The 71,600-nt window shown below is 48.3% G+C and overlaps 1 protein-coding gene and 1 pseudogene across 1 annotated transcript; both read right to left on the reverse strand.

Moving 5' to 3' along the window:
• Nucleotides 1-14,431: 14,431 nt before the first annotated feature.
• LOC142051155 (protein ELYS-like) lies at nt 14,432-35,869 on the reverse strand (annotated as a pseudogene).
• Nucleotides 35,870-52,145: 16,276 nt separating this feature from the next.
• Nucleotides 52,146-56,225, reverse strand: LOC142051157 (protein ELYS-like). Its single transcript, XM_075080347.1, has 6 exons — nt 55,142-56,225; nt 54,826-54,970; nt 54,619-54,732; nt 53,298-53,445; nt 53,117-53,212; nt 52,146-52,322 (listed from the first exon to the last, which is right to left on the reverse strand). Exons 1-6 carry the CDS (start codon nt 55,204-55,206, stop codon nt 52,162-52,164), a joined length of 729 nt encoding a protein of 242 aa, XP_074936448.1. The 5' UTR covers nt 55,207-56,225; the 3' UTR covers nt 52,146-52,161.
• Between the last annotated feature and the right edge of the window lie 15,375 nt (nt 56,226-71,600).

Here is a 71,600-nt window from a genome sequence, read left to right on the forward strand (position 1 = left end):
TCCCTCTCTAACGCGGCCAAGCTAGCAAAAGCTCCTCAAGTCACTCCTGAAAGTGTGCTCTGTTGCACGCTGCTTGGCGTACCTGGACAGACGGGCGCAGGCGCCGAGTGTCTCAGGGCAGAGCGCACACGCAGCCGTCCCGACAGAGGCAGAGCCCAGGGAAGACAACGTTCCCAGCGCTCCCACAGCGCTGGCCCCTCGCAGCACCACTTCCAGAGTCACGGAGTCACAAGGGAGAGAAAGGCCTTCCGGAATCCCTGGAGGCAGCTGGTCCAGCCCCTGCGCACGCAGGGTCACCCAGAGCAGGCTGCCCAGGGCCAGGGCCCGGCGCCTGCTGAGCCCCCAGTGCTCAAACACACTCCTTGCAAACAGCCGCCCGACGAGGGCAGCTGCAGAAACGTTGGCAGCACACGCAACAGGCCCACGCTTTTGGGGACTCGCTCCGACCAACTGAAGTATTCTCTCCCCCACCCCAGTAAAACACCACCACACCAGCAGAGGCTTGTCACCATTCTTCCTCCAAAACTCTCTCTCTCCAAATCTCTTGCTGAAACAAGCTTTCATTTATTATGATTGGTTTGATTCCCTCACTCACACAAATTTTCTGACACAAAAGAGAAAGCCCTTTATGGAGTGGATGGGATTTACAATCACAAACACCTCTGTGTTCGGTTTTCAGAGAGAGCCCCTTACTTTTTCAGGGAACTCAACTTCTGGAGGCAAGGACCTACTCTTCGGGGATGCCTGAAAAACGCCAACAGCACAAAAGCAAAGGACAGAATTTAAAAGCTTAGATCCACAACGGGTTACTTGTTCTGAAAAATCAGGCTTTGAATCTGTGCCATCAGGAGGCTTCCCATCTGCTCACAGCCATGTGGATCCTTCTACCCATGCAGCAGCCTGAGATCACGGGGATGATCTCAGTGGCAGTGGTTAGCTACCTGGGGACAACAGATGCTTCTGACACTCCCTGGGTACTGATCCAGCCTCGGACAGCCTGGAGCTGTTCTGTCCCGCTGGCCTCACCACGGACAATATGGCCAAGCAAACGACAGCACGTGCTTTGCTGACACCGCGCTCCTTTGCAACGTAGGAATCCCAATAAGCGCCTCTGATGAAGCACATATTTGAGATGGACGCAGCTTACAGAGAAGCTGCCGCCAAAACAAACTAGCAATTTGTGATAACCAGGATGGAGGGAAGACATTCATCGCCTACAACAGGGAAATACTTTTCAGGAACCTCCAGCTTTTACATGCAATTTTGCCACTGATTTGTCACATAGAGCAGAAAAAGTCACTCGCTCAACCTCCCTGAGCCACAGCTCACCCACTCACAAAAGACTTCAAAGGCCCACGTAGCACTGCCTCTAGTTGAGTGTTAGGGGGCGTTTGGGCTTTAATCTGACCAGCACCGTGTCTCAGGCTCTCTCAGTCTCACCGTCACGCTTTAACATTGGCCGTGGACACGCAAGCAAGCTTCGGCTGGTTGGTTCTGTCGGTCTAATCACTGCCAGCAGTCACCAGGGAGGCAGAGGCCTGCCCAGTACGGATGAACCCCGCAAAGCACCAGCTGTACTGAGCGTGTGGAGGGGCAAAATTTAAAGAACAAAAGGAAAATACCAGTCCCGAGCGCGCTGTATTTCTGCACGCACCTGTACCTCTGGCTGTGAAGTTTCCCAGGACCTGGTCGGAATGCCTCGCCTTGCAGCTGTACAGCCCCGAGCCATCGTATGACACACTGATGATCTTCAACAGCTTCTGCCCGGTACGAGCTCTGCTGGGAGGTGCAATCCCGATACCGTCTTTAAACCAGAAAACAGGCACAGAAGAGCCGTGGCTGTCACAGGGAAGTTCAATGGTGTCTGCGCTCCCAAACACCAGCTCTCCCAGAAAGGCGCTCTCGTTCCTCAAGTATTCTGCAACGGGAGAAAGAAATGGAAATGAGTAAATAAGAGCAGGCGTCAGAGGACGAAAGGGCATTTCAAAAATCAACAGATCTTCTATTTGCCCTGCTGACGCTTCCACGTGCCCAGAGCTCCTCCTTGCCCGGGGGAAGCCTTGCCTGCAGCCAGGCAGGCCGTACTGCAGACAGGCAGCCGGGCACACGACAGTCATGGCTCTGGCTGACCTGCAAGGGTGGCTTTGAACCTGTAGCGACCAAACCACGGCCCCCCCTCCAGGTGCGTCACAACAACCAGCACACACCTCTGGGGGGGGTCACCGCAACACCCAGTGGTGCACGGGGGGCTGATCTGGCAGCGAGGAGCGTGTGCTGAAAAGTGCACGGTTCAGCCTCTGGATCTCCGTTTCTTGATTTCTGTGAGTCTGTCCACAACCCCTGTGGGACCCAGCACGGAGGGGATACAAGCAGCAGGAATGGGGATAAACCCGATTGCTCAGGTGGCTCTGGGGGGCCCAAAGGCAGCCTCCGTGGGCTGAAGGAAACAAGGGGGAAGGCCGCACAGCACGCGCAGGTTGCAATAGCTAAAATAAATGAACCCACCGCTAGCTCCCTGCTGGAGTTACTCTCTGGGCAGCAGCACCAAAGACTGAGCACGAAAGCTGAAATCCCTCTTTCCTCACTCTACCTACCAGCTGCGGCAGTTTGTTCCACCAGTGACGACAGGGAACCCTGCCACGGGCTGGAGAATTTTGTTTCACCGTAGGCTAATGACGCAAAGAAAGGTTCAGGCTCACGAGTCTCCCCAGGGAGGAATGTGGGGCGTGTTGGAGGTGTCGTTCTTGGGCCTGATGGTCTTCAGGCTCATTTGAGTGACACAAGCTCACTTCTGACACTGAATGGTTTATTCATCCTTTACCCCAGTTTAACAGAGGAGAATTAGCCCTCGACACCTGCCCTCAGCCCAGCCGGGTCAGCGGCCATAAGCCTGCTTATGCCCCTAAGGCACAACCATTTCTGGGTTGGTGCAAGATGGATCACGGAGGATCCCATTCCAGCACAAAGGCACTGGGGTGCCGTGACTGCATCATTATCAAGCAAGAAGTAATTCAAACCAGAGCGGTCGGAACCTAATCCTGTGATCCAAACCTAGGAGGCCCGAGCTGATCCCTGACGGGAATCAGACACCGAGAGGTGACCCTCACTTTGCAGCTGAAGCAGAGCCATAGATTACAATTTGACTATGAAACCAACGCAGTTACAGCAGCTCTGAATTCCTCAGCATGTGGCGTTGGCTTCAAGCTGCTCTTCGGCCATTGAGCGAAGGAGCTGGAGCAGGCTAGGACAGAAAAATGGATTGCCTCTCTCTTCGCCTCATGCAAATTTTTATTCTGGTGCAAATGTAAGCAGTAAAAATACAAAAATGTTTCCATCAACAGCCTTGCAGGGTAGCCATAAAGAATCCTGGGGGCCTGAAAACGTCGCATTTCATGGGAGGTATCGCCTTGCAGAAGGAGTCACATTTTAACTACTAAGTTTACTAAAGGCTTTACTCAGCTCAATCTCACAGGGTTTTCTGCTTTTGATATTACAGAAACCCCCTGGTCCTTCAAGCCAAGGGGCAGATGCTTTAGGGGTAAGCGCACCACAAGTACCACGTTCACCACAGGACTAAGCTTCACACATCCGGGGATCTAAATCATACCCACGGCACTTGGCAGCCCGAGCTGTGAGCATGTTGGAAAGGGGCACCTGGACACTCAGCTCGGCTGCAGAGAAAGAGCACCTTTTTTTCTTTTTTTAACAAGCTCACCAGGTAAACAGCCAAAAGAGGGGCAAGCAGTAAACTGATAAGCTCTGTAGGAGGGTAAGGAAAAGAAGTCAGCACATAACAAAGAATCTGATGGCATTTCGGCATCGTAGGTGCCTTCAGACCTGGTTTTAGCCCAGCGTTTGTGCAGGGGGTGCTGTCGGATTTACAGTTCAGCTTCCTGAGCATAGAGTTGGATATCAAATGTCACTTCTATGTGGAGAGGGGATGAAGGCAGAGAGGGGCCTGGGCCATGCCAACACCCCCAGGGCCTGCGAGGCCCCCCCAGTCTCTTCCCAGGACAGCTGCTCTCGGTGGCTGAGCCCCCGGCGGGGTCTGGGCAGGTGGAGGTGCTCTGGGAGCATGACAGTGACAGGCCTGGACACTGAGAGCGCCGCTGACCGTGCTGTATTTCAGCCGCTTGCTTGGAAAAGGGCAGCCGCTCACCCTCCCTGAGCTGCCGGCAGGGCTTTGGTTTTCATCCCTGACACCTCTGGATATTAAGGGCGTCAGCAAATAGAAAGCTCCGGGAAGGGAATGGTCATAAAGGGGAAAAGGAGAACAAACACATTGGCAGTGACAGTATCCCTGCATGAAGGGCAGTGCACGCTCCGCGCTTGAGGGGGAAGGAAATCTTTGGGGCTAAGATGTGGCTTATGGCACAGCAGTCCTCAAAGAAATGCACTTGTGTTGCGCAGGCTTCACTACGCTACGTACACAGATATTTGTATAGTAAGAAAGCGGCTGAGACACAGTCCAGGGATGTAGCTTCTGCTGCACAGCACTACATCCGGGGCTCTCTTACGGTGGCCACCGCGGTGACAACGTGGCATCAGCAAGTCTGCGCTTAATCGGATCTGTGCTCCCCAGCCCCACGGCAGTGTGCCGCACCAGAGGTTAATAATGGGGAAACCTCAAAACCTCCCGCCCAAGGGAAAGCTGCAAACCTTGAAGTCCTTCAGGCAGGAGTGTCTCAATAGCATTTGATTTCCTGCTGTAAAGGGCTTCCCAGTGTTACAAGCTTTTAGTTTTCCTCCACATGAAAAGCAGTTCAAAACCGTAAAGGGCTGAGCTGACTTGATCCCACATGCAGACCTTCACACCTCCCAGCAACCTTAAAACTCCCCGCGTCCAGATCTCCCCCTGCCGGAATCACCTCTTACCTACTTGGCCCTTAACCTTGGCGGCCCTGGCCGGTTTTCTCAGCCCGCTACACAAAACCACATTTTGTCATCCTTTTCTGACAGCAGCACATTGTCTGTTGTTTCGGTCACATTAATGACTGCCGAGGGACTAAAACACAGATCGACAGATACGCTGATTCGTACACTCCATGTCCCCAGAATATAACAACATCCCTGGTTGATTCATTTCATCACTTTGGTTACAGCACGACTATTAGCGATACTTGATGGCGTGACTTGGTTTCCTATCCCTTTGCTCCTTAAGCTCAGGGGTTAAGCTAGCCTGAGAGTGCTGTAGGAAAGCATCAGCCTTTAGGCAACGTTGAGAGTAGCCTTTCAGAATGAAGCTACAGTATTTAGCGGCAAAGAACAAGTCAATAAAATTATTGAAAGATTTCTGAGCCGTTAGGTGACTGCCGGCCTTCTTTTTAAGCTAGCTCCAAATGTCACGCTCATTGAGCTGATCTTACACTTTGTGAGTTAACTGATGGATGTACCAGGTCAGCTCTTCGTTATCGCTAACGAAAAAACATTTTGTCAAATACTCGATCAGCAGGGGGTGAATTTGATCTGGTGCTTGTATAAAAGACTCACCGCACGTGCATGGCATAACCTGAAGACAGCATGTTGATCCAAGTCTTGTGGCACATACCAAAGTATTTAGGTTTTTAAATAACCAGGAAATCTGGAAATACAAGTGCAAATTATGAGAAGCAGATGGGTTTGTTTCCTTCTGAGGAATAACGGCACGGGCGTTGTCCTCTGGAATAAAGAGAACTACTTCACGGGATAAGAAATGTGTTTGTGCAGATGTGAACAAAAATCAATCAACAACCCACTGCTGGGGGTGCGTGTGTGTATTTCCCCCCAACAGAGACATGGAAGGCTAGCAATTTAGTACAGTGTGACAATGAACTATTTTGAGCTGTAATAAAGAAAACCCATTAACCTCAAAAATTTAATTTTTTTTTAGAGCCAGTAGCCAAGGAACAGCCAAATGTAATTACTTGGTGAAATACTTTGTGCAAAATGGGTGCTTGGAATATTGACACGGCAAGAAAATGTGAAAATATGCTTTAGTAAAAAGTAGGATATTAAAGCACAGGGGAAAGTGTGTTGAGTGAACAAAGCACATTTCTGTCACAGTCAGTAAACACCATTAAAATTAAACGGCAGGGGAAAGCAAATGGACTATTTTTATCAAATATGAAATTAACCAATATACCTAATATATGGTATATACACACAAATACAATAATGTTAAAAATCCGGAATGCGGCAGAGTTAAAGGACGATGAACGTTTCTGTGCGCTCACCTACGTTTGTTCATGCCCTTCACGTAGATGCTACTTAGTGAACAAGACAAAGGAGGAGGAGTTGTGATTTCCAGATACGTAAAGCTAAAATACAACTTCCAGCCCCGGTTCCAGAGGACTTGCCGCTGACGTCCTTACACCTAAACCAAGTAAATTTAAGTCCTTGCATGAGCTAAACAGTGCCAGACTAAGAGAAATGATTTGGTTTGTAAGCATCTGTGCTTGCAAGCATCTCAAGCAGATTTATTCCACCTGAGTGTGATCCATTCGTGGAACCACAGCCAGAGGAAATGCAATAGCTGACTGACTGTGGCTTTGGACTGACCTGAAGGTCAGAAATATTTCCCTTCAAAAGTTCTCTCACCAATAGGGCCCAAGCAGGAGTTTTACAATACTCAGCTTTTTACTGTCTCTCTAGTATGACTGACGCTTGCTGGACAGGTCCAGTGTTGCCTGACATTGGGAGAGACCCTGTTCTTACTTGGCTTGAATAGAAATGATCAGATATTGAAAGAAACAAGTGGATGATGAATGTACTTGGAACAAACCTAGTAGAGTGTTTCTTATTCAAAGCTGTGATTTGAAATAGCTTTTGCAGCAAGAGCAAAGAGCCTCACGTCAGGTTTGGACCCTAACAGCGAGGGTTTGGGACCACTAAATGAGGCTTTGTGCGTTAAAAGATGGCTTTGGGCTCTAAAACTCGGTGTGGAAAGAGAAAATGACGGTCTGAGCATTAAGAGACCGCATTCGATGCCAACAGTAAAGGTTTGGGATATAAAAATGAGGCTTGGATAATAAAAATGAGGTTTTAGTACCTAAATGTGAGGGCTTGGGGCTTTAAAGGAGGCACTGAGCATTAAAAAAGGGCTTTGGGCCCCTCTTGGCTGTTAAAAATGAGCCTTTGAGGATTAATCAAGGGGTTTGGACTGAAACGCATGGTTTAGAACAAAAAAATGACGGTTTGAGCATTAATAGAGTGGATTTGATGCTAAATGGGAGCTTTGGGACCTAAAAAGGAGGCCACTGAGTATTAAGAGGGGTTTGGTCCCTGAAAGTGAGGCTTTGGGACCTAAAAAACAGGTTTGGACCCTAAAAGTGAGGGTTTGGGACCTAAAACTGAGGCTTTGGGAACCTAAAAGAAAGGTTTGGACCATGATAGTGAGGGTTTGGGATATAAAAATGAGGCTTTGAGGGTGAAAAGAGAGCTTTGGATCTAAAAAATGAGGTTTTGGCACCTAAAAGTGAGGCTTTGGGACTTTAAAAGTAGGCATTGGGCATTAAAAGAGGGGTTTGGACCGTGAAAGTGAGGCTTCGAGTGGTAATAATGAGGCTTTGAACCCAAAAGACAGGTTTGGACCGTGAATGTGAGGGTTTGGGATTTATAAATGAAGCTTTGAGCCTTAAAACAGGGGTTTGGAACAAAAAAAATGAGGCTTTGGGACTTTAAAATAAGGCTTTGGGCCTTAAAAGAGGCGTTTCGACCCTGAAAGTGAGGGTTTGGGACCTACAAATGAGGGTTGGCAGTTGAAAATAGGGCTTTGGACATTACAAATGAGGTCTTGATACCTAAAAGTGAGGTTTTAATGCTTAATAGAGCAGTTTGGACCCTGAAAGTGGCGGTTTAGAAAAGAAAACTGAGGCTCTGAGCCTTAAAAGACGTGTTTGGCAGCAAAACGTGAGGCTTTGCAAGATATAAAAGAGGCTTTGAGAGTAAAAATGACAGGTTTGCACCCTGAAAAGTGAGGGTCTGGGACCTTAAGAGGAGGCTTTGAGCCTTCAAAGAGGGGTTTGGAACTCAAAAAATGAGGGGCGGCAGGACCCCATAAGCAGAGGCTGCAAGGTTTAAAACGGGTTTAGACACTGAAAGTGAGGCTTTGGGTGGTAAAAATGAGGCTTTGAGCATAAAAAGAGGAGTTTGGACCCTGAACGTGAGGGTTTGGGATCTAAAAATGAGGCTTTGCCAGTGGAAATAGGGCTTTGGACATAAAAAATGAGGTCTTGGCTCCTAAAAGTGAGCTCAGGTTTGGGTGCTAAAAGTGAAACTTTGGAACCTAGAAATGAGGCTTTGAGTGTTAAAAGGGGGGTTTGAAACCTGAATGTGAGGGTCTGGCACATAAAAATGAGGCTTTGAGCCTTAAACAAAGGGGTTTCACTCTCAAACGTACCGTTTGGAAGGAAAAAATCATGATTTGAGCATTAATAGACAGGATTCGATGCTAGAAGGGAGGGTTTTGTGTTCCCAGCCCACCTTTCAACACTCAAATCCTCATTTTTCAGTCCCAAACCCTCACTTTCAAGGTCGAAACCCCTCATTTAAGGCACAAAGCCTCCTTTTTTAACAGCCGAACCCTGTCTTGTGGGTCCAAACCCCACTTTTAAGGCACAAACCCTGATTTTTAGGTCCCAAACCCTCGCTTTGAGGCTCCAAACCTATCTTTTCCACACAAAGCCTCATTTTTATATGCCAAACCTTCACTTTTAGGGTCCAAATCCCTCCTTTTTAGGCACACACCCTCATTTTTAATAGCCTAAGCCTCCCTTTTATTGTCCAAACCCCTCTTTTAATGCTCAAAGCCTTATAGTCAGGACTGCAAACCTCACTTTTAGGGACCAAACCCCTGTTTTAAAGGTCAAAGCCTCATTTTTAACACCCAAAGCCACACTCCCAGCGTCCAAACCCCTCTTTTAATGCTCAGTGCCTCCTTTTATGTCCCAAATCCTCACCTTTAGAATTGAATCCTGTCTTGTAAAGCTCAAGCCTTCATTTGTTCGTTCCAAACTGTGGGTTTTAGGGTCTAACCCCTTGTTTAATGCTCAAAGCCTCATTTTTATCACCCAAACCCTCACTGCAAGGGTCCAAACCCCTCTTTTAAAGCTCAGTGCTACCTTTTGAGGTCCCAAGCACTCACTTTTAGCATTCAAATCCAATCATTTACTGCTCAAACCATCATTTTTTGCTCCAAACTGTGAGTTTTGGGGTTCAAACCCATCTTTTAAGGCTCAAAGCCTCATTTAGAAGTCCCAAACCTTCACTTTTAGGGTCCAAACCCCTCCTTTTCATGGACTAAATCTCATTTTTACATTCCAAATCCTCCCTTTTATTGGTCAAACCCCTCTTCTAAGGCTCAAAGCCTCATTTTTAGGTCCCAAACCCTCCCTTCAAAGCACCCAAAACCTCACTTTCAACAGCAAAGCCTCAGAGTTAGGACCATAAACCTCACTTTTAGGCTCCAAACCCGTTTTAAAGGTCAAACCCTCACTTTTAGGACCCAAAGCCCTCTTAACACAGCTAAAGCCTCCGCTTGAGCATTAAACCCCCTCTTTTAGCGCTCAGTGCTTCATTTTTAGGTGCCAAACCAACCCTCACTTTTAGCATCAAATCGACTACATTATTGCTCAAACCGTAAGTTTTTTGTTGCAAACCATGAGTTTTAGAGCCCAAACCCCTCTTTTAAATCCAAAAGACTCATTTAGATGTCCCAAACCCTCACTGCTAGGGTCCAGACCTGCCTTTTTTACTGTCAAAACCTCATTTATATCTTGCAAAGCCTCACATTTAGGGTCTAAATCATCGTTTCGGGCTCAAAGCATCCTTTTTTGGTCCCAAACCAACCCTCACTTTTAGGACCCAAACCCCTCCTTTTTAGGGACAAACCCTCATTTTTAAGTTCAAAAGCCTCCATTTTATTGTCCAAACCCCTCTTTTAAAGCTCAAAGCCTCATTTGTAACAGCCAAACCCTCCCTTGCAGGGTTCAAATTCCTCTTTTAAAAGTCAAAGCCTCACTTTTAACACCCAAAGCCGCACTTCCAGCATCCAAACCCCACTTGTAACGCTCAGTGCCTCCTCTTTAGCTCCCAAACCCTCACTTTTAGCAGCGACTCCGGTCCTTTCATGCTCTAACCATCAGTTTTTCTTTCAAAACCGTGCCTTTTAGGATCCAAACCCCTCGTTTAAGGCTAAAAGCCTCATCTATAGGCTCCAACCCTCACTTTCAGGGTCCATACCCCACTTTGAAAGCTAAAAGCCTCCGTTTTAAATTCCAAACCTTCACTTCTAGGGCCTGTGGTGGTTTGGCCGGCAGCTCAGCCCCACACAGTCGCTCGCCCCCTCCCCCACCGGTAGATGGGGGACGGAATCAGAAGGGTAACGCTCGTGCGTTGGGATAAGAGCAGTTTCATAAATGAAATTAAAAGAAACAACAACAGAAATGCAATGGAAAGGAGAACAACGAGAGGCGCAAAGCCCCGCGGGGTGGGGGGAAAGGGGGGGGGGGCGGAGAGGGGGAACGAACCGCGGGAACAAACCCCACGCGCCGCAGCCGCTCACCCACCGCCGACCCGCCGCCACCCCGCTCCCGAGCCGCAACTGCCCCCCGCACCCCACCTCACCCCCCCCCCTTAATATCCTGGTCGTGGTGTCACGTGGTATGGAGTGAACATGCCACTGGCCAGTCGGGGTCAGCCGCCCCCCCCGCGGCCCCGCCCCTCCCAGCACCCCCCCACCCCCACCCCCCCGCGGCAGAGCGCGGGAAGCCGGAAAGGCAGCCGCCCCCCACGGTGAGGAGAATTAACCCCTTCTCAGCCAAAACCAGCACAGCCGCCTCCCCTTATTCCACACCGCTCACGCCATGCCCAGGTCCCATACCTGGGCTGCTGCACGCCGAGTCAGGCATCCTTCCGTCACTGCTGCACTTTGCTTGTGTCGCAGTTTATCTTCCATGGCTTGGGAGGCTCGTACTCTGGTATCGTGGATACAACACAGAGGTGACACACAGTATTATACAGCAGTTCGCATTGCCCCATTCAGTTCATTGCCTGTTTTCGCCCAAAATCAAACCCCCTTGAGGCACACGTCGGACTTCTCCGTCCTCCCGCATCACCCACCAAGTGCGCCCAGGTCCTCGAGCAAAAGCAATCCCACGAACGGCTTTGCCTTTGCCTGAGGCAGGGAGGACCCAGACTGTGTTGCCCAGCGTACTTTTTGCGTGCGCTACAGGGCCTCCATCCCCTCCCACAGGATGTAGGATTTCTGACTGGGCAGGGCCAGCTCGCCTGGCAGATCCCCTCCTGTTGACTAACCACGTGGATTTTGCCAAATGTGCACCCCAGGGCCTGAATGTCCCACCCCCCCTTGCTCTCAGCGTAGTTTTTAACAGTCCATTGTACCCCTCCATTTTCCCAGAGGCTGGTGCGTGACAGGGGGTGTGATACACCCACTCAATGCCGCGCTCTTTGGCCCAGGGGTCTATGAGGTTATTTCGGAAACGAGTCCCGTTGTCTGACTCAGTTCTCTCTGGGGTGCCATGTCGCCACAGGACTTGTTTTTCCAGACCCAGGAGAGCGTTCCGGGCAGTGGCGTGGGGGACAGGAGATGTTTCCAGCCAGTCAGTCAATGTTTCTACCATTGTAAGCCCATGGCGCTTGCCTTGGCGGGTCTGTGGGAGTGTGATATAGTCAATGTGCCAGGCCTCCCCATATTTATATTTCAGCCATCGTCCCCCACATCACAGAGGCTTTACCCGCTTCGCTTGCTTGATTGCAGCGCACGTGTCACATTCGTGGATAACCTGTGCAATAACATCCATGGTCAAGTCCACCCCTCGATCACGAGCCCACTCTATGTTGCATCTCTCCCTTGATGGCCTGAGGTGTCATGGGCCCACCGAGCTAGAAATAGTTCACCCTTTTGCTGCCAGTCCAGATCCACCTCAGCCACTTCAATCTTGGCAGCCTGATCTACCTGCTGGTTGTTTCGATGCTCTTCAGTGGCCCGACTCTTGGGGACGTGAGCATCCACATGCCGTACCTTTACAACCAGGTTCTCTTCCTGGGCACCAATATCTTGCCCCAGTGCGGCAGCCCACATGGGTTTGCCTCGGCGCTGCCAGTTCTGCTTCCATTGCTGCAGCCAGCCCCACAGGGCATTTGCCACCATCCAGGAGTCAGTACAGAGATAGAGCACTGGCCACTTTTCCCGTTCAGCAATGTCTAAGGCCAGCTGGATGGCCTTTACCTCTGCAAACTGACTCGATTCACCTTCTCCTTCAGCAGGTTCTGCTACTTGTCGTGTAGGACTCCATACAGCAGCCTTCCATCTCCGGTGCTTTCCCACAAGGCGACAGGACCCATCAGTAAACAGGGCATACTGCTTCTCATTTTCTGGCAGTTTGTTATACAGTGGGGCCTCTTCAGCACGTGTCACCCCCTCCTCTGGTCATATTCCAAAGTCTTTGCCTTCTGGCCAGCCCATGGTCACTTCCAAGACTCCCGGGCCACTGGGGTTCCCTACTCGAGCCTGCTGGGTGATCAGTGCGACCCATTTACTCCATGTAGCATCACTTTGTGCTAATCCCACCTGGCACTGCTTGTGGTTCTCCCGAGTGCGGGGGGCTTTGAAGAGCTCTTGGCGCACAACGGGCACCCAGCCTCTGTTCGCACCATACCCGATCGTCGCTCATGGGCTCTCCCCTGAGCCCGTCTGACCGTACGCCGGCAGAGTGGCGTTATAACCGTGCCAGGAGCTCTCCAGCACTCCCTGACCATGATCACCAGAGACCTCTCTCTAACAAACCATCAAGTGCCTCCTCTTCAGAGAGTAGAAAGCAAATGCACACACAAGCACTGCTGTCTGGCAGGAGAGCCCTCACTGACTGTTTAAATTAAGAATCAAGACTGGCAAGCACACTTGACAGTAGCACTCAGTTCCAGGAGGACAGAAACGCAGATAAAATCTAGCCACTGCTTCACACCAGGAAAGTGATAAATGCCGGTCTTTTGCGTTACGCTGACATGAGTGTTAGTAACGGGAGATAAAGGAACTGACCGGCCTCCAGCTGCGTATTAGTGACAGCTGCTTTCAGTTGGTTCTTTGACTCAAGGCTTACCTGGCCCACGGAACTGCTGGATCCTGCGGAGACGAGCATGCCGTTCTCGTCCTTTAGGAAGCTCCTCTCAGACCAATAGGCTGGATCAGAAGCAAAGGCTTTCCTGTGCCCTGGATTCCTAGGGTCACACACGCTTGTGCTGTCGGTGTTCACAGAAGTCACACACCTCCTTCCTGCATCCTTCTCTCTGTCTGTATTCAAATTACAGCCATAGTATCAAACTACCAGCAATCAGGCTTTCACTAATAAATCATGGTCTAGTCTGGGTTTAAACCCAGTTCAAGAGCAAGGCACACCACACCGATGGCTGCTGTGGGATAAGCCTGCTCTTGAACCACGCCGGGTGATGCACAGCCCAGGAGTGAGTGACCTGAACCAACAGGCACATCAGGAACCGCCACTTGCATTTTTCCCTCTGCCTCACGTATGGGTCACCCACACAGCACAGTGCATTGGGAAACGCTTTTTATTTGAGGAACAGATGTCATTCAAAAGGAACCGCAGAACATTTCTCTCCGAGCATCCAAAGGCACTCGTTATCGTGACTGCTTTGGTGAGAACAGCATTCCTGCGATGGAAACCTGCAAGTTTTGCACAGAAGACAAAAGTACCAGCAACGTAAGAAACAAATGCTACCTTACTATGTGAAATTCTATTATTTCATAGCATTTTCCGACTGGCCTAGACTAAGAGGTTACAAGCATTGCCTAACAACTCACAAGAGACTATGGACTGGCTTCTGCCTGGAGCTTGCTTCTTCCCCACCACAAGCTAGTTATGGTTGGTTACATGCGAAGGGATGAATTGCAGCAAATAAATGGAGTGCGCTGACAACCCTGAGAGTCATCTTCCATGAGAAGGGGTTCTGATGGGGGATTAAACTACTTAGTTATCTGCGGCCTTATTTGCATGCTGGGCATGTCCTTGTAGTACGATCTGTCCAAGGTCTTGGTCTTTTCTCATGACAAAAGGACAGCAGAGAAGGACAGTAACTGACCTTCATTGCCCTCAAGTCCAAATATACCAGAACTGAGGTTGATTTGGCCCTACCACCTGTAGGAAACTCATCTGACAGCTACTGGCCTCTTTCCTGCTCTTTATCGTTCTGCCTATTTTTAAGTGAAAGAGGGAGAAACAAAGCAGAAAGGTGTCAGCAAGTGGGAAGAGATCACTATTTGATCACACAATCAAGTCTAGCAAGATGTGTACACCAACAGCTTGATGCTCATCATTGTTTTCGTTTCAGCTCTCTTAAATTCTCTAAACACATTTACCATAGTGTAAATATATCTATTTTGCATAACAAACATTATCATAACAGAAAAAACTCTCTCTCAACTGGGCTTCTGCTCGTTTCCTACCCATAACTCCCTACCTTTGGCCAATACACGACTGCTGAAAGGTGCTCTTGGATCCACATATCCTGCATTAGCTGGTTTTGTTACCGTTGAGAACAGCTTTGCTCTTGCGGCTGTAAAGCACGAGGGAAAAACGATCAGCCTTGTGCAATCAAAGCGATGGTTAGTTGTGCGTTATGTTCCCCCCTGAAAAATTACCTCCTCTTGGTCCGGATGAAGGCAGACGGGAAGGCTTGGCTCTCCCTGCAGCCAGCTGCCTCGGACCTCTAGGAAGGGTCTTGCCGTGTTGGCCTGAGAGAGAATTTCTGGCAACTGCTCTCTGTCTCCAGCGAGGAGCACGATCATTCTGATGAACAAAAAGCGTAAAGCAAGAAGGTAACTAATGACAAGGAGTTCATTGCACGGAACTCTCGGTGCTATTTCAAATTAGTGAATATGTTTCCTCTACAGGTGCAGTAAAATACACCCACGGCACAGAACGGCAGCCAGTTCTGACCATCAGCGCACACCAGCTTCACCCGGTATTTTTAGCCAAGCCGAAGGAAGACTGGAATAACAACAGAACCTACAGCTATAATTTAAAACCATTCCCGCACTCTGCAGAACCTGATTCTGACACGCTCGTCAGCACCCACAAGTTTCACGTGGCTGACAAAACAGCAGCCTTGCCCTTGTTTTTCCTGAAACACCACTGCCCCAGGTGACTGAATCTCCAGGGCAACGGCGGGTTACATTGGACAAAAGGAAGTGACGATTAAAATGAGGAAGAGAAAGCTACCTACACACCCCTTCCCCCTGGATGGAAGCTTTCAAACGCAGGACCTAAACCTTCCAAAGCCACCTGGGTACGTTTGCTTCCCTGGAGAACTATGGTTCCCCAAAACAGCAAGTGTGTCACAGAACCACCACAGAAGTTCCCATGACACAGGCTTTGACCTGCCTATTTTGAGATACCGAAGTTAGGTAGGAATTTCTGTCCTAAAAGTGGTAAAACGAAAGCTGTGGAACTGCAGAGCTCACGCTATAATTTGAGGAAATAACACAAAAAAAGAACACCCCACGGTGCAAATTTTGCCTGTGGATTGGCATCCCGACCGCTCTCAGCGAGAGAAAGAGAGTTGCGTGCAAGGTACAAGAGATACACACAACACTCTCTTCATTCCACAGTGACCCAAACAACTTCCAATAATCCCAGCCCTCCATAACCTACATCTCTGAATAACTGAGTGGTGAGAGCGGCTGACAGGGAAGAGATCTATTTATTCCTCAGATGCAAACAAACTATCAGAAGTGGAGCCAACAACAGCCTGGAACATTGAATTTACAACTTCACAGGGCAGCGTTGGAGCAGCGAAACATTTTGTTCCACTTTTGGGTTCAGCTGTAACGTAAGGTGTAGAGGCTCGTTCCTGGTATTTCAAAGAAGGGTGTGATAAGGAAAGCAGGATTCTCACCGAGCGCTGTTAAACCGGTTCGTAACCCCTGAGAGAAACCGGCCCACTCGGCAGAACTTTTACGCTTACCGTGAGATGAACGTTCATCGCCTGGGTCAGCTGTGCTGCTGGGACGTAGTGGGCACGCTGCAGACGGTGGACTGAAAGAATGCCACGGTTCCGTAAAAATTTCTCCACACACTTCTATGAGAAATATCACATTTAAAACAATAGATGACGATACTGCCTCTTCTCTTTGCAAAGAGGGATGAAGGTTTTCTTCTTGTCCGCACTTACTTGTTCGGAGCCTGTGAAAGGCAGCTTCAGGAAGTCTTCCACCAGCCCCATCTCCCGACACATGTCATACATGTGTTTTAGTAGTTCGTCCATGTTTACCTTAGTGGTGTGTTGCTGCAGCAGAGCCCAAGCCTCCGCCGTGCACCTGTAATTAATTTTTCGAGATGTAAAAGAATATTAATAGGATAACAAAAAAGATGCCCCTCAACTATTGTGCTCAAAGTTTAAAGGAAATTTAGGGGTTTGTGATTTCTGTTGTTTGTTCTCCACCTTTCACAGGATTTCAATGCCAAAATGGTGGCATATATTTCTTTACCTGTTGGACAACAGCACAGTGAGGAAGAGCCGCACTTCACGACTGCTTGAGAACGACGGCTTCATCGTCTGTGTGTATCTGAGGGCTCGCCCATGCTCTCCTTGGCACACGAGGGACTGAAGAACTCTCACGTGTTGCCACGACACAGGTTTGATTGCAGCCGGATGAAAGAGCAGGGCCAGGGAGCTCTGCAGGAGTCAGAGATCAGCTTTACTGAGATATATACACACACGCACGCAACAAAGCTATTCAAAAGTGTCTTCAGTGAGGATGAAGGTCTGTTACAGAAACTGAGGCGATGACTAATGAAAGACTTGATACAGGACAGGCAAATGTAAATTCTGAAGGATTTGCAGCAAAAAATATTCAGTGAGCCGTACGGAGCAAAGGGAGTCTTTTAAAAGGAGCGATTCTCACTTTTCTAGGACCACCAAATCTCCGTATGCAAACATCACCTTTTATAACTACAGGTTATTCTCCCAGGCAAGCAGGTTATACTGACATCGTGACAGGCAAAGAACACCATTCAGCATCAGCAGGAACATGAATTAGATGGAAAAGTCATTTTTGCAGTCTTCCACCTCAAATCACGCTGCCGGGATGGTAGCTTGAATATTTAAAGTACCCAAACCACTGCGTCTGAGAAAGTGCGCGCCTGCTCTGCTGGAAACAACCCAAACAGATGGCTTTGGCAAGTCACGTGTCAGGCATTATTAAAGGCGGCTTCGTCACTGCCTTAATCCATTTCCTGCCAACGTAACGGAAACCAAACTGCAGATCATCACGTCTTGCTGAAGGTGCTGCTGGAGCAGAAGTACAAAAAAAGCTTCCCATGGTTTATCACCTGTTATTAGCTAAGCACCAGGTTTTTAAAGTCATTTGCTAGATCATAGCCTTGTACCACAACGTATGCCTAACTAAACTGTCACATGCTTACTTCATAGTCCTTGTGGTCTAGAAGCCAAAATCCTTGAATAAGCTTCACGAAACTCCAAGGGATGGCAAAGGCAGCTGGGAAGGAGTTGACAGAAGCTTCTGTTTTGTTCCGAAAGGAATGCATGATGTCTAGCAGCAAGTAAATTGTCTGATATCAAGTATCTAATTAAGGCTAATAAATTTGCAAGACCAACAATTTATCCCATGAAATAATCACATGAAATAATATTATTCCTATGATTAATATAATAGGAATAAATAATAAAAGGAAATAAAAATATCATAGTGGTAGGACGCAGAAAATACTCATGTATTAGTCCTGCCGTTTTACGCTGTTGCAACCTGAAGGTAGCCAGGCCCTAACAACAAAATTGCATTCTGAATAAATAACCAGAAAGACAGACTCTCTGATTTCTCCAAGGCATTCAGAAAGGTTGCCTTTCGATATTTAAACAGTTCCGTTGGAAACTCAGGCTCCCTCTTTAGTCACTGGAGCCACCGGCTGGACATTCAAAACACGTGAACGGCCAATGCTTGATTATTAAAGCAAACAAGTTCTACAGCTGGTTTTTCCCTCCTTTCCAGCGTATATGAAACAACTGAAATTAGGGTGTCCTTACAGCACAGCTTAGCTCTCAATGATTAAAACTGGATTTGAACCAGTACCTGGATCACTCATCGGCAGTGTCGTTTTCTCTTTCTGACAGCTGTTTTGGGGGGTGTATTCTCATCAGAGAGCTCCGGGGTGCAACAGCTTTTAAAGCCCCTGCTCTCTAGGCTCCCCTCTCGGGTCAGGCAACAAACAACCAAAGCAACACAGTGCATTTCGGCAGCTTAAAAATTCAGTTTCTGCCCAGTGGCTTTTCTCTTCTCTCTCTATTATTCTGTGTGCCTGCTCTTGTAACAGCACAAAAGCAAGCCCTCTTAGCTGTGCTGGAAAATGGATGATTTCAGCAAAATCAGGTCCTGGTAAACCGCTGTCAGAAATCCTTTTGCTCTGAAGCAGCACATTCTAGTGCATTGCTCGAGGAAGCAGCCGTTTGCTACAGCTATGGGTGCTTCAAGAATGAAAAACTGTCTAAATTTTGAGAAAACCTAAGGGAGCTTTCTACCTTTAACATTGCTTAGTAAACCTGTTTTCTCACATCAGAAAAGGCTTTGCAACAAAACATTTTAAAAATTCCTAAACAATCCACAGTACAAACAAATAATCAAAGCTTCCTTCTGTGCCTTCATTCTAAACTACATGTTTTCCCTTGCACTGTGTTTGAAGCATAAATTAGAAAATGCATCGAACGCGTAGGAGACAGACATTTCAGACCCCTGATGCGCGTATACTGGAGGTGTGACAGAAATAACTCCAAGGGATACAATTGCATGTTTGTGGCTTTCCTCAACGCCTTCTAGCAAATACAGCTCCCGCAGTGCCTGGAATGAAAAGGGAAAAGGTTTTTAAAAACTCCTCTCTTTGAGAAATCATTGGCTTTGGGGGAGGGCTGGGCTGGGGCTGGGGTTTGTGGTGGTGGTGGTTGTTTTCAGGGAACACAACACTCACCCGTAAACTAGGAGGTGGGTATTTCCCAGTTCCTCCTTCCTCTCTCTGCCACATCTCCTCAACTTGGTCTCCCAACTGGGAAACCATCCCATCGACCGTCAGGCAGTCAGAGTCCCATTTGCCTCTGGAACAAAACGTAGCGAGGATTTGCACAGAGGAAAACACTAATTCCAGCCTCGCGGTGTCACAGATTTCCTCCAGCCAAAACAAACCCAGCAAAAGCTCCCACGAGCCCAAGAACGGAACAAACATACACAGGCATGATCGTGACTTGAAATAGACTGGAAAGAAATTTCTCAGTCAGGTGAAAGGTGTTCATTAGATCATAGTGAGCTATTAAAGGAGTTCCAAGTAGGAATCCTAGAAGCTCCCCTATTACGGGGAAAGTTGCAGTGACCTTTTAGTTTTCAGGTTTTCTTTTGTGCCGCATTACTTGTAACACAAAGGCAGCGTGAGCAAAGCTACCCCAAATCTCACGCCTCCAGCGGGACTGTTCCCACACACAGCGGTGAGACCACAGCACGGAAATGTCCGGCTTTGTTCTCAGCACCTCGCTTCTGTTACTGAAAAACAGTCACGGTCACAAAGCTGAGCCCACAGCTGAATTCTGGTACCACCTGAAGCAGCACGTTTGTGCCTCTGCACATGCCATCACAGTGACGGAGGGCTGGCCTGTTAAACACTGCATTCCTCAGAAGCCCATCGCAGGCTCCTGCGGGCTGCGACGCCAGCCTTTCATTTCCCGAGGAGGACGAGCAGAAGCAGCACGCTGGAGGTGGTGCTTCTAAGGAGCCCGTGAGCCTGTACGAGAGTTACCCCAGAAGGAACCTCAGGAAGAGGAGCTTGAAAGCCAACGCCTGACATAGAGCAGCCTCCACCTGGACTCCTCCTGCAGCACCTTGTTCACGGTGCCACAGCCTGAGCTTCTTTAGGACTTGCTTTAGTTACAGTACAGGTGCCAAATTAAAATCTGCTCTCACCTAACCCAAGGCACATCACCTGTATGCCAGGGAGCCAGTCCAGGAAAGGGAGTTCCCGTGAGGAAGGCACTTTTATCCAGTCGCCAGGAGAGCGCTGGCTGTGCCAGCTGCGTGGACCTCTGCCCATCTCCTTCAAGGACACCGCGGTGCTTGGGAGTAGGAGATTTGGGCCAATCCCCTTATCGCCATCTACTACTCGTCAAGGAGAGAGATTATTTTTGGTTTTTAAAACATGCTTTCTTCTGTGTCCAGAACAATTGCTCTGCAAAGGCCGTGCCTTGCTGACCTGGCCGTGACGGATCCTGTCCTCATCACATGCCCTTTTCCAGTAGTCACAAATCACACAGAATAGCCAGTGAATTACGTGCGCTTCAAAGAAACGATGATACCAACAAAGGGCACTAAGCAGAGGTATATATCAACGTTTTAACCCAGGAAAGTAACCTCTGTGTTCTGCAGAACACGCGCATCACTGAAGTCAGGGCTGTTGCCGGCAAATGCATGAAGCGTAGCAAATGCAGCTGTTGATGGAAAAGCCACTCGCTGCCGCTTCTGAATTTGCAGTGGAACTGTTCTAGAGCTTTCCTGCACGTCTTACCTTGATAAACGCTCCAGTTTCTGTCGATGACCCGTGTAGTAGCTCTGAATCAGAGGATAATTGTAGAAAGGTCTAGAGAAACGCATATCACCTCCTACAGGCAATAAATAAGAAGTAAGTTAAAGAGGGAATATCACATTTTCAACCTACAGTTTTTGACTAAAAAGACAGAAGCATGTATAAGCTGAGCATCCAACGCACAGGCCAGCCTCCGACTTTGAAACAGCCAATCCTCCTTCTGCCTTTGCTAAAAGAGACCGAAGACACAGGAGTCAATTCCTTCTTGTCCCAAGCGCCATTTCAAGTTTACAGCTGAGGTCGCATCCAGAACATGTAGTGTCAGCTGAGGTTCACTATAAAGAAAAAAACCCAATTCTCAAAGGGAATGGGTTTTTAAACACGTCACGTGAGCATGCGTAAGGCAATTAAGGCTGACAATAGAATTTATAACCCATCCAAATGATGAACTATTTCCAAGGTGTATTTTTTCCTCAAACAATCAGTAACAAGTTCAAAACATGCAGGCTGTGCCTTTACTGTAAAATCAAGCATTCCCGTGTTGGTGCTTTAGGAGTTACTTGTTTAAAATCCCAAGTATTTCAAGCTGTGAGCACGAGCAACTCCTTCACTCAGAGGCTTAGTGCTGTTTCTGAGAAACACCCCGGAAAGAAACTGTTGGCATCATTCTACACGACGTAGTTGGAAAAAAACAGTCAAACCTCCATTTCAGCAGCAGAACTTCAGCATCTGCTGTCACTGAACCGGCACGGCTTGGTATTGATGAAGCACTGACAGAACCACGGCTAAGCAGGTGTTCATAGGAGCCACTTACTGCTACAAATGCAGGACAGTTTATGCTTACCTGAGCCCTCGGGCAGGAGACGGGACCAACAGAACCAGAGGACCACTCGAGCATACAAAGCTGTGAGGCTGGTTTCTGCCAGCTTCTTTGTCAAGTCTGCAAAACAGGTAACAAAAGCTCAAGAGGACTGTTGGTATGCAATTTCTTTTGCTTTGTTTTGTTTTTTAATAAAACTCCCCTCATTGCACTAAATAGACAGTAGAAAAATAACACGGTAGAAATCTTTGCCTCTGCATTTTTTTCACTCCGTAACACGTCCTTATCTGAAGAAAAAACCCACAATCACAAGCAACCCCTACAAAGAAGCAGATTCACTAACAGTTACATAAAAAAAGGAAAGCCTGAACAGTTAAATCCACTCATGGATAAGACATCTGTTTTTCACAGAGCAGAGATTTTTACTCTAGCAAAGGGATATTCTCTTTCATCCTCAATATGCCAAGAACAATTGGTAATAGAAACAGTCATAGAAACTCATGCAACTCACTTCACATGTCACTCATTCATGCTTCCTTTCCTTTTTTAGTGATGTCCAATCCAATATTTGCATGCAATTACGCACTGCTAGCTGACAATCAAAGGGAGTATTTGTCACAGTGCCACATCCCGCTGCTGTAATTTCAAGCCGGGTGCGTGCACAGCTCCTTGCTGAACGCAGCCTCCCCACCCACTCGCACCAGCCCCACAACAAACTCTTGCCCTGAACTCAACGCGCGTTAAGTGGCAGCCCCAACCCCTCCCATTTAAGCCCCTTCTCCCCGCTACATCTGACTTGCTGCCCGTCAGCAAAACCAACAGCAGCTCCTCTTTCCACAATTACAGCCCCAGCATCATCCCAAATCTTAATAAAACATACCACCGAGTTAGAAATACTGTGACAAACCTTCTCCAGCCAGCTCGTGGGCTGCTGTTAGAAAGCAGTTTAAGACTCTGCTAAGGTTGCTCAAAAGCAACTGGCGGCGCTGAAGAGCCTGTAACCTCTGCGGGTCAGTGGAGCTGCAGGAGCCGTCAAACAGCACAACACCTTTTCAAGAGCAAGTATGAAAGCGTCAGCCTGCAGAGCAAGTTCAGAGTCGCAAAGCGCACTTCCAGATCTGCGGGCAAGACCATCTACCAGCAGATCACTGAATGAGCTCAGCTGGAAAGAATGACTCTAGGTTTGCAGCATGGCTGCACTAGTACTCACAGATTTGGTCAAATGCGCCTTTTGTATAGATCACTTTGCTCCATGTCCAGTCAAGGGCAAACTCTACATTAGCAGCAGAACTTGGCTGCTCTTTTTTTAAAGAGAACAACAAAGAAATGAATCAAGAATTCCAAACTAAAAAAATATGCAACACAAAAACCACATAAGAAGTGTTACCTTTAGATGTCCAAAGCTTAATGCAGCCGCTCAGAAGCCCTACAGAACCTGTCTGGGCAGCAGCTGACAAGACCGCCTCTAACTGCTCCTCCTAAACGTAGCAGACAAAAGAAAAGGAGAATCCCACCTGCTTTCAACATCCCAACCACCAACAGTAAGTGCTTGTTTCTAACTGTGCCCTCACTCGGGCATCACAGGCTGGGCTGCTTGTTGCTGGGAGGAGCACAGGAAACTTTCCCTCTGACATGACAACTTACCAAAGGCTAACTCTGATCTTTAGTCGCATGCCTCTGCTTTATAGTCTCAACTTACTGAGTCCCAATTAACTATTCTCAGCGACGTGCCCTGCTTATACCCACGGCACACGGTGTGCAGAGAAGTTTGCCATCAGGGGTGCATGAAGGGGACAGAACAAACACAGCTCTGCCACGTTTGCATGGGAAGGGCGAAGCCAAGATCAAGCAGCTTTCCAGACTACGAAGACATGAAGCAGTTACGACACCCCAAACATTAAGTTGTCATTTTCTAAAATGACAGAAAAGAAGTGAAACAGTTACGGTCTAATAGGTTTCAGTTTGAGGCGCTTCAAACACTGTGTTCTAATGCCGGGGCAATCCTTCAGAAGGGCAAAGCACAGGCAGGCACAGACGTGCACTGTTAAGGAGTAGCTCATTGCAGCTGGTTCTGGTACTTCTTCCAGGTGAAATGATCATAGAAACACAGAATCACAGAACCATTAAGGTTGGAAAAGCCCTCTAGGATCAGCAAGTGCAACCGTGAACCCAACAATACCACGTCTCCTAAATCATGCCCTCAAGTGCCACGTCTACATGTCTTTTAAATACCTCCAGGGATGGTGAGTCCCCCACCTCCCTGGGCAGCCTCTTCCAAGGCCTGACCACTCTTGCAGGGAAGACATTTTTCCCAACATCCCATCGAAACCTCCCCTGACGCAGCTTGAAGCCCTTTCCTCTCGTTCTATCGCTAGTGACCTGGGAGAAGAGGCCAACCCCCACCTCACTACAACCTCCTTTCAGGTAGTTGCAGGGAGCGATAAGGTCTCCCCTCAGCCTCCTCTTCTCCGGGCCAAACCACCCCGGTTGCCTCAGCCTCTCCTCGTAAGACCTGCTCTCTAGGCCCTTCACCAGCTTTGTTGCCCTTCTCTGGACACGCTCCGGCGATGCGATGTCCTTCTTGTACTGCGGGGCCCAAACCTGATCCCGCATCAACTCTTCCTTTTCTGGGGTTTTGATTTTTGTTTGCTTCTTTCATTTTTTAAGCACATTCAAAACTATCTTTCCCTTCTAGGTAAAATCATCACATTCAAAGCCATTTCTGCACATGAGGACACACACGGGAGATTTCCATCTTTCTCTGAAAACCGGTGTCAGACAAGGAAACACACCGAGTACGGCTTATGGCGGCAGGCAAAACTCCAAACCAAGCGCCTTGTCCCTAATTCTGAAATTTGCCTTGCTGACATTCACAAGCAATCCCTGCTCAAATGCCTAACCAGTCTCTGAATGAGAGAGTCACAATTCAGCAAAGGGTATTAAAAGTATTAAAAGACTTCTTCCTTTCCCAGTTGTTTCCAAAGTGGAGCTGACATCAGATCAATAAATGGGAAACCTCTGAAGGAGGGGGGTGAAGTCACTGCGGTGGGATAAAGCAGAGAGAAAGTGGTGGGTGTCACGAGCTAAAGGTGACTGAGGTGTTGCAGCAACAAGAGGGCGTCCAAGAGGAGTCAATTGGGCGACTGCAGCACAAGGCAAAGGCGACAGAGGTGAAGATCTGCTTTGAGAGGCTGCAGCAAAGCCGACCGATGAAGGGAAAATGCAGGGAAGTGGTGAGGACGTCATCAGGTAGAGCTGCCAACGGTAATTGTTTCCTGCAGCCCACGTCCTTGGAAGCAAATGATCACGGAGAGTGCAGCAAGCGGCCGTTGGCAACAGCTCGCATCCGAGTGAGACACCCCCATCGTCAGCTCCTGCACGGAACCTCATGCTTTGAGGGACTGACGGGGGGAAGGTTGTTCTGAGGGAACGATGCTCCCTTTTCTCCAGTCTGCCCTCCTTTTCCCAGCTCATCAGGGATCAAAACCCGAAATCAGGACCACGCAGGCAGTTGCACTCATTGATGAGAGAGAAGGAACAGCTTTCCCCGACTTTCTCGTCCTGCTCCTAGAGCAGCGCTGCCTTCCTTTCTAGACATTCAGGCCCTGATCGTGCTTCAACGGGAGGCAACGGTGGGTTTACACGCCCAAGAGGGGACCTCAGACATCACCATTTGCATAAAACTGGCAGGGTACAATTGCAGTTACGCGTGTGGATGGGCAGGAGCAGCATGAAATGGTCTCTGATGCTAAAAGCAGCGCCATGGAAAGCTTAGGAAAGGTCCATCTCTTGACATTCTCAATAAAGACACAGTAAAAGCTCACCTCCTTCCGGAAGCCGCTGCATGTCATATGAACAACTCCAGAGCTCAGCAAGCACCTGCCATCTGCAGAGACAACGAACGCTGGACAACATTCCATACTCTCACCGTGATGGAAGCACCAGTTTACATTTTTGTCATAGCAGCCTCTGGAAAGGTACAACCGAGTACCCATTTTCTTCGTCACATCACTTACAACCTCTTTTAGAAAAGTGATGGCTGAATGTAGAAATTTTACCTCCGGGGCTATCGAGGTGCTGCGCCTTGAGCTTCAGCCCAGAGTCATTTCATTTGATCACCAGCACCACGTCACGGGCTGCGTTACAGAAGCACCCAACCCCCAGACCCAGCCGCCTGTCAGACGGGTGTCACAACAGCACACACTTGGTCAGTACAACGTCATCACAGTTGGGTGGGTGGGGGGTTGGGGTTTTTCGGTTTGGTTGGGTTTTTGCGTGACAAACAGTGAACAGGACAACCAATAAATGGCATTTGAGCTCGGTTTAAGCTTATCACTATTCAAAGCCGTGTAATACCTACCAAAATTATAGGTGCTTGGATGAAAAACTGCGCAAGTTGTGGGTAAGAAGGAGGAACTCTCCAGCTTAGGCTGCGCTCCTGCACCACAACATCCAGAAGGAGGTTTGGAGCTGTCGTGCTTGTCACAGCGTCCAGTGACCACAGTGCAAAATAGGGGCATCCCTGAAGGGATTCTTCTGGCCTGAAAGAAAACAAGTGCAGAAGCTAAACGCCGACTTTCCAATGAATTATGGGGAGGGATACTGAAAACAACTCCATCAAAACCGACCTTAGTGAGCCTGGCATTTGAGCCTGATACCAGCAGTCAAAGTCAAATACACCCAAATAAGTAGATGGTTTTCCCTGGCCGCGTGTATTCACTTGCCAGCTGAAGACTGAGACACTGCTGTCAGGGGATATGACTGGAAAAGACAAGACATTGTATTTTCTCCCACTTAGAAACAGTCTCTCTGAAATTTTCAAAACACCACTTTCTATTTTGGCTTCATTCTGTTACATCACTCAGGAAAACACAACACTTTGCTAAGAATCATTTTAAACATTTACACCATAACAAACATCTCTGTGATAGGTAATCAAGCACACAATTATTAGCTAATCAAGTTTTTCATACAGTAAGAGTTGATCAAGAGGTTTACCAACAAAAACCCAAAACAAATCCCCACAAGTTAGCCTACACAGATATGGAAGGCTGTGGGTATGGAACAGCATTCATTGCTTGGACTCCAAAACCATTTCGTTTAGAGTCACCAAACAGGGACATCAGGAACAAACCTTCATCAACGCTGCCTTCTCTGGCTGCGTGGGTGGGAAAGGTTTCTACAGCCCGACAGCTGAGTAACTTGGCCTTGCTGCCCTGCCCTCTCAAGGGAAAGGCTCCGCCCGTCAGATCCAACCTGTTCTTTCCAACACAGGATGCCAGACGCTGTGGAAAAAATCACAGGAGAGAGAAGGGTCATTCTGAGATAAAAGCAGACATTACACCTCAGTAGGAAAGAACGTCTGTGTCTAACAGAACACGCGTATTGTTCTCTAGCTCTCCCAGGCGCGTAATCTGATGGCAAAGAGAAACTACACCTGACACGCAAGAGAACTAAGTGTCAAACCGTAACGGGTAAGTTTGGCCGTAAAAGCTTTGCACATTTTCAAAACTGAGCATTTCCCTCCCATTATTGGTTCTGAATGTGTTTTGCAGAATTCCTTGCAACATCAAGGTTTCTTCACAAACCTACATATTTACCTACAGAGAGAGATCTGAAATAATGCAACATAGGCATGCAAAGCGCTTTGCTCTGTGACTTGATTACAGAACTGATGAACTTAGAGAAGTCACGGCATTCCAGCAGCCAAAGCTCTCTTGCGAGGCGTTATCTATAGGCACACACCACTAGAGTGAAAGCACATCCCTCGGGAGCAGCCATGAGAACGTCTTACTGATTCACAGTCTCCTCTCAAACACGTCAGCTCCTGCCAGCTCCTCCTCTCGCCTCCTCAGGGACTGATGGGTGAAAGATCCCTCCCTGCCTTCACCAAGTGCAGCCAACAGCAACATTGTACGACTTGTTTTCAAAACGTATGGACAAAGGCTGTGCCCAAGAACACTCAGCAAAAGATTCTATTTTTCTTAGTCGTCTCTGAATTTTCATGGCAAATATGACCCCTGCCAACTTCTTCACTAATACTCCCTTAGAGAAAAGGACTCTTTCCATCCTTTCACGCACGTGCACATCTTACCTCATACAGGACTTGTCCTGAAGCCAAGCGCCTGCTGGCAGCGAACGCTAACTGCAACAGATGTAAACTCAGAGCATCGCCTTCACTGGAAAAGGCATAAATTATGACACTTGGTTACAAAGCTGCTTTATACTCCTCGTTATCCTTTCCTTAGATCTAGGCTGAGGTTTCCTGAATAGCACTGTCTCGCTGAAAAGAAAAACAGCCCTTCCCAAAGCATGACAATTGGTCACATTTAGCCGCTAAAACACAACGGAGGACATTTGGACACTAACAGCTTCTGGGGCAAAGGCTAACCATGCAGTCTGAAAGCTTTAACATGTTATGTGGACTAAAAATGGTTGGGAATAGTTCCTGACGGTGAAGAGTTCTCAACCAAAACTGCTTTACAGTCAAACTGAAAAAGATTGCCACTCTACGAGCAGCCGAGCTGAGTAAATAGCTTGCTGATGCTGAGAGGGGCAGATCTTTCCACCCTTCCCTTCCCACCAGAGCTCCAGTCCCTCTCCTGCACACACGGCACCTTCCACACCCTCGTTTCAGTCATTAGCCCAGCAGGAAACCACCGACTTGGCTGCTGAACACCTTCCCTGCCAGGCGAGCTGAGCTGGCTCACCAAGGCTCAAGCTGGCACCAGGGAACCGGCCATGCTGTCACCTCCTCCTTTAGGGGCAGCAGGCTGGTGGATCGGCACCGTTAGTGCTCTGGAGCTGCAGCCTCAGCTGCTTTTGAGGGCATTTTAATATCACGGCGTGAGTATCAAGCAAACCATGAAGCAGTCATCAGGAAACAAACGAAATCTTTTAAGAATGCCAGCACAAAAATATGGCCCTGTCGCTTTGCCTCCTTTCAGCAGGGAGGAACTCGGAGGTCCCTCTTCATCTCTGCTCCATCCTGTACAAATCGCACCGTAAGCTCCTTCCATAGCTGAGAGAATCTCCTGCACAGCCAAATAAACCAAACAAATACACCTGTCTCAACTCTATGTGAGCAAATACTAAAAAGAAAATGCAGCGGCTTATAGTAAGTTTTTATTCACCTTTCTTGCGTCGACTGAAGAGCCCACAAGGAGCAACATTTGCGAGGACCATTCTCAGGCTCTTGGAAAGTAACGGCGCAGACAGGAATCCTTCCTCCTTCAAGCTGTGAGTGGTGCCTGCAGGTTTAAAAACAAAGAAAAACCAAAGACAAAGAAAGCAGGTGAGCGACTGACCCTGCTCTTTGTAGAAGGGGAGAAGCATCTTCTGAGCAAAGAGCCCCTGACGTGCTTCTCCTCAAAGCACAGAAGGTCACGCTCCCGTCTCAAACAAGGGAGCCAAGGAAGCGACTGCTTTTGATGCAACAGCCACGAGGTGAGGAAATGACTGTCCATCACGTGCAATAACCTGGCTTTATCTCCTCCTCTGCCTGCGGAGGAGGAGCAGGAAGGATTCCTTCAGCTGCCAGGCAAAAGATTGTTCCTACTGTTGTCGCCTGCTTCAATATTGAACTGAAAATGCAGCGTCTCTTCTGCACAAGCTGAAAACAGCGCCAAACACAAGTAGTATCTTGTTTCTTTACTTGGGCTACGGAAAGCATTTCTCCTCCAGACTTCGGAACCTTCCTTGCCCCTTCACAATCTAGTCTTGCCACCTCACTTTCTCTCCACTCTCTATTTATGCCTCCAGTAGTTCCCGCTGAGTCACTGCAGATTTGCTTCACTGAATCCTTCTCTGAATTGGGTCAAATATTTCAAGCCAGATTGCTCTTTGGCAGATTTGCAATCATCTCTCTAATTTCTCTGTTGCTTATCAACTGACGTGACCCTTACCCTCATCTCCAAGTCTTCCAAGCAGACTTTCATTCACAGGCAGCGCAGCCTTGGCATGGGTCAAGCCCCTCTTTTGGTCAAGGCTGAAATGTGGGAGAGAATGTCTTTTCAGGCACCGAGCAGCTCTTGATCTTTCATGTCTCACTCGTTTTTTACCTAAACGCTTTAAAGAGCCTTATCACCAAAACCCCATCGTTAACCTACTTCAGCCTTTCAACGTATGCCCTCATTGCAGGAGCTGGTTCTGAGAAATAACGTCTAAAACCTCTTTCATTGAAACACACCCATTTCCTGCTGTCACTGACTACTACTGACAGAACAAACTGCCTTACAGAGGCAGCTCTCTCACATCGTAACTGCCTGACAGACCCCAAAGAAGCGACCTTTCCGCAGTTCCTCAGCCCACGGGCACAATTAGGCAAACAACCCCAGCCCGCTGGGGAGAAGGCGGCCCACTGAATCCATGTCTGACTCAGTGGTTACTTCACAAGGGGATTCCTAAACAGGCCAAGATTACACTGCACAGTTCCGTCCCTGAAAAAGGGCTCTTTAAATTAACAGACTTCCTCCTCAAGCAAAGCCTGGAGAGCCCTGCACCTCCAGGCGTGACCCAGTGCAAAGGGCGACTTACTCCCGCTGCAGAGTTTTCACATCCCACAGTGACAGGGAGCTGTCGGAAAAACCCACGGCGAGCTGGTTGCTTCTGCTGATGTAGCGCAGGGTCGATATTGCTGTTCCTGAAGGGCTTTGCAGTTGAAAGCAGAGATGTCTCCCTTCCCCGGTCACCATTTCTCTTCTTAGTGGAACTCCAGCAGCAATTCTAGCGGCAACTGGTAGACCTGCACGCACAAAACCACACGCTAAATGAAGGTGTTATGCCACTTAGGTTGCATCTGAAACACGGACGTGACAACATGTATAATCTAATCCTACCGTCCCCGGCAAAATACCCATTTGTGAAACACTTGCTTTGCTCTTTCCATTTTGCATGTGCTCAGAGAACATAAGAGCTCTCGCACTGCACAGGTATTCTCTCTCCTATTTCAAAACCAGGTAAAAGCGCAACCTTCATAGGCAAATTCTTCCTGGACCCTGCACATCAGGAGTTTGGGCCTCATGATGAAGTTACCTGAAGTGGCATTAACTCCTGACGCCACTCTTGTAAGCGCCAGAACAGTGAATGCAATCCGAATACGCAGATTAGAGGTTTCTTTCATCCGAATGCAGCGATTTTGATAAGGCATATTTGCTTCAAAAAACAAGCCTAAACTTTGCCCCAAGCCAATGAACAGAAGCAGAAGAACGTTCCCAAGACAGAGGGCACGTCCGACACACCTTCCTATCCGGCAGCTGCACCGACTCGGAGGCTCAAATTCCTACCCCTCACTGGCGAGAGTCACAGTGACAGAGGGACCCTGGTGGGAGGGGGCGTCTGTGACATTAGGAGGAGTACGAGGCCGCTCCCATTTTAATCCATTCAGGACCAGACGGTGTCAAACCACCAGCTGTAATCAGCAGTCAGAAACGTCTGCGCACCAGTAGCTTCCAAGTGGGATGCGTGTTGTTGATTCAAAAGACACAAGTTTTCTTCCTTTTCAATTCAGGTTTAGAAACTGCCGCTTACCCGATGGCTCATTTTCCCTCTGGCTGCAGGATGGATCACCCAAACAGAGCTCCACCACAAGTAGATGACCAACATCTTTTGCCACCGCTGCCGCTCCAGCGAGCCACCACAGAGCCTGGGGTAGGTGCTGAGGGCTCACGCTGCCGCCTCCGGGACTAGTTCTGGGCTCTATAGCAGTTACCTACAGGAAACCTACAAGTTAGTATTTAACCTGTTTGACAAGCGAAAGAGAAATCACTCAAACGTGAAGCCAGAATTAGCCCATCACAAACAAGAAAGTAAACACAGGATTGTAAGACTTAAAAACACAGCATTGTTTACCATTACATCAAGAAAAAAACAAACAAAAAAAAACACAGAAAAAAAAGCCCTGTGCAGAAATCCATTACTGCCTTGCATTTACTGGATTTCCGACAGTTATTTCACTGAGTTCACTCCAACTGCAATGGCGCATTCTACCATTACAGCTTACCAATTTCCATTTCCTACTTAGAAACCATTAACTCAAAGAAAACATAGAAAATCACTCATATGCAAGAAACTTTACCACATTTAAGGGACCTAAGGACGAAAGACCAAACTCACTCTCGCCCTCCCACTGCTCCCAGCCCAGCAGCCCTGGGATACAGCCTACGCCTTCTTTGCCAAACAGCTGTCGCGGCAAATCACGGCTCTAAGTGAGACGCGGCAGCGGCCAAGTTGCGTGGGAGACACCCCAGTGCCCTGGGAAGGGAGTATTTGGACAAAGTGGGGAAGGGACAGAATAGCTTAGTAACATTTACACCAGTCCTCGGGCAGAATCAAAAGGGCAACCAGGGAAAGCAGAAGAGTTTTAAACGCACACCAGCACCTCCGTGCATGTGAACACAGACTTAAAAAGCCGGCCTAAACAACGGCAAAAAGCCCAGCAGCTTGGTCGACAAAAGCCAACTCCGGCTGAGGAGAAGCGCACGCTGCTCTGTAACACGCGGAGCCGCCTGCCAGCAGCTTTAGTACAAGGCCCTCATGAAGACAGACCTTTCAGCACCTGCAGCCCCTCCCGGGACAGCCCTGACTGCTCCAGCAGAGACACCAGCACGTGAAGGCTCCTGCACTAAGGCTCGGCACTGGCTTTGCATATTCTCCTAGGCTGCTGCCAACTCCTTCTGGGAATGAACGCAGAAAGCCTGTCTCAGCTCCCTCACTCTGAATGCTGCCCTTCTGCCTCGTGCAAACCAGGAAGGGTGGGGAAAATACCATTCCATAGCTCTGAAACATGCAACCGTTATAAACCAATTTAATATCACTAATGTTTTCAATTCAGAGCTGCTTTTACAAGAAGCCGATTCAAATAATACTCCAGTATCAGTTTCCGTTTCCTGCTGCGCGTCCCCTGCGTATCCAGAGGGCAACTGGAGATCTGGAGACGCTCCCACAAAAAAATAGCCAACCAAAGCCAAAACTAAATGCCCCTGCCAATTCCTGCTAAGCTTGTGAGTTTGTTTTTTTAATCTCACTCGTTTACTCTCTGCATGACCACACACCTCCTCTTACACTAAAAGGCAGTCGGACAGTCACTCTAAATACCCTGGATTAAGGCACCAATGGCTCCACACCTTGCACCAGAGTCACTCTCTGTCAGTGTTAACCTGTACAACTTAGTTGCCCACAGAAGATACACCCACAAGGAAAACAGTCCTGAAATTAAGGCGCCCATTAAAGCCTTAAAACAGTTGTGACAAAAACTGCAGAGAGTGATGTTCAGACCAGATCCGCATCTCACTTTTTAAAAGAATCAGTGTGAAAATCAGAGAAACATTCCGGCAGATTAAAAACCCCGACCAGGTAATGTATAAATGCGGAAGGAGGAGTTACCAAAGAAACTCAAAACATAGGGGCGGTGGCCACGTGCCAGATTTATCTACCTGGTTTTGCTGACCCTGACTCCCACTCTCAGCTGGGAAGTTCACAGCCCCGCGAGCAATACCTGTGCCCTGTCCATGCTGGTCTCACTCCTCTCACAACAGCAACAAGTGGGGAGCGAAATGAAAGCAACAGACCAAGCATGCTTGTACTCCAGAGCACTCACCAGGGCACAAGAGCCAAAATTCAGAGAAGCCTAGGCTTTATTCCAAAGTTCATAACCTTTATGACACAACAGCCAACTTTCCCCACCAAGGCTTCTTCATATTCACCCCTTCAACAGTGAACCGCTTTTCGGTGCTGTAGAAAAACTCCCTCAGACAACGGAGAGTTACGACAACATTTGATTGCAAATCACTTCTGTAGACACAGATTCAAGATGTGACACGATCCTTCTCTACCTTTCCTTTTCCCATTCCCAGCACAAACATCATGTACTCATGGATGATACGCTCATGTCAGCGCACAGCTTGCCTTTCCATCTCAAACGCTGAGATTTATCAGGATGAGGGGCAAACTCACACAGCGGAGCACCAACCCAGCTCAGCTCGTTAGAAATCACCACCACACAAACGCTCACTGCCAGCAATCACCCCGTAGCACTACAGACAAACAAAACCCCGCCGGGATCCCAGCGAGTCAAACCAAATCACGCGCTGGAAAGCCGAGTAATACCTAAGTATTGATTTGTTGCAGATTCTAAGGTGGTAAAAATAGAGTGAATCTCGATGTTCCATTAACTTAAGGTGACTCTTGCCTACACTCAGATAAGGAGCCGAGGGGAGAGGCCATCATTTGAGTTTACGGGTTAGACAAGACGGGGACAATTAGTAACATCACACCAGAGTCTCCCACCTGCACGAGCACCGTATGCAATAAGCAGAGATTCAAGGGCTTCAGGCTGAAAGTCAACCTGCCAGAGAACTCAGTGAAGGTTGTGTTTCCCATCCTAAGCCAACAGAAAAATGTGTTTTGCTCTAAAGTCACCTGCTTGCTGGTCCCACACTCGTGGGAATGTGCCTAAGTCTTTTACAGCACAGCCACGGAAGTCTCAGATCCTTTCAAGACAGTATGACAGAAACGAACCATTCAGGACATGTATGTTACAGGCACTTTAAAGGGGGGGGTGGGGGGTGGGGAGAGGTTCTTTTTCACTCTGGCCAACAAAAGGTACTTTTCAAGGCCTTCTAGTCAAAGTGGAGAATTAGGTAACTACGTGCTCTAACGTAAAACCAGAAAACTTGTTTTACTCTCAGCAAACTCAAAGGATAATGGTACCATTAACCCCACCATTTCACACCAAGGTGCTCTCGACTGGACACCCTGCAGCGACAGTGTGGTGACGCAATAGAGAAAATAGACTTCCTAACAAAGAGACGCTCCAAAGCTGCTCCTGAAACAGCGTTATGCAGCACCTGACAGCGTTTCCCCCATTAAAAAGCACCTACCCTTCCTGGCAGAACAACTGCTCTAACCACGCTCGATGTCCCCGGGTCATACAGGCAGAGGACACTTCCCTCTGCTTCTCTCAAGCCAACCAGCAGCCCCGTTCCCGTCTGCCAGGAGACCTCCTTCACCACGCGGATGGTGGGAGGCGGCTGCTCACGGGCTCCACTGAAACGGTGTGCAGAGAGCCGCTCCCCCGTCACAGCGCTCACGACCTCCAGCTGAGGGCCACACGCCAGCCAGGCCAGGCCACCTCTCCCTGGAAGAGCAGGGAAAGCTGGCTAAAGCCAACTCCCAAGAGACGATTGAAAACAACTGGAAAATCACAGTCACTGCCCCTTTGCTTCAACAGAGGTGCCTCACAGAGGGAGACAGACTTACCGAATTCTGGTCAGTCATTGAAAATCACCCACTGAACCCTCAAGCAATACATCTTCAAATGAACCACCTTATGATTTTGCATTTGTGCTTGTCATTCCTGCACTGAAGAGTTCTGCTTGTTTGGGATAAAGATTACAATATGTTGATCTCTCGTCTTTATACCATATTCAGCTTGGGTTTGCTAGAAACCATCTGAACGCCTACGGGAATACAACTCCTAAAGCGTACTTCAAACAGAGCAAATCTCAGCCAATTCTTTTCTACTTTACTAACTTTGCTTGACACAAGCCTACTTTGGGCAGGGATTTGGACTTCAGCAAGGAGTTACCTTAAAATGGGCACTGCGGGAGCCAATTTCAACTTTCACACACGCTGATCACAGAGAGAATTTAGCACATTTAGTTTCACTGAACTACTTCCAACACAAAGGGAGTATTAACTCAGTTACTGCACTTACAGTCACGTAGAGGGATTCTACGTGGTCTCAGCAGATGCCCGGACACCCAGGCAGGCACCCGGCGCTACCTTCCCATCACCTACAAAGTCAGCTACCTCATCTGCTCAGCCACTCTCAGCACCTCTCACAGGACACTCCTCTGCATCCTACTAAATACTCTGCAAACCCGGCTGCAGCGCCTAACAGGGCTTTCCTCTTCCTTCTGTTTGTATTCAGGCTAGCAACAAAAAAGCAGGGCCGTTTGCTGCTGTAACACTGGGGGGGAACTCTTTCTGCAGGCGATGTTATGATGGCACCAATAAATACGGCCCAAAACAACACTCGGACTTTTTTGAAAACTGCCCTTCATTCAATCAGAAATTGAGGAGGGGTCACTGACTTGCGCCTGTTATTTTAATGGCTCAAGATTGGTGCAGGATGTTGTCATTTCAAAGTTTAACTACACTAATGTTGTGATATTACCATTTTCCTAGTTTTTTTCATAGCTCACCCTTTCTGTTCTCTCAAAACGTGAGGCACCTGAGCAGCACCAACCTGACACAGCTGATGCTGTGACCCCGTGCCTCAGGTCACCTCCAGGCAGTAACAACTTCACAGCAAGACCCAGTTGCAAGGAAAAGGCTCACCTCTGCAGAACTGCCCGCGCAGCACAGACCCTCGGCTGGTCTCATCTTCCCCAAGAGCCTGAATGGTCACCTCGGGAAACTGCAGCAGGCTGCTCGTTACCTGAGCCGCGAGGTCTCGCATTCTTCACTCTAAATAAAGACAAAAATGCAAAAAGAGACTCCTGACAGCCAGAGACATTTCTGAGATTGACAGAAGTTTCATCAGGTTGCCGTGAACAATCTCCCGTCCACCTCCTGCAGCTCTTTTCCTGACCAAAACAGCGCTCAGGGCAGCTTTGGATCTCACAGCAGAGCAAAGGGAGAATCCTTTGCTTTTCTGATGCCTACGAGGTCACCAACAAAAAGGGACGCAGGGGTATTGACAGGATAAATAACAGGGAAAAAAGCCCAGGACGCTGAAGTCAAGTCTACTCACACAGGTTAGTACGATGTGATCTGAGAAAAATCATCTTTTCAAAAGCTTCTCAGTAATAGGGAGAAGTTTCCATTTGTCCCTTTCCTTGATTTCATATTTTATTCTTAATTTTCCATTGACTTCTAGTAGATTTCATGCATCGTTTGTGTCTTGTTCACTTTTGGCATGTGTATTTTGAACAACATTCGTAAGGACCTTCATTCTCTAAACTCTTCCACAAAACGTACTCTTGATATTTTCACGTTACAAGCAACACAGACTTTCATAGCTCATCAGTTACACAGCAGTTTTCCATACGCTTATGATGGAAACATAACACAGCACAGATTTTTTTTTTCTACAATTAGAGCCTCATAGTCCTCATTCCAGTCCTTTCCTTCCTATTGCCTGCCCTCATCACACCCCTGCAGGATTTCACAAACATTTCTAGGCCTTTCAGACACTTCCCACACTTCTGGAGGTGCTCCACAAAGAGTTCATGGTTCCGTACATCAAGAGAGATTTTTGTTGTGGAAAAACTGAAAAGCTGAAGTGATTTACAAGGTTAAACAGGCACCTTAATAAGAGATACACTCTGGTTTCTCTTCAGGTCTTATCAATCTTTCTCTATTCCCGACACGTGGAAAGACAAACTCCTTCAAGTAACTGTGTTTTGCAGGTTCTGAAATGGTTCCTGAAAACGCCTCCCGAAGGCAAGGCAGATTTAATCACCCCGTTCAAATGGCACTGCTTTCTTCACGGCGTCTCGAAAGGGAGACATGAAACGCAGCTCGCTGTGCCTGGGTGTCCCACCTGCTGGCCAAGGCAGGCGTCAGCGCGAGCCCTTACCCCGTGCTACGGAGCAGTACAGCCAGCGCTTACACGGGCTCACACGGCGTGTTGCGGTGTCTGTGCCGTACGTGTTCTCCTGCAAACAAAGGGCTACGATCGCTCCTGCCAGCGCGCACTGGGAACCTGTGTCCCTCCCAGCACAGGAGGTCACAGCTCGCTCTGAAGCCCGGGCTCGGGGAGCAACACAAGGGCATTCAAGGGCAGCGCTGACAAGGAAATACAAGTTATACAGATGGGCCTGCTGCGGAGAAAGGTTATGCTCTGAAGGCCGGGCAGTGGAACCGGCTGCACTTCCAGTCCCAGGCACGGGAACTCTTTGAGAACATATTCCAGTACCTTCTGCCAGCATGAAAAGCACAAGCGCGTGACACACGGGACGCGGCCGTCAGGGTCCCGCACTAGGCGCAGGGCAACGTTTTGATGGAAGTGCTTCATGATCACTCATAGAATATGTTCTACTAGTAGCAAGGTAGTTTTAAGAAAAAGAGTGAGCAAGTCTCTTGCAGCAGGGCAGCTAAGAGCAGTCAGGAAACCTCCTCACCTGCCGTGAGCCGCCCCGAGTCACCCTGCCTTTGCCGCTGCCTCCCGCGACAGGCCAAGAGCACAGACCTTTGTGTGGCCAAACTGGAAGTCACGCTTTAAGGATTTAAACTAACTGGGGAGACGGGAGTTTAAAAGCAAACCACTCACCGCCCCAAACTCCCCACCAAGCCAGAAATCCTTCGTCCCTGGTGGAAAGCTCACACCCTGACACAGAGCAGTCCTGTCTACAGCGCACATCAGATGTGCTTCTCCGACCACTGCCACTGGCAAGAACCATCAGGTAAGGAACCCTCCGACATCTGGACCCTTCAGGTGACTTCAAAGCTAGTCATGCTGCCGTTATTAACAGCGTACAAAAGCATGTGAAACTGCCAGCGCATCAGGCGCGCCCAGGTTCCCCGAGTGAGCCAACGGGCATTTGAAACATTTTTTTTTCTATGCATTTGCTTGGCAATATGGAACCAGGGAGGTAAAACCTATAATAAATTATGAGCAATATATATACTGATCTGGTTATCAGGATGTTGTACTTGCATCATTCTGCTAAGTTAAACCAAGGATGACTGGGAAATCAAAGCAGTGGGAAAGGAGAGAGAGACCGGTTAAAGGCGTGAAGCCTCTCCTTTAAGAGACATGTCCAACACTAACTGCGTTTCTGCTCTCTTTGAAAACACCGACTACAACCACATTCCTATTTCTGTCAGCAGTCAGATTAGTGTAAATCGCCACAGGCTTACTCCATGCTCAGGAGTAAACCAGAATCCAGCCTCCCAGCTGGATCCTATCCCACAGCGGGCTGGGCACAAGCGGCCAAAATGACCATCCTCCTTCACCCTGGGAACTTAGGACTCCCATGGTTATTCTCCAACACGACTACTCTTGCATGCAGGAGCTGCAGTCCCTCTCTAACGCGGCCAAGCTAGCAAAAGCTCCTCAAGTCACTCCTGAAAGTGTGCTCTGTTGCACGCTGCTTGGCGTACCTGGACAGACGGGCGCAGGCGCCGAGTGTCTCAGGGCAGAGCGCACACGCAGCCGTCCCGACAGAGGCAGAGCCCAGGGAAGACAACGTTCCCAGCGCTCCCACAGCGCTGGCCCCTCGCAGCACCACTTCCAGAGTCACGGAGTCACAAGGGAGAGAAAGGCCTTCCCGAATCCCTGGAGGCAGCTGGTCCAGCCCCTGCGCACGCAGGGTCACCCAGAGCAGGCTGCCCAGGGCCAGGGCCCGGCGCCTGCTGAGCCCCCAGTGCTCAAACACACTCCTTGCAAACAGCCGCCCGACGAGGGCAGCTGCAGAAACGTTGGCAGCACACGCAACAGGCCCACGCTTTTGGGGACTCGCTCCGACCAACTGAAGTATTCTCTCCCCCACCCCAGTAAAACACCACCACACCAGCAGAGGCTTGTCACCATTCTTCCTCCAAAACTCTCTCTCTCCAAATCTCTTGCTGAAACAAGCTTTCATTTATTATGATTGGTTTGATTCCCTCACTCACACAAATTTTCTGACACAAAAGAGAAAGCCCTTTATGGAGTGGATGGGATTTACAATCACAAACACCTCTGTGTTCGGTTTTCAGAGAGAGCCCCTTACTTTTTCAGGGAACTCAACTTTTGGAGGCAAGGACCTACTCTTCGGGGATGCCTGAAAAACGCCAACAGCACAAAAGCAAAGGAGAGAATTTAAAAGCTTACATCCACAACGGGTTACTTTTTCTGAAAAATCAGGCTTTGAATCTGTGCCATCAGGAGGCTTCCCATCTGCTCACAGCCATGTGGATCCTTCTACCCATGCAGCAGCCTGAGATCACGGGGATGATCTCAGTGGCAGTGGTTAGCTACCTGGGGACAACAGATGCTTCTGACACTCCCTGGGTACTGATCCAGCCTCGGACAGCCTGGAGCTGTTCTGTCCCGCTGGCCTCATCACGGACAATATGGCCAAGCAAACGACAGCACGTGCTTTGCTGACACCGCGCTCCTTTGCAACGTAGGAATCCCAATAAGCGCCTCTGATGAAGCACATATTTGAGATGGACGCAGCTTACAGAGAAGCTGCCGCCAAAACAAACTAGCAATTTGTGATAACCAGGATGGAGGGAAGACATTCATCGCCTACAACAGGGAAATACTTTTCAGGAACCTCCAGCTTTTACATGCAATTTTGCCACTGATTTGTCACATAGAGCAGAAAAAGTCACTCGCTCAACCTCCCTGAGCCACAGCTCACCCACTCACAAAAGACTTCAAAGGCCCACATAGCACTGCCTCTAGTTGAGTGTTAGGGGGCGTTTGGGCTTTAATCTGACCAGCACCGTGTCTCAGGCTCTCTCAGTCTCACCGTCACGCTTTAACATTGGCCGTGGACACGCAAGCAAGCTTCGGCTGGTTGGTTCTGTCGGTCTAATCACTGCCAGCAGTCACCAGGGAGGCAGAGGCCTGCCCAGTACGGATGAACCCCGCAAAGCACCAGCTGTACTGAGCGTGTGGAGGGGCAAAATTTAAAGAACAAAAGGAAAATACCAGTCCCGAGCGCGCTGTATTTCTGCACGCACCTGTACCTCTGGCTGTGAAGTTTCCCAGGACCTGGCCGGAATGCCTCGCCTTGCAGCTGTACAGCCCCGAGCCATCGTATGACACACTGATGATCTTCAACAGCTTCTGCCCAGTACGAGCTCTGCTGGGAGGTGCAATCCCGATACCGTCTTTAAACCAGAAAACAGGCACAGAAGAGCCGTGGCTGTCACAGGGAAGTTCAATGGTGTCTGCGCTCCCAAACACCAGCTCTCCCAGAAAGGCGCTCTCGTTCCTCAAGTATTCTGCAACGGGAGAAAGAAATGGAAATGAGTAAATAAGAGCAGGCGTCAGAGGACGAAAGGGCATTTCAAAAATCAACAGATCTTCTATTTGCCCTGCTGACGCTTCCACGTGCCCAGAGCTCCTCCTTGCCCGGGGGAAGCCTTGCCTGCAGCCAGGCAGGCCGTACTGCAGACAGGCAGCCGGGCACACGACAGTCAGGGCTCTGGCTGACCTGCAAGGGTGGCTTTGAACCTGTAGCGACCAAAACACGGCCCCCCCTCCAGGTGCGTCACAACACCCAGCACACACCTCTGGGGGGGGTCACCGCAACACCCAGTGGTGCACGGGGGGCTGATCTGGCAGCGAGGAGCGTGTGCTGAAAAGTGCACAGTTCAGCCTCTGGATCTCCATTTCATTTCTGTGAGTCTGTCCACAACCCCTGTGGGACCCAGCACGGAGGGGATACAAGCAGCAGGAATGGGGATAAACCCGATTGCTCAGGTGGCTCTGGGGGGCCCAAAGGCAGCCTCCGTGGGCTGAAGGAAACAAGGGGGAAGGCCGCACAGCACGCGCAGGTTGCAATAGCTAAAATAAATGAACCCACCGCCAGCTCCCTGCTGGAGTTACTCTCTGGGCAGCAGCACCAAAGACTGAGCACGAAAGCTGAAATCCCTCTTTCCTCACTCTACCTACCAGCTGCGGCAGTTTGTTCCACCAGTGACGACAGGGAACCCTGCCACGGGCTGGAGAATTTTGTTTCACCGTAGGCTAATGACGCAAAGAAAGGTTCAGGCTCACGAGTCTCCCCAGGGAGGAATGTGGGGCGTGTTGGAGGTGTCGTTCTTGGGCCTGATGGTCTTCAGGCTCATTTGAGTGACACAAGCTCACTTCTGACACTGAATGGTTTATTCATCCTTTACCCCAGTTTAATAGAGGAGAATTAGCCCTCGACACCTGCCCTCAGCCCAGCCGGGTCAGCGGCCATAAGCCTGCTTATGCCCCTAAGGCACAACCATTTCTGGGTTGGTGCAAGACGGATCACGGAGGATCCCATTCCAGCACAAAGGCACTGGGGTGCCGTGACTGCATCATTATCAAGCAAAAAGTAATTCAAACCAGAGCGGTCGGAACCTAATCCTGTGATCCAAACCTAGGAGGCCCGAGCTGATCCCTGACGGGAATCAGACACCGAGAGGTGACCCTCACTTTGCAGCTGAAGCAGAGCCATAGATTACAATTTGACTATGAAACCAACGCAGTTACAGCAGCTCTGAATTCCTCAGCATGTGGCGTTGGCTTCAAGCTGCTCTTCGGCCATTGAGCGAAGGAGCTGGAGCAGGCTAGGACAGAAAAATGGATTGCCTCTCTCTTCGCCTCATGCAAATTTTTATTCTGGTGCAAATGTAAGCAGTAAAAATACAAAAATGTTTCCATCAACAGCCTTGCAGGGTAGCCATAAAGAATCCTGGGGGCCTGAAAACGTCGCATTTCATGGGAGGTATCGCCTTGCAGAAGGAGTCACATTTTAACTACTAAGTTTACTAAAGGCTTTATTCAGCTCAATCTCACATGGTTTTCTGCTTTTGATATTACAGAAACCTCCTGGTCCTTCAAGCCAAGGGGCAGATGCTTTAGGGGTAAGCGCACCACAAGTACCACGTTCACCACAGGACTAAGCTTCACACATCCAGGGATCTAAATCATACCCACGGCACTTGGCAGCCCGAGCTGTGAGCATGTTGGAAAGGGGCACCTGGACACTCAGCTCGGCTGCAGAGAAAGAGCACCTTTTTTTCTTTTTTTAACAAGCTCACCAGGTAAACAGCCAAAAGAGGGGCAAGCAGTAAACTGATAAGCTCTGTAGGAGGGTAAGGAAAAGAAGTCAGCACATAACAAAGAATCTGATGGCATTTCGGCATCGTAGGTGCCTTCAGACCTGGTTTTAGCCCAGCGTTTGTGCAGGGGGTGCTGTTGGATTTACAGTTCAGCTTCCTGAGCATAGAGTTGGATATCAAATGTCACTTCTATGTGGAGAGGGGATGAAGGCAGAGAGGGGCCTGGGCCATGCCAACACCCCCAGGGCCTGCGAGGCCCCCCCAGTCTCTTCCCAGGACAGCTGCTCTCGGTGGCTGAGCCCCCGGCGGGGTCTGGGCAGGTGGAGGTGCTCTGGGAGCATGACAGTGACAGGCCTGGACACTGAGAGCGCCGCTGACCGTGCTGTATTTCAGCCGCTTGCTTGGAAAAGGGCAGCCGCTCACCCTCCCTGAGCTGCCGGCAGGGCTTTGGTTTTCATCCCTGACACCTCTGGATATTAAGGGCGTCAGCAAATAGAAAGCTCCGGGAAGGGAATGGTTATAAAGGGGAAAAGGAGAACAAACACATTGGCAGTGACAGTATCCCTGCATGAAGGGCAGTGCACGCTCCGCGCTTGAGGGGGAAGGAAAACTTTGGGGCTAAGATGTGGCTTATGGCACAGCAGTCCTCAAAGAAATGCACTTGTGTTGCGCAGGCTTCACTACGCTACGTACACAGATATTTGTATAGTAAGAAAGCGGCTGAGACACAGTCCAGGGATGTAGCTTCTGCTGCACAGCACTACATCCGGGGCTCTCTTACGGTGGCCACCGCGGTGACAACGTGGCATCAGCAAGTCTGCGCTTAATCGGATCTGTGCTCCCCAGCCCCACGGCAGTGTGCCGCACCAGAGGTTAATAATGGGGAAACCTCAAAACCTCCCGCCCAAGGGAAAGCTGCAAACCTTGAAGTCCTTCAGGCAGGAGTGTCTCAATAGCCCTTTGATTTCCTGCTGTAAAGGGCTTCCCAGTGTTACAAGCTTTTAGTTTTCCTCCACATGAAAAGCAGTTCAAAACCGTAAAGGGCTGAGCTGACTTGATCCCACATGCAGACCTTCACACCTCCCAGCAACCTTAAAACTCCCCGCGTCCAGATCTCCCCCTGCCGGAATCACCTCTTACCTACTTGGCCCTTAATCTTGGCGGCCCTGGCCGGTTTTCTCAGCCCGCTACACAAAACCACATTTTGTCATCCTTTTCTGACAGCAGCACATTGTCTGTTGTTTCGGTCACATTAATGATTGCCGAGGGACTAAAACACAGATCGACAGATACGCTGATTCGTACACTCCATGTCCCCAGAATATAACAACATCCCTGGTTGATTAAGTTCATCACTTTGGTTACAGCACGACTATTAGCGATACTTGATGGCGTGACTTGGTTTCCTATCCCTTTGCTCCTTAAGCTCAGGGGTTAAGCTAGCCTGAGAGTGCTGTAGGAAAGCATCAGCCTTTAGGCAACGTTGAGAGTAGCTTTTCAGAATGAAGCTACAGTATTTAGCGACAAAGAACAAGTCAATAAAATTATTGAAAGATTTCTGAGCCGTTAGGTGACTGCCAGCCTTCTTTTTAAGCTAGCTCCAAATGTCACGCTCATTGAGCTGATCTTACACTTTGTGAGTTAACTGATGGATGTACCAGGTCAGCTCTTCGTTATCGCTAACGAAAAAACATTTTGTCAAATACTCGATCAGCAGGGGGTGAATTTGATCTGGTGCTTGTATAAAAGACTCACCGCACGTGCATGGCATAACCTGAAGACAGCATGTTGATCCAAGTTTTGTGGCACATACCAAAGTATTTAGGTTTTTAAATAACCAGGAAATCTGGAAATACAAGTGCAAATTATGAGAAGCAGATGGGTTTGTTTCCTTCTGAGGAATAACGGCACGGGCGTTGTCCTCTGGAATAAAGAGAACTACTTCACGGGATAAGAAATGTGTTTGTGCAGATGTGAACAAAAATCAATCAACAACCCACTGCTGGGGGTGCGTGTGTGTATTTCCCCCCAACAGAGACATGGAAGGCTAGCAATTTAGTACAGTGTGACAATGAACTATTTTGAGCTGTAATAAAGAAAACCCATTAACCTCAAAAATTTAATTTTTTTTTAGAGCCAGTAGCCAAGGAACAGCCAAATGTAATTACTTGGTGAAATACTTTGTGCAAAATGGGTGCTTGGAATATTGACACGGCAAGAAAATGTGAAAATATGCTTTAGTAAAAAGTAGGATATTAAAGCACAGGGGAAAGTGTGTTGAGTGAACAAAGCACATTTCTGTCACAGTCAGTAAACACCATTAAAATTAAACGGCAGGGGAAAGCAAATGGACTATTTTTATCAAATATGAAATTAACCAATATACCTAATATATGGTATATACACACAAATACAATAATGTTAAAAATCCGGAATGCGGCAGAGTTAAAGGACGATGAACGTTTCTGTGCGCTCACCTACGTTTGTTCATGCCCTTCACGTAGATGCTACTTAGTGAACAAGACAAAGGAGGAGGAGTTGTGATTTCCAGATACGTAAAGCTAAAATACAACTTCCAGCCCCGGTTCCAGAGGACTTGCCGCTGACGTCCTTACACCTAAACCAAGTAAATTTAAGTCCTTGCATGAGCTAAACAGTGCCAGACTAAGAGAAATGATTTGGTTTGTAAGCATCTGTGCTTGCAAGCATCTCAAGCAGATTTATTCCACCTGAGTGTGAGCCATTCGTGGAACCACAGCCAGAGGAAATGCAATAGCTGACTGACTGTGGCTTTGGACTGACCTGAAGGTCAGAAATATTTCCCTTCAAAAGTTCTCTCACCAATAGGGCCCAAGCAGGAGTTTTACAATACTCAGCTTTTTACTGTCTCTCTAGTATGACTGACGCTTGCTGGACAGGTCCAGTGTTGCCTGACATTGGGAGAGACCCTGTTCTTACTTGGCTTGAATAGAAATGATCAGATATTGAAAGAAACAAGTGGATGATGAATGTACTTGGAACAAACCTAGTAGAGTGTTTCTTATTCAAAGCTGTGATTTGAAATAGCTTTTGCAGCAAGAGCAAAGAGCCTCACGTCAGGTTTGGACCCTAACAGCGAGGGTTTGGGACCACTAAATGAGGCTTTGTGCGTTAAAAGATGGCTTTGGGCTCTAAAACTCGGTGTGGAAAGAGAAAATGACGGTCTGAGCATTAAGAGACCGCATTCGATGCCAACAGTAAAGGTTTGGGATATAAAAATGAGGCTTGGATAATAAAAATGAGGTTTTAGTACCTAAATGTGAGGGCTTGGGGCTTTAAAGGAGGCACTGAGCATTAAAAAAGGGCTTTGGGCCCCTCTTGGCTGTTAAAAATGAGCCTTTGAGGATTAATCAAGGGGTTTGGACTGAAACGCATGGTTTAGAACAAAAAAATGACGGTTTGAGCATTAATAGAGTGGATTTGATGCTAAATGGGAGCTTTGGGACCTAAAAAGGAGGCCACTGAGTATTAAGAGGGGTTTGGTCCCTGAAAGTGAGGCTTTGGGACCTAAAAAACAGGTTTGGACCCTAAAAGTGAGGGTTTGGGACCTAAAACTGAGGCTTTGGGAACCTAAAAGAAAGGTTTGGACCGTGATAGTGAGGGTTTGGGATATAAAAATGAGGCTTTGAGGGTGAAAAGAGAGCTTTGGATCTAAAAAATGAGGTTTTGGCACCTAAAAGTGAGGCTTTGGGACTTTAAAAGTAGGCATTGGGCATTAAAAGAGGGGTTTGGACCGTGAAAGTGAGGCTTCGAGTGGTAATAATGAGGCTTTGAACCCAAAAGACAGGTTTGGACCGTGAATGTGAGGGTTTGGGATTTATAAATGAAGCTTTGAGCCTTAAAACAGGGGTTTGGAACAAAAAAAATGAGGCTTTGGGACTTTAAAATAAGGCTTTGGGCCTTAAAAGAGGCGTTTCGACCCTGAAAGTGAGGGTTTGGGACCTACAAATGAGGGTTGGCAGTTGAAAATAGGGCTTTGGACATTACAAATGAGGTCTTGATACCTAAAAGTGAGGTTTTAATGCTTAATAGAGCAGTTTGGACCCTGAAAGTGGCGGTTTAGAAAAGAAAACTGAGGCTCTGAGCCTTAAAAGACGTGTTTGGCAGCTAAACGTGAGGCTTTGCAAGATATAAAAGAGGCTTTGAGAGTAAAAATGACAGGTTTGCACCCTGAAAAATGAGGGTCTGGGACCTTAAGAGGAGGCTTTGAGCCTTCAAAGAGGGGTTTGGAACTCAAAAAAATGAGGGTTGGCGGGACCCTGTAAGCAGAGGCTGCGGGCCCCATAAGCGGAGGCTGCAAGGTTTAAAACGGGTTTAGACACTGAAAGTGAGGCTTTGGGTGGTAAAAATGAGGCTTTGAGCTTTAAAACAGGGGTTTGGACCCTGAAAAGTGAGGGTCTGGGACCTTAAGAGGAGGCTTTGAGCCTTCAAAGAGGGGTTTGGAACTCAAAAAATGAGGGGCGGCAGGACCCCATAAGCAGAGGCTGCAAGGTTTAAAACGGGTTTAGACACTGAAAGTGAGGCTTTGGGTGGTAAAAATGAGGCTTTGAGCATAAAAAGAGGAGTTTGGACCCTGAACGTGAGGGTTTGGGATCTAAAAATGAGGCTTTGCCAGTGGAAATAGGGCTTTGGACATAAAAAATGAGGTCTTGGCTCCTAAAAGTGAGCTCAGGTTTGGGTGCTAAAAGTGAAACTTTGGAACCTAGAAATGAGGCTTTGAGTGTTAAAAGGGGGGTTTGAAACCTGAATGTGAGGGTCTGGCACATAAAAATGAGGCTTTGAGCCTTAAACAAAGGGGTTTCACTCTCAAACGTACCGTTTGGAAGGAAAAAATCATGATTTGAGCATTAATAGACAGGATTCGATGCTAGAAGGGAGGGTTTTGTGTTCCCAGCCCACCTTTCAACACTCAAATCCTCATTTTTCAGTCCCAAACCCTCACTTTCAAGGTCGAAACCCCTCATTTAAGGCACAAAGCCTCCTTTTTTAACAGCCGAACCCTGTCTTGTGGGTCCAAACCCCACTTTTAAGGCACAAACCCTGATTTTTAGGTCCCAAACCCTCGCTTTGAGGCTCCAAACCTATCTTTTCCACACAAAGCCTCATTTTTATATGCCAAACCTTCACTTTTAGGGTCCAAATCCCTCCTTTTTAGGCACACACCCTCATTTTTAATAGCCTAAGCCTCCCTTTTATTGTCCAAACCCCTCTTTTAATGCTCAAAGCCTTATAGTCAGGACTGCAAACCTCACTTTTAGGGACCAAACCCCTGTTTTAAAGATCAAAGCCTCATTTTTAACACCCAAAGCCACACTCCCAGCGTCCAAACCCCTCTTTTAATGCTCAGTGCCTCCTTTTATGTCCCAAATCCTCACCTTTAGAATTGAATCCTGTCTTGTAAAGCTCAAGCCTTCATTTGTTCGTTCCAAACTGTGGGTTTTAGGGTCTAACCCCTTGTTTAATGCTCAAAGCCTCATTTTTATCACCCAAACCCTCACTGCAAGGGTCCAAACCCCTCTTTTAAAGCTCAGTGCTACCTTTTGAGGTCCCAAGCACTCACTTTTAGCATTCAAATCCAATCATTTACTGCTCAAACCATCATTTTTTGCTCCAAACTGTGAGTTTTGGGGTTCAAACCCATCTTTTAAGGCTCAAAGCCTCATTTAGAAGTCCCAAACCTTCACTTTTAGGGTCCAAACCCCTCCTTTTCATGGACTAAATCTCATTTTTACATTCCAAATCCTCCCTTTTATTGGTCAAACCCCTCTTCTAAGGCTCAAAGCCTCATTTTTAGGTCCCAAACCCTCCCTTCAAAGCACCCAAAACCTCACTTTCAACAGCAAAGCCTCAGAGTTAGGACCATAAACCTCACTTTTAGGCTCCAAACCCCTGTTTTAAAGGTCAAACCCTCACTTTTAGGACCCAAAGCCCTCTTAACACAGCTAAAGCCTCCGCTTGAGCATTAAACCCCCTCTTTTAGCGCTCAGTGCTTCATTTTTAGGTGCCAAACCAACCCTCACTTTTAGCATCAAATCGACTACATTATTGCTCAAACCGTAAGTTTTTTGTTGCAAACCATGAGTTTTAGAGCCCAAACCCCTCTTTTAAATCCAAAAGACTCATTTAGATGTCCCAAACCCTCACTGCTAGGGTCCAGACCTGCCTTTTTTACTGTCAAAACCTCATTTATATCTTGCAAAGCCTCACATTTAGGGTCTAAATCATCGTTTCGGGCTCAAAGCATCCTTTTTTGGTCCCAAACCAACCCTCACTTTTAGGACCCAAACCCCTCCTTTTTAGGGACAAACCCTCATTTTTAAGTTCAAAAGCCTCCATTTTATTGTCCAAACCCCTCTTTTAAAGCTCAAAGCCTCATTTGTAACAGCCAAACCCTCCCTTGCAGGGTTCAAATTCCTCTTTTAAAAGTCAAAGCCTCACTTTTAACACCCAAAGCCGCACTTCCAGCATCCAAACCCCACTTGTAACGCTCAGTCCCTCCTCTTTAGCTCCCAAACCCTCACTTTTAGCAGCGACTCCGGTCCTTTCATGCTCTAACCATCAGTTTTTCTTTCAAAACCGTGCCTTTTAGGATCCAAACCCCTCGTTTAAGGCTAAAAGCCTCATCTATAGGCTCCAACCCTCACTTTCAGGGTCCATACCCCACTTTGAAAGCTAAAAGCCTCCGTTTTAAATTCCAAACCTTCACTTCTAGGGCCTGTGGTGGTTTGGCCGGCAGCTCAGCCCCACACAGTCGCTCGCCCCCTCCCCCACCGGTAGATGGCGGAGGGAATCAGAAGGGTAACGCTCGTGCGTTGGGATAAGAGCAGTTTCATAAATGAAATTAAAAGAAACAACAACAGAAATGCAATGGAAAGGAGAACAACGAGAGGCGCAAAGCCCCGCGGGGTGGGGGGAAAGGGGGGGGAGGGGGAGAGGGGGAACGAACCGCGGGAACAAACCCCACGCGCCGCAGCCGCTCACCCACCGCCGACCCGCCGCCGCCCCGCTCCCGAGCCGCAACTGCACCCCCCACCCCACCTCACCCCCCCCCTTAATATCCTGGTCGTGGTGTCACGTGGTATGGAGTGAACATGCCACTGGCCAGTCGGGGTCAGCCGCCCCCCCCGCGGCCCCGCCCCTCCCAGCACCCCCCCACCCCCACCCCCCCGCGGCAGAGCGCGGGAAGCCGGAAAGGCAGCCGCCCCCCACGGTGAGGAGAATTAACCCCTTCTCAGCCAAAACCAGCACAGCCGCCTCCCCTTATTCCACACCGCTCACGCCATGCCCAGGTCCCATACCTGGGCTGCTGCACGCCGAGTCAGGCATCCTTCCGTCACTGCTGCACTTTGCTTGTGTCGCAGTTTATCTTCCATGGCTTGGGAGGCTCGTACTCTGGTATCGTGGATACAACACAGAGGTGACACACAGTATTATATAGCAGTTTGCATTGCCCCATTCAGTTCATTGCCTGTTTTCGCCCAAAATCAAACCCCCTTGAGGCACACGTCGGACTTCTCCGTCCTCCCGCATCACCCACCAAGTGCGCCCAGGTCCTCGAGCAAAAGCAATCCCACGAACGGCTTTGCCTTTGCCTGAGGCAGGGAGGACCCAGACTGTGTTGCCCAGCGTACTTTTTGCGTGCGCTACAGGGCCTCCATCCCCTCCCACAGGATGTAGGATTTCTGACTGGGCAGGGCCAGCTCGCCTGGCAGATCCCCTCCTGTTGACTAACCACGTGGCTTTTGCCAAATGTGCACCCCAGGGCCTGAATGTCCCACCCCCCCTTGCTCTCAGCGTAGCTTTTAACAGTCCATTGTACCCCTCCATTTTCCCAGAGGCTGGTGCGTGACAGGGGGTGTGATACACCCACTCAATGCCGCGCTCTTTGGCCCAGGGGTCTGTGAGGTTGTTTCGGAAATGAGTCCCGTTGTCTGACTCAGTTCTCTCTGAGGTGCCATGTCGCCACAGGACTTGTTTTTCCAGACCCAGGAGAGCGTTCCGGGCAGTGGCGTGGGGGACAGGAGATGTTTCCAGCCAGTCAGTCAATGTTTCTACCATTGTAAGCCCATGGCGCTTGCCTTGGCGGGTCTGTGGGAGTGTGATATAGTCAATGTGCCAGGCCTCCCCATATTTATATTTCAGCCATCGTCCCCCACACCACAGAGGCTTTACCCGCTTCGCTTGCTTGATTGCAGCGCACGTGTCACATTCGTGGATAACCTGTGCAATAACATCCATGGTCAAGTCCACCCCTCAATCACGAGCCCACTCTATGTTGCATCTCTCCCTTGATGGCCTGAGGTGTCATGGGCCCACCGAGCTAGAAATAGTTCACCCTTTTGCTGCCAGTCCAGATCCACCTCAGCCACTTCAATCTTGGCAGCCTGATCTACCTGCTGGTTGTTTCGATGCTCTTCAGTGGCCCGACTCTTGGGGACGTGAGCATCCACATGCCGTACCTTTACAACCAGGTTCTCTTCCTGGGCACCAATATCTTGCCCCAGTGCGGCAGCCCAGATGGCTTTGCCTCTGCGCTGCCAGTTCTGCTTCCATTGCTGCAGCCAGCCCCACAGGGCATTTGCCACCATCCAGGAGTCAGTACAGAGATAGAGCACTGGCCACTTTTCCCGTTCAGCAATGTCTAAGGCCAGCTAGATGGCCTTTACCTCTGCAAACTGACTCGATTCACCTTCTCCTTCAGCAGGTTCTGCTACTTGTGTAGGACTCCATACAGCAGCCTTCCATCTCCGGTGCTTTCCCACAAGGCGACAGGACCCATCAGTAAACAGGGCATACTGCTTCTCATTTTCTGGCAGTTTGTTATACAGTGGGGCCTCTTCAGCACGTGTCACCCCCTCCTCTGGTCATATTCCAAAGTCTTTGCCTTCTGGCCAGCCCATGGTCACTTCCAAGACTCCCGGGCCACTGGGGTTCCCTACTCGAGCCTGCTGGGTGATCAGTGCGACCCATTTACTCCATGTAGCATCACTTTGTGCTAATCCCACCTGGCACTGCTTGTGGTTCTCCCGAGTGCGGGGGGCTTTGAAGAGCTCTTGGCGCACAACGGGCACCCAGCCTCTGTTCGCACCATACCCGATCGTCGCTCATGGGCTCTCCCCTGAGCCCGTCTGACCGTACGCCGGCAGAGTGGCGTTATAACCGTGCCAGGAGCTCTCCAGCACTCCCTGACCATGATCACCAGAGATCTTTCTCTAACAAACCATCAAGTGCCTCCTCTTCAGAGAGTAGAAAGCAAATGCACACACAAGCACTGCTGTCTGGCAGGAGAGCCCTCACTGACTGTTTAAATTAAGAATCAAGACTGGCAAGCACACTTGACAGTAGCACTCAGTTCCAGGAGGACAGAAACGCAGATAAGATCTAGCCACTGCTTCACACCAGGAAAGTGATAAATGCCGGTCTTTTGCGTTACGCTGACATGAGTGTTAGTAACGGGAGATAAAGGAACTGACCGGCCTCCAGCTGCGTATTAGTGACAGCTGCTTCCAGCTGGTTCTTTGACTCAAGGCTTACCTGGCCCACGGAACTGCTGGATCCTGCGGAGACGAGCATGCCGTTCTCGTCCTTTAGGAAACTCCTCTGAGACCAATAGGCTGGATCAGAAGCAAAGGCTTTCCTGTGCCCTGGATTCCTAGGGTCACACACGCTTGTGCTGTCGGTGTTCACAGAAGTCACACACCTCCTTCCTGCATCCTTCTCTCTGTCTGTATTCAAATTACAGCCATAGTATCAAACTACCAGCAATCAGGCTTTCACTAATAAATCATGGTCTAGTCTGGGTTTAAACCCAGTTCAAGAGCAAGGCACACCACACCGATGGCTGCTGTGGGATAAGCCTGCTCTTGAACCACGCCGGGTGATGCACAGCCCAGGAGTGAGTGACCTGAACCAACAGGCACATCAGGAACCGCCACTTGCATTTTTCCCTCTGCCTCACGTATGGGTCACCCACACAGCACAGTGCATTGGGAAACGCTTTTTATTTGAGGAACAGATGTCATTCAAAAGGAACCGCAGAACATTTCTCTCCGAGCATCCAAAGGCACTCGTTATCGTGACTGCTTTGGTGAGAACAGCATTCCTGCGATGGAAACCTGCAAGGTTTGCACAGAAGACAAAAGTACCAGCAACGTAAGAAACAAATGCTACCTTACTATGTGAAATTCTATTATTTCATAGCATTTTCCGACTGGCCTAGACTAAGAGGTTACAAGCATTGCCTAACAACTCACAAGAGACTATGGACTGGCTTCTGCCTGGAGCTTGCTTCTTCCCCACCACAAGCTAGTTATGGTTGGTTACATGGGAAGGGATGAATTGCAGCAAATAAATGGAGTGCGCTGACAACCCTGAGAGTCATCTTCCATGAGAAGGGGTTCTGATGGGGGATTAAACTACTTAGTTATCTGCGGCCTTATTTGCATGCTGGGCATGTCCTTGTAGTACGATCTGTCCAAGGTCTTGGTCTTTTCTCATGACAAAAGGACAGCAGAGAAGGACAGTAACTGACCTTCATTGCCCTCAAGTCCAAATATACCAGAACTGAGGTTGATTTGGCCCTACCACCTGTAGGAAACTCATCTGACAGCTACTGGCCTCTTTCCTGCTCTTTATCGTTCTGCCTATTTTTAAGTGAAAGAGGCAGAAACAAAGCAGAAAGGTGTCAGCAAGTGGGAAGAGATCACTATTTGATCACACAATCAAGTCTAGCAAGATGTGTACACCAACAGCTTGATGCTCATCATTGTTTTCGTTTCAGCTCTCTTAAATTCTCTAAACACATTTACCATAGTGTAAATATATCTATTTTGCATAACAAACATTATCATAACAGAAAAAACTCTCTCTCAACTGGGCTTCTGCTCGTTTCCTACCCATAACTCCCTACCTTTGGCCAATACACGACTGCTGAAAGGTGCTCTTGGATCCACATATCCTGCATTAGCTGGTTTTGTTACCGTTGAGAACAGCTTTGCTCTTGCGGCTGTAAAGCACGAGGGAAAAACGATCAGCCTTGTGCAATCAAAGCGATGGTTAGTTGTGCGTTATGTTCCCCCCTGAAAAATTACCTCCTCTTGGTCCGGATGAAGGCAGACGGGAAGGCTTGGCTCTCCCTGCAGCCAGCTGCCTCGGACCTCTAGGAAGGGTCTTGCCGTGTTGGCCTGAGAGAGAATTTCTGGCAACTGCTCTCTGTCTCCAGCGAGGAGCACGATCATTCTGATGAACAAAAAGCGTAAAGCAAGAAGGTAACTAATGACAAGGAGTTCATTGCACGGAACTCTCGGTGCTATTTCAAATTAGTGAATATGTTTCCTCTACAGGTGCAGTAAAATACACCCACGGCACAGAACGGCAGCCAGTTCTGACCATCAGCGCACACCAGCTTCACCCGGTATTTTTAGCCAAGCCGAAGGAAGACTGGAATAACAACAGAACCTACAGCTATAATTTAAAACCATTCCCGCACTCTGCAGAACCTGATTCTGACACGCTCGTCAGCACCCACAAGTTTCACGTGGCTGACAAAACAGCAGCCTTGCCCTTGTTTTTCCTGAAACGCCACTGCCCCAGGTGACTGAATCTCCAGGGCAACGGCGGGTTACGTTGGACAAAAGGAAGTGACGATTAAAATGAGGAAGAGAAAGCTACCTACACACCCCTTCCCCCTGGATGGAAGCTTTCAAACGCAGGACCTAAACCTTCCAAAGCCACCTGGGTACGTTTGCTTCCCTGGAGAACTATGGTTCCCCAAAACAGCACATGGATCACAGAACCACCACAGAAGTTCCCATGACACAGGCTTTGACCTGCCTATTTTGAGATACCGAAGTTAGGTAGGAATTTCTGTCCTAAAAGTGGTAAAACGAAAGCTGTGGAACTGCAGAGCTCACGCTATAATTTGAGGAAATAACACAAAAAAAGAACACCCCACGGTGCAAATTTTGCCTGTGGATTGGCATCCTGACCGCTCTCAGCGAGAGAAAGAGAGTTGCGTGCAAGGTACAAGAGATACACACAACACTCTCTTCATTCCACAGTGACCCAAACAACTTCCAATAATCCCAGCCCTCCATAACATACATCTCTGAATAACTGAGTGGTGAGAGCGGCTGACAGGGAAGAGATCTATTTATTCCTCAGATGCAAACTATCAGAAGTGGAGCCAACAACAGCCTGGAACATTGAATTTACAACTTCACAGGGCAGCATTGGAGCAGCGAAACATTTTGTTCCACTTTTGGGTTCAGCTGTAACGTAAGGTGTAGAGGCTCGTTCCTGGTATTTCAAAGAAGGGTGTGATAAGGAAAGCAGGATTCTCACCGAGCGCTGTTAAACCGGTTCGTAACCCCTGAGAGAAACCGGCCCACTCGGCAGAACTTCTACGCTTACCGTGAGATGAACGTTCATCGCCTGGGTCAGCTGTGCTGCTGGGACGTAGTGGGCACGCTGCAGACGGTGGACTGAAAGAATGCCACGGTTCCGTAAAAATTTCTCCACACACTTCTATGAGAAATATCACATTTAAAACAATAGATGACGATACTGCCTCTTCTCTTTGCAAAGAGGGATGAAGGTTTTCTTCTTGTCCGCACTTACTTGTTCGGAGCCTGTGAAAGGCAGCTTCAGGAAGTCTTCCACCAGCCCCATCTCCCGACACATGTCATACATGTGTTTTAGTAGTTCGTCCATGTTTACCTTAGTGGTGTGTTGCTGCAGCAGAGCCCAAGCCTCCGCCGTGCACCTGTAATTGATTTTTCGAGATGTAAAGGAATATTAATAGGATAACAAAAAAGATGCCCCTCAACTATTGTGCTCAAAGTTTAAAGGAAATTTAGGGGTTTGTGATTTCTGTTGTTTGTTCTCCACCTTTCACAGGATTTCAATGCCAAAATGGTGGCATATATTTCTTTACCTGTTGGACAACAGCACAGTGAGGAAGAGCCGCACTTCACGACTGCTTGAGAACGACGGCTTCATCGTCTGTGTGTATCTGAGGGCTCACCCATGCTCTCCTTGGCACACGAGGGACTGAGGAACTCTCACGTGTTGCCACGACACAGGTTTGATTGCAGCCGGATGAAAGAGCAGGGCCAGGGAGCTCTGCAGGAGCCAGAGATCAGCTTTACTGAGATATATACACACACGCACGCAACAAAGCTATTCAAAAGTGTCTTCAGTGAGGGTGAAGGTCTGTTACAGAAACTGAGGCGATGACTAATGAAAGACTTGATACAGGACAGGCAAATGTAAATTCTGAAGGATTTGCAGCAAAAAATATTCAGTGAGCCGTACGGAGCAAAGGGAGTCTTTTAAAAGGAGCGATTCTCACTTTTCTAGGACCACCAAATCTCCGTATGCAAACATCACCTTTTATAACTACAGGTTATTCTCCCAGGCAAGCAGGTTATACTGACATCGTGACAGGCAAAGAACACCATTCAGCATCAGCAGGAACATGAATTAGATGGAAAAGTCATTTTTGCAGTCTTCCACCTCAAATCACGCTGCCGGGATGGTATTTTGAATATTTAAAGTACCCAAACCACTGCGTCTGAGAAAGTGCGCGCCTGCTCTGCTGGAAACAACCCAAACAGATGGCTTTGGCGAGTCACGTGTCAGGCATTATTAAAGGCGGCTTCGTCACTGCCTTAATCCATTTCCTGCCAACGTAACGGAAACCAAACTGCAGATCATCACGTCTTGCTGAAGGTGCTGCTGGAGCAGAAGTACAAAAAAAGCTTCCCATGGTTTATCACCTGTTATTAGCTAAGCACCAGGTTTTTAAAGTCATTTGCTAGATCATAGCCTTGTACCACAACGTATGCCTAACTAAACTGTCACATGCTTACTTCATAGTCCTTGTGGTCTAGAAGCCAAAATCCTTGAATAAGCTTCACGAAACTCCAAGGGATGGCAAAGGCAGCTGGGAAGGAGTTGACAGAAGCTTCTGTTTTGTTCCGAAAGGAACGCATGATGTCTAGCAGCAAGTAAATTGTCTGATATCAAGTATCTAATTAAGGCTAATAAATTTGCAAGACCAACAATTTATCCCATGAAATAATCACATGAAATAATATTATTCCTATGATTAATATAATAGGAATAAATAATAAAAGGAAATAAAAATATCATAGTGGTAGGACGCAGAAAATACTCATGTATTAGTCCTGCCGTTTTACGCTGTTGCAACCTGAAGGTAGCCAGGCCCTAACAACAAAATTGCATTCTGAATAAATAACCAGAAAGACAGACTCTCTGATTTCTCCAAGGCATTCAGAAAGGTTGCCTTTCGATATTTAAACAGTTCCGTTGGAAACTCAGGCTCCCTCTTTAGTCACTGGAGCCACCGGCTGGACATTCAAAACACGTGAACGGCCAATGCTTGATTATTAAAGCAAACAAGTTCTACAGCTGGTTTTTCCCTCCTTTCCAGCGTATATGAAACAACTGAAATTAGGGTGTCCTTACAGCACAGCTTAGCTCTCAATGATTAAAACTGGATTTGAACCAGTACCTGGATCACTCATCGGCAGTGTCGTTTTCTCTTTCTGACAGCTGTTTTGGGGGGTGTATTCTCATCAGAGAGCTCCGGGGTGCAACAGCTTTTAAAGCCCCTGCTCTCTAGGCTCCCCTCTCGGGTCAGGCAACAAACAACCAAAGCAACACAGTGTATTTCGGCAGCTTAAAAATTCAGTTTCTGCCCAGTGGCTTTTCTCTTCTCTCTCTCTTTATTATTCTGTGTGCCTCCTCTTGTAACAGCACAAAAGCAAGCCCTCTTAGCTGTGCTGGAAAATGGATGATTTCAGCAAAATCAGGTCCTGGTAAACCGCTGTCAGAAATCCTTTTGCTCTGAAGCAGCACATTCTAGTGCATTGCTCGAGGAAGCAGCCGTTTGCTACAGCTGTGGGTGCTTCAAAAATGAAAAACTGTGTCTAAATTTTGAGAAAACCTAAGGGAGCTTTCTACCTTTAACGTTGCTTAGTAAACCTGTTTTCTCACATCAGAAAAGGCTTTGCAACAAAACATTTTAAAAATTCCTAAACAATCCACAGTACAAACAAATAATCAAAGCTTCCTTCTGTGCCTTCATTCTAAACTACATGTTTTCCCTTGCACTGTGTTTGAAGCATAAATTAGAAAATGCATCGAACGCGTAGGTGACAGACATTTCAGACCCCTGATGCGCGTATACTGGAGGTGTGACAGAAATAACTCCAAGGGATACAATTGCATGTTTGTGGCTTTCTTCAACGCCTTCTAGCAAATAGAGCTCCAGCAGTGCCTGGAATGAAAAGGGAAAAGGTTTTTAAAAACTCCTCTCTTTGAGAAATCATTGGCTTTGGGGGAGGGCTGGGCTGGGGCTGGGGTTTGTGGTGGTGGTGGTTGTTTTCAGGGAACACAACACTCACCCGTAAACTAGGAGGTGGGTATTTCCCAGTTCCTCCTTCCTCTCTCTGCCACATCTCCTCAACTTGGTCTCCTAACTGGGAAACCATCCCATCGACCGTCAGGCAGTCAGAGTCCCATTTGCCTCTGGAACAAAACGTAGCGAGGATTTGCACAGAGGAAAACACTAATTCCAGCCTCGCGGTGTCACAGATTTCCTCCAGCCAAAACAAACCCAGCAAAAGCTCCCACGAGCCCAAGAACGGAACAAACATACACAGGCATGATCGTGACTTGAAATAGACTGGAAAGAAATTTCTCAGTCAGGTGAAAGGTGTTCATTAGATCATAGTGAGCTATTAAAGGAGTTCCAAGTAGGAATCCTAGAAGCTCCCCTATTACGGGGAAAGTTGCAGTGACCTTTTAGTTTTCAGGTTTTCTTTTGTGCCGCATTACTTGTAATACAAAGGCAGCGTGAGCAAAGCTACCCCAAATCTCACGCCTCCAGCGGGACTGTTCCCACACACAGCGGTGAGACCACAGCACGGAAATGTCCGGCTTTGTTCTCAGCACCTCGCTTCTGTTACTGAAAAACAGTCACGGTCACAAAGCTGAGCCCACAGCTGAATTCTGGTACCACCTGAAGCAGCACGTTTGTGCCTCTGCACATGCCATCACAGTGACGGAGGGCTGGCCTGGTAAACACTGCATTCCTCAGAAGCCCATCGCAGGCTCCTGCGGGCTGCGACGCCAGCCTTTCATTTCCCGAGGAGGACGAGCAGAAGCAGCACGCTGGAGGTGGTGCTTCTAAGGAGCCCGTGAGCCTGTACGAGAGTTACCTCAGAAGGAACCTCAGGAAGAGGAGCTTGAAAGCCAACGCCTGACATAGAGCAGCTTCCACCTGGACTCCTCCTGCAGCACCTTGTTCACGGTGCCACAGCCTGAGCTTCTTTAGGACTTGCTTTAGTTACAGTACAGGTGCCAAATTAAAATCTGCTCTCACCTAACCCAAGGCACATCACCTGTATGCCAGGGAGCCAGTCCAGGAAAGGGAGTTCCCGTGAGGAAGGCACTTTTATCCAGTCGCCAGGAGAGCGCTGGCTGTGCCAGCTGCGTGGACCTCTGCCCATCTCCTTCAAGGACACCGCGGTGCTTGGGAGTAGGAGATTTGGGCCAATCCCCTTATCGCCATCTACTACTCGTCAAGGAGAGAGATTATTTTTGGTTTTTAAAACATGCTTTCTTCTGTGTCCAGAACAATTGCTCTGCAAAGGCCGTGCCTTGCTGACCTGGCCGTGACGGATCCTGTCCTCATCACATGCCCTTTTCCAGTAGTCACAAATCACACAGAATAGCCAGTGAATTACGTGCGCTTCAAAGAAACGATGATACCAACAAAGGGCACTAAGCAGAGGTATATATCAACGTTTTAACCCAGGAAAGTAACCTCTGTGTTCTGCAGAACACGCGCATCACTGAAGTCAGGGCTGTTGCCGGCAAATGCATGAAGCGTAGCAAATGCAGCTGTTGATGGAAAAGCCACTCGCTGCCGCTTCTGAATTTGCAGTGGAACTGTTCTAGAGCTTTCCTGCACGTCTTACCTTGATAAACGCTCCAGTTTCTGTCGATGACCCGTGTAGTAGCTCTGAATCAGAGGATAATTGTAGAAAGGTCTAGAGAAACGCATATCACCTCCTACAGGCAATAAATAAGAAGTAAGTTAAAGAGGTAATATCACATTTTCAACCTACAGTTTTTGACTAAAAAGACAGAAGCATGTATAAGCTGAGCATCCAACGCACAGGCCAGCCTCTGACTTTGAAAGCAGCCAATCCTCCTTCTGCCTTTGCTAAAAGAGACCGAAGACACAGGAGTCAACTCCTTCTTGTCCCAAGCGCCATTTCAAGTTTACAGCTGAGGTCGCATCCAGAACATGTAGTGTCAGCTGAGGTTCACTATAAAGAAAAAACCCAATTCTCAAAGGGAATGGGTGTTTAAACATGTCACGTGAGCATGCGTAAGGCAATTAAGGCTGACAATAGAATTTATAACCCATCCAAATGATGAACTATTTCCAAGGTGTATTTTTTCCTCAAACAATCAGTAACAAGTTCAAAACATGCAGGCTGTGCCTTTACTGTAAAATCAAGCATTCCCGTGTTGGTGCTTTAGGAGTTACTTGTTTAAAATCCCAAGTATTTCAAGCTGTGGGCACGAGCAACTCCTTCACTCAGAGGCTTAGTGCTGTTTCTGAGAAACACCCCGGAAAGAAACTGTTGGCATCATTCTACACGACGTAGTTGGAAAAAAACGTCAAACCTCCATTTCAGCAGCAGAACTTCAGCATCTGCTGTCACTGAACCGGCACGGCTTGGTATTGATGAAGCACTGACAGAACCACGGCTAGGCAGGTGTTCATAGGAGCCACTTACTGCTACAAATGCAGGACAGTTTATGCTTACCTGAGCCCTCGGGCAGGAGACGGGACCAACAGAACCAGAGGACCACTCGAGCATACAAAGCTGTGAGGCTGGTTTCTGCCAGCTTCTTTGTCAAGTCTGCAAAACAGGTAAAAACAAGCTCAAGAGGACTGTTGGTATGCAATTTCTTTTGCTTTGTTTTGTTTTGTTTTTTAATAAAACTCCCCTCATTGCACTAAATAGACAGTAGAAAAATAACACGGTAGAAATCTTTGCCTCTGCATTTTTTTCACTCCGTAACACATCCTTATCTGAAGAAAAAACCCACAATCACAAGCAACCCCTACAAAGAAGCAGATTCACTAACAGTTACATAAAAAAAGGAAAGCCTGAACAGTTAAATCCACTCATGGATAAGACATCTGTTTTTCACAGAGCAGAGATTTTTACTCTAGCAAAGGGATATTCTCTTTCCTCCTCAATATGCCAGGAACAATTGGTAATAGAAACAGCTACAGAAATTCATGCAACTCACTTCACATGTCACTCATTCATGCTTCCTTTCCTTTTTTAGTCATTTCCAATCCAATATTTGCATGCAATTACGCACTGCTAGCTGACAACCAAAGGGAGTATTTGTCACAGTGCCACATCCCGCTGCTGTAATTTCAAGCCGGGTGCGTGCACAGCTCCTTGCTGAACGCAGCCTCCCCACCCACTCGCACCAGCCCCACAACAAACTCTTGCCCTGAACTCAACGCGCGTTAAGTGGCAGCCCCAACCCCTCCCATTTAAGCCCCTTCTCCCCGCTACATCTGACTTGCTGCCCGTCAGCAAAACCAACAGCAGCTCCTCTTTCCACAATTACAGCCCCAGCATCATCCCAAATCTTAATAAAACATACCACCGAGTTAGAAATACTGTGACAAACCTTCTCCAGCCAGCTCGTGGGCTGCTGTTAGAAAGCAGTTTAAGACTCTGCTAAGGTTGCTCAAAAGCAACTGGCGGCGCTGAAGAGCCTGTAACCTCTGCGGGTCAGTGGAGCTGCAGGAGCCGTCAAACAGCACAACACCTTTTCAAGAGCAAGTATGAAAGCGTCAGCCTGCAGAGCAAGTTCAGAGTCGCAAAGCGCACTTCCAGATCTGAGGGCAAGACCATCTACCAGCAGATCACTGAATGAGCTCAGCTGGAAAGAATGACTCTAGGTTTGCAGCATGGCTGCACTAGTACTCACAGATTTGGTCAAATGCGCCTTTTGTATAGATCACTTTGCTCCATGTCCAGTCAAGGGCAAACTCTACATTAGCAGCAGAACTTGGCTGCTCTTTTTTTAAAGAGAACAACAAAGAAATGAATCAAGAATTCCAAACTAAAAAAATATGCAACACAAAAACCACATAAGAAGTGTTACCTTTAGATGTCCAAAGCTTAATGCAGCCGCTCAGAAGCCCTACAGAACCTGTCTGGGCAGCAGCTGACAAGACCGCCTCTAACTGCTCCTCCTAAACGTAGCAGACAAAAGAAAAGGAGAATCCCACCTGCTTTCAACATCCCAACCACCAACAGTAAGTGCTTGTTTCTAACTGTGCCCTCACTCGGGCATCACAGGCTGGGCTGCTTGTTGCTGGGAGGAGCACAGGAAACTTTCCCTCTGACATGACAACTTACCAAAGGCTAATTCTAACCTCCTGCACGGAACCTCATGCTTTGAGGAACTGATGGGGGGAAGGTTGTTCTGAGGGAACGATGCTTCCTTTTCTCCAGTCTGCCCTCCTTTTCCCAGCTCATCAGGGATCAAAACCCGAAATCAGGACCATGCAGGCAGTTGCACTCATTGATGAGAGAGAAGGAACAGCTTTCCCCGACTTTCTCGTCCTGCTCCTAGAGCAGCGCTGCCTTCCTTTCTAGACATTCAGGCCCTGATCGTGCTTCAACGGGAGGCAACGGTGGGTTTACACGCCCAAGAGGGGACCTCAAACATCACCATTTGCATAAAACTGGCAGGGTACAATTGCAGTTACGCGTGTGGATGGGCAGGAGCAGCATGAAATGGCCTCTGACGCTAAAAGCAGCGCCATGGAAAGCTTAGGAAAGGTCCATCTCTTGACATTCTCAATAAAGACACAGTAAAAGCTCACCTCCTTCTGGAAGCCGCTGCATGTCATATGAACAACTCCAGAGCTCAGCAAGCACCTGCCATCTGCAGAGACAACGAACGCCGGACAACATTCCATACTCTCACCGTGATGGAAGTACCAGTTTACATTTCTGTCATAGCAGCCTCTGGAAAGGTACAACCAAGTACCCGTTTTCTTCATCACATCACTTACAACCTCTTTTAGAAAAATAATGGCTGAGTGTAGAAATTTTATCTCCGGGGCTATCGAGGTGCTGCGCTTTGAGCTTCAGCCCAGAGTCATTTCATCTGATCACCAGCACCACGTCACGGGCTGCGTTACAGAAGCACCCAACCCCCAGACCCAGCCGCCTGTCAGACGGGTGTCACAACAGCACACACTTGGTCAGTACAATGAGATCAGAGGTGGGTGGGTGGGGGGTTGGGGTTTTTCGGTTTGGTTGGGTTTTTGCATGACAAACAGTGAACAGGACAACCAATAAATGGCATTTGAGCTCGGTTTAAGCTTATCACTATTCAAAGCCGTGTAATACCTACCAAAATTATAGGTGCTTGGATGAAAAACTGCGCAAGTTGTGGGTAAGAAGGAGGAACTCTCCAGCTTAGGCTGCGCTCCTGCACCACAACATCCAGAAGGAGGTTTGGAGCAGTCGTGCTTGTCACAGCGTCCAGTGACCACAGTGCAAAACAGGGGCATCCCTGAAGGGATTCTTCTGGCCTGAAAGAAAACAAGTGCAGAAGCTAAACGCCGACTTTCCAATGAATTATGGGGAGGGGTACTGAAAACAGCTTCATAAAAACCTACCTTAGTGAGCCTGGCATTTGAGCCTGATACCAGCAGTCAAAGTCAAATACACCCAAATAAGTAGATGGTTTTCCCTGGCCACGTGTATTCACTTGCCAGCTGAAGACTGAGACACTGCTGTCAGGGGATATGACTGGAAAAGACAAGACATTGTATTTTCTCCCACTTAGAAACAGTCTCTCTGACATTTTCAAAACACCACTTTCTATTTTGGCTTCATTCTGTTACATCACTCAGGAAACGCAACACTTCAGTAAGAATCATTTTAAACATTTACACCATAGCAAGCATCTCTGTGATAGGTTTCAGTCATACTGGCCCCTTTTTGAGTTCAGATTGTACCTGTCCTAAGCCAAATCAAGCACACAATTATTAGCTAATCAAGTTTTTCATACAGTAAGAGTTGATCAAGAGGTTTAGCAAAAAAACCCAAACAAATCCCCACAAGTTAGCCTACACAGATATGGAAGACTTTCAGGCTGTGGGTATGGAACAGCATTCATTGCTTGGACTCCAAAACCATTTCGTTTAGAGTCACCAAACAGGGACATCAGGAACAAACCTTCATCAACGCTGCCTTCTCTGGCTGCGTGGGTGGGAAAGGTTTCTACAGCCCGACAGCTGAGTAACTTGGCCTTGCTGCCCTGCCCTCTCAAGGGAAAGGCTCCGCCCGTCAGATCCAACCTGTTCTTTCCAACACAGGATGCCAAACGCTGCGGAAAAAATCACAGGAGAGAGAAGGGTCATTCTGAGATAAAAGCAGACATTACACCTCAGTAGGAAAGAACGTCTGTGTCTAATAGAACACGCGTATTGTTCTCTAGCTCTCCCAGGCGCGTAATCTGATGGCAAAGAGAAACTACACCTGACACGCAAGAGAACTAAGTGTCAAACCGTAACGGGTAAGTTTGGCCGTAAAAGCTTTGCACATTTTCAGAACTGAGCATTTCCCTCCCATTATTGGTTCTGAATGTGTTTTGCAGAATTCCTTGCAACATCAAGGTTTCTTCACAAACCTACATATTTACCTACAGAGAGAGATCTGAAATAATGCAATACATAGGCATGCAAAGCGCTTTGCTCTGTGACTTGATTACAGAACTGATGAAGTTAGAGAAGTCACGGCATTCCAGCAGCCAAAGCTCTCTTGCGAGGCGTTATCTATAGGCACACACCACTAGAGTGAAAGCACATCCCTCGGGAGCAGCCATGAGAACGTCTTACTGATTCACAGTCTCCTCTCAAACACGTCAGCTCCTGCCAGCTCCTCCTCTCGCCTCCTCAGGGACTGATGGGTGAAAGATCCCTCCCTGCCTTCACCAAGTGCAGCCAACAGCAAAATTGTACGACTTGTTTTCAAAACGTATGGACAAAGGCTGTGCCCAAGAACACTCAGCAGAAGATTCTATTTTTCTTAGTCATCTCTGAATTTTCATGGCAAATATGACCCCTGCCAACTTCACTAATACTCCCTTAGAGAAAAGGACTCTTTCCATCCTTTCACGCACGTGCACATCTTACCTCATACAGGGCTTGTCCTGAAGCCAAGCGCCTGCTGGCAGCGAACGCTAACTGCAACAGATGTAAACTCAGAGCATCGCCTTCACTGGAAAAGGCATAAATTATGACACTTGGTTACAAAGCTGCTTTATACTCCTCGTTATCCTTTCCTTGGATCTAGGCTGAGGTTTCCTGAATAGCACTGTCTCGCTGAAAAGAAAAACAGCCCTTCCCAAAGCATGACAATTGGTCACATTTAGCCGCTAAAACACAACGGAGGACATTTGGACACTAACAGCTTCTGGGGCAAAGGCTAACCATGCAGTCTGAAAGCTTTAACATGTTCTATCGACTAAAAATGGTTGGGAATAGTTCCTGACGGTGAAGAGTTCTCAACCAAAACTGCTTTACAGTCAAACTGAAAAAGATTGCCACTCTACGAGCAGCCGAGCTGAGTAAATAGCTTGCTGATGCTGAGAGGGGCAGATCTTTCCACCCTTCCCTTCCCACCAGAGCTCCAGTCCCTCTCCTGCACACACGGCACCTTCCACACCCTCGTTTCAGTCATTAGCCCAGCAGGAAACCACCGACTTGGCTGCTGAACACCTTCCCTGCCAGGCGAGCTGAGCTGGCTCACCAAGGCTCAAGCTGGCACCAGGGAACCGGCCATGCTGTCACCTCCTCCTTTAGGGGCAGCAGGCTGGTGGATCGGCACCGTTAGTGCTCTGGAGCTGCAGCCTCAGCTGCTTTTGAGGGCATTTTAATATCACGGCGTGAGTATCAAGCAAACCATGAAGCAGTCACCAGGAAACAAAGGAAATCTTTTAAGAATGCCAGCACAAAAATATGGCCCTGTCGCTTTGCCTCCTTTCAGCAGGGAGGAACTCGGAGGTCCCTCTTCATCTCTGCTCCATCCTGTACAAATCGCACCGTAAGCTCCTTCCATAGCTGAGAGAATCTCCTGCACAGCCAAATAAACCAAACAAATACACCTGTCTCAACTCTATGTGAGCAAATACTAAAAAGAAAATTCAGCGGCTTATAGTAAGTTTTTATTCACCTTTCTTGCGTCGACTGAAGAGCCCACAAGGAGCAACATTTGCGAGGACCATTCTCAGGCTCTTGGAAAGTAACGGCGCAGACAGGAATCCTTCCTCCTTCAAGCTGCGAGTGGTGCCTGCAGGTTTAAAAACAAAGAAAAACCAAAGACAAAGAAAGCAGGTGAGCGACTGACCCTGCTCTTTGTAGAAGGGGAGAAGCATCTTCTGAGCAAAGAGCCCCTGACGTGCTTCTCCTCAAAGCACAGAAGGTCACGCTCCCGTCTCAAACAAGGGAGCCAAGGAAGCGACTGCTTTTGATGCAACAGCCACGAGGTGAGGAAATGACTGTCCATCACGGGCAATAACCTGGCTTTATCTCCTCCTCTGCCTGCGGAGGAGGAGCAGGAAGGATTCCTTCAGCTGCCAGGCAAAAGATTGTTCCTACTGTTGTCGCCTGCTTCAATATTGAACTGAAAATGCAGCGTCTCTTCTGCACAAGCTGAAAACAGCGCCAAACACAAGTAGTATCTTGTTTCTTTACTTGGGCTATGGAAAGCATTTCTCCTCCAGACTTCGGAACCTTCCTTGCCCCTTCACAATCTAGTCTTGCCACCTCACTTTCTCTCCACTCTCTATTTATGCCTCCAGTAGTTCCCGCTGAGTCACTGCAGATTTGCTTCACTGAATCCTTCTCTGAATTGGGTCAAATATTTCAAGCCAGATTGCTCTTTGGCAGATTTGCAATCATCTCTCTAATTTCTCTGTTGCTTATCAACTGACGTGACCCTTACCCTCATCTCCAAGTCTTCCAAGCAGACTTTCATTCACAGGCAGCGCAGCCTTGGCATGGGTCAAGCCCCTCTTTTGGTCAAGGCTGAAATGTGGGAGAGAATGTCTTTTCAGGCACCGAGCAGCTCTTGATCTTTCATGTCTCACTCGTTTTTTACCTAAACGCTTTAAAGAGCCTTATCACCAAAACCCCATCGTTAACCTACTTCAGCCTTTCAACGTATGCCCTCATTGCAGGAGCTGGTTCTGAGAAATAACGTCTAAAACCTCTTTCATTGAAACACACCCATTTCCTGCTGTCACTGACTACTACTGACAGAACAAACTGCCTTACAGAGGCAGCTCTCTCACATCGTAACTGCCTGACAGACCCCAAAGAAGCGACCTTTCCGCAGTTCCTCAGCCCACGGGCACAATTAGGCAAACAACCCCAGCCCGCTGGGGAGAAGGCGGCCCACTGAATCCATGTCTGACTCAGTGGTTACTTCACAAGGGGATTCCTAAACAGGCCAAGATTACACTGCACAGTTCCGTCCCTGAAAAAGGGCTCTTTAAATTAACAGACTTCCTCCTCAAGCAAAGCCTGGAGAGCCCTGCACCTCCAGGCGTGACCCAGTGCAAAGGGCGACTTACTCCCGCTGCAGAGTTTTCACATCCCACAGTGACAGGGAGCTGTCGGAAAAACCCACGGCGAGCTGGTTGCTTCTGCTGATGTAGCGCAGGGTCGATATTGCTGTTCCTGAAGGGCTTTGCAGTTGAAAGCAGAGATGTCTCCCTTCCCCGGTCACCATTTCTCTTCTTAGTGGAACTCCAGCAGCAATTCTAGCGGCAACTGGTAGACCTGCACGCACAAAACCACACGCTAAATGAAGGTGTTATGCCACTTAGGTTGCATCTGAAACACGGACGTGACAACATGTATAATCTAATCCTACCGTCCCCGGCAAAATACCCATTTGTGAAACACTTGCTTTGCTCTTTCCATTTTGCATGTGCTCAGAGAACATAAGAGCTCTCGCACTGCACAGGTATTCTCTCTCCTATTTCAAAACCAGGTAAAAGCGCAACCTTCATAGGCAAATTCTTCCTGGACCCTGCACATCAGGAGTTTGGGCCTCATGATGAAGTTACCTGAAGTGGCATTAACTCCTGACGCCACTCTTGTAAGCGCCAGAACAGTGAATGCAATCCGAATACGCAGATTAGAGGTTTCTTTCATCCGAATGCAGCGATTTTGATAAGGCATATTTACTTCAAAAAACAAGCCTAAACTTTGCCCCAAGCCAATGAACAGAAGCAGAAGAACGTTCCCAAGACAGAGGGCACGTCCGACACACCTTCCTATCCGGCAGCTGCACCGACTCGGAGGCTCAAATTCCTACCCCTCACTGGCGAGAGTCACAGTGACAGAGGGACCCTGGTGGGAGGGGGCGTCTGTGACATTAGGAGGAGTACGAGGCCGCTCCCATTTTAATCCATTCAGGACCAGACGGTGTCAAACCGCCAGCTGTAATCAGCAGTCAGAAACGTCTGCGCACCAGTAGCTTCCAAGTGGGATGCGTGTTGTTGATTCAAAAGACACAAGTTTTCTTCCTTTTCAATTCAGGTTTAGAAACTGCCGCTTACCCGATGGCTCATTTTCCCTCTGGCTGCAGGATGGATCACCCAAACAGAGCTCCACCACAAGTAGATGACCAACATCTTTTGCCACCGCTGCCGCTCCAGCGAGCCACCACAGAGCCTGGGGTAGGTGCTGAGGGCTCACGCTGCCGCCTCCGGGACTAGTTCTGGGCTCTATAGCAGTTACCTACAGGAAACCTACAAGTTAGTATTTAACCTGTTTGACAAGCGAAAGAGAAATCACTCAAACGTGAAGCCAGAATTAGCCCATCACAAACAAGAAAGTAAACACAGGATTGTAAGACTTAAAAACACAGCATTGTTTACCATTACATCAAGAAAAAAACAAACAAAAAAACCACAGAAAAAAAAGCCCTGTGCAGAAATCCATTACTGCCTTGCATTTACTGGATTTCCTACAGTTATTTCACTGAGTTCACTCCAACTGCAATGGCGCATTCTACCATTACAGCTTACCAATTTCCATTTCCTACTTAGAAACCATTAACTCAAAGAAAACATAGAAAATCACTCATATGCAAGAAACTTTACCACATTTAAGGGACCTAAAGACGAAAGACCAAACTCACTCTCGCCCTCCCACTGCTCCCAGCCCAGCAGCCCTGGGATACAGCCTACGCCTTCTTTGCCAAACAGCTGTCGCGGCAAATCACGGCTCTAAGTGAGACGCGGCAGCGGCCAAGTTGCGTGGGAGACACCCCAGTGCCCTGGGAAGGGAGTATTTGGACAAAGTGGGGAAGGGACAGAATAGCTTAGTAACATTTACACCAGTCCTCGGGCAGAATCAAAAGGGCAACCAGGGAAAGCAGAAGAGTTTTAAACGCACACCAGCACCTCCGTGCATGTGAACACAGACTTAAAAAGCCGGCCTAAACAACGGCAAAAAGCCCAGCAGCTTGGTCGACAAAAGCCAACTCCGGCTGAGGAGAAGCGCACGCTGCTCTGTAACACGCGGAGCCGCCTGCCAGCAGCTTTAGTACAAGGCCCTCATGAAGACAGACCTTTCAGCACCTGCAGCCCCTCCCGGGACAGCCCTGACTGCTCCAGCAGAGACACCAGCACGTGAAGGCTCCTGCACTAAGGCTCGGCACTGGCTTTGCATATTCTCCTAGGCTGCTGCCAACTCCTTCTGGGAATGAACGCAGAAAGCCTGTCTCAGCTCCCTCACTCTGAATGCTGCCCTTCTGCCTCGTGCAAACCAGGAAGAGTGGGGAAAATACCATTCCATAGCTCTGAAACATGCAACCGTTATAAACCAATTTAATATCACTAATGTTTTCAATTCAGAGCTGCTTTTACAAGAAGCCGATTCAAATAATACTCCAGTATCAGTTTCCGTTTCCTGCTGCGCGTCCCCTGCGTATCCAGAGGGCAACTGGAGATCTGGAGATGCTCCCACAAAAAAATAGCCAACCAAAGCCAAAACTAAATGCCCCTGCCAATTCCTGCTAAGCTTGTGAGTTTGTTTTTTTAATCTCACTCGTTTACTCTCTGCATGACCACACACCTCCTCTTACACTAAAAGGCAGTCGGACAGTCACTCTAAATACCCTGGATTAAGGCACCAATGGCTCCACACCTTGCACCAGAGTCACTCTCTGTCAGTGTTAACCTGTACAACTTAGTTGCCCACAGAAGATACACCCACAAGGAAAACAGTCCTGAAATTAAGGCGCCCATTAAAGCCTTAAAACAGTTGTGACAAAAACTGCAGAGAGTGATGTTCAGACCAGATCCGCATCTCACTTTTTAAAAGAATCAGTGTGAAAATCAGAGAAACATTCCGGCAGATTAAAAACCCCGACCAGGTAATGTATAAACGTGGAAGGAGGAGTTACCAAAGAAACTCAAAACATAGGGGCGGTGGCCACGTGCCAGATTTATCTACCTGGTTTTGCTGACCCTGACTCCCACTCTCAGCTGGGAAGTTCACAGCCCCGCGAGCAATACCTGTGCCCTGTCCATGCTGGTCTCACTCCTCTCACAACAGCAACAAGTGGGGAGCGAAATGAAAGCAACAGACCAAGCATGCTTGTACTCCAGAGCACTCACCAGGGCACAAGAGCCAAAATTCAGAGAAGCCTAGGCTTTATTCCAAAGTTCATAACCTTTATGACACAACAGCCAACTTTCCCCACCAAGGCTTCTTCATATTCACCCCTTCAACAGTGAACCGCTTTTCGGTGCTGTAGAAAAACTCCCTCAGACAACGGAGAGTTACGACTACATTCGATTGCAAATCACTTCTGTAGACACAGATTCAAGATGTGACACGATCCTTCTCTACCTTCCTTTTCCCATTCCCAGCACAAACATCATGTACTCATGGATGATACGCTCATGTCAGCGCACAGCTTGCCTTTCCATCTCAAACGCTGAGATTTATCAGGATGAAGGGCAAACTCACACAGCGGAGCACCAACCCAGCTCAGCTCGTTAGAAATCACCACCACACAAACGCTCACGGCCAGCAATCACCCCGTAGCACTACAGACAAACAAAACCCCGCCGGGATCCCAGCGAGTCAAACCAAATCACGCGCTGGAAAGCCGAGTAATACCTAAGTATTGATTTGTTGCAGATTCTAAGGTGGTAAAAATAGAGTGAATCTCGATGTTCCATTAACTTAAGGTGACTCTTGCCTACACTCAGATAAGGAGCCGAGGGGAGAGGCCATCATTTGAGTTTACGGGTTAGACAAGACGGGGACAATTAGTAACATCACACCAGAGTCTCCCACCTGCACGAGCACCGTATGCAATAAGCAGAGATTCAAGGGCTTCAGGCTGAAAGTCAACCTGCCAGAGAACTCAGTGAAGGTTGTGTTTCCCATCCTAAGCCAACAGAAAAATGTGTTTTGCTCTAAAGTCACCTGCTTGCTGGTCCCACACTCGTGGGAATGTGCCTAAGTCTTTTACAGCACAGCCACGGAAGTCTCAGATCCTTTCAAGACAGTATTTATGACAGAAACGAACCATTCAGGACATGTATGTTACAGGCACTTTAAAGGGGGGGGTGGGGGGTGGGGAGAGGTTCTTTTTCACTCTGGCCAACAAAAGGTACTTTTCAAGGCCTTCTAGTCAAAGTGGAGAATTAGGTAACTACGTGCTCTAACGTAAAACCAGAAAACTTGTTTTACTCTCAGCAAACTCACAGGGTAATGGTACCGTGAAGCCCACCATTTCACACCAAGGTGCTCTCGACTGGACACTCTGCAGCGACAGTGTGGTGACGCAATAGAGAAAATAGACTTCCTAACAAAGAGACGCTCCAAAGCTGCTCCTGAAACAGCGTTATGCAGCACCTGACAGCGTTTCCCCCATTAAAAAGCACCTACCCTTCCTGGCAGAACAACTGCTGTAACCACGCTCGATGCCCCCGGGTCATACAGGCAGAGGACACTTCCCTCTGCTTCTCTCAAGCCAACCAGCAGCCCCGTTCCCGTCTGCCAGGAGACCTCCTTCACCACACGGATGGTGGGAGGCTGCTCACGGGCTCCACTGAAACGGTGTGCAGAGAGCCCCTCTCCCGTCACAGCGCTCACGACCTCCAGCTGAGGGCCACACGCCAGCCAGGCCAGGCCACCTCTCCCTGGAAGAGCAGGGAAAGCTGGCTAAAGCCAACTCCCAAGAGACGATTGAAAACAACTGGAA

The sequence above is a fragment of the Phalacrocorax aristotelis genome, unplaced genomic scaffold (assembly GCF_949628215.1).
Source record: "Phalacrocorax aristotelis unplaced genomic scaffold, bGulAri2.1 scaffold_111, whole genome shotgun sequence".
Classification (NCBI taxonomy): Eukaryota; Metazoa; Chordata; class Aves; order Suliformes; family Phalacrocoracidae; genus Phalacrocorax; species Phalacrocorax aristotelis.

Excerpts from the sequence above, each read along its gene's own strand:
- LOC142051157 (XM_075080347.1), bottom strand. The coding sequence starts at position 55,206 with ATGAAGCCGTCGTTCTCAAGCAGTCGTGAAGTGCGGCTCTTCCTCACT. Across the intron at positions 53,213-53,297 it reads TTCATCCGGACCAAGAGGAG|CCGCAAGAGCAAAGCTGTTC; the intron begins GTAATTTTTCAG and ends CGTGCTTTACAG. Across the intron at positions 52,323-53,116 it reads CAGTCGTGTATTGGCCAAAG|GTTTCCATCGCAGGAATGCT; the intron begins GTAGGGAGTTAT and ends CAAACCTTGCAG.